Here is a 61,446-nt window from a genome sequence, read left to right as displayed (position 1 = left end):
TGCTAGATTTATATGGACAGACGAACACACAAAAGGACTTATCCATCTAAAGAAGGTTTGCAAGAATCTTCCGAAAATGGCTATTCCTCAAGATGAAGATGATCTGGTATTATATACTGATGCCAGTGATCATTGGTGGGCAGCAGTTCTTACTAAGCTCACCCCAGATGGAGAACAACCATGCAGATATTGTAGTGGATTATTCTCAGATGCAGAAGCCATAAGATGGCATATCAACGAAAAGGAATTTTATGCAGTAAAGAGGGCTTTTGAAAAATGGCCATTATTTCTACTTGCAAAGAAATTCACTTTGAAAGTTGATAACACACAAGTTAAAGCTTTTTTAAGGAATAGAATTGAGTCTAAACCTGAGAAGGCTAGATTATTACGATGGCAAGCCTTATGTCAAAATTATATTTTTGATATTGTGATAATTAAATCTCATGAAAATATTCTTGCAGATTTTTTAACAAGAGTTGGACAGCATTGACATTGATGCTATTATCAAGATGCAGAGGCATTTGAGGGAACACCTTGAAATGCTTCAAACCGAGTTCAACAAGTTGGCCGTTAACGCAGAAGTTGCGGGAAGGCTACAACAAGCTGAAAAGAGAATTGTCTCTGATCGAATTACAGGTTGTTTACAGGCATATACCCAGTTATGGTCTGTAATGCAAAGGCCTATCCTCCAAGGCATTGAGAAACCACTGGTTTCCCAAATGGAGAGTTTTTGAGTACAGGACTCTATACCTGTAGCGGGGGATTCAAATACCCCTTGCACAAGTGTTAAGTCGGGATCATCACCAGATGAGTCGGCTGAAACAAAAATTGAGACTCCTGATCCTTATCTTGAGTCATCAAGTCAACCCTTCACCTCGGGGATTGAAGAGGGAGAGATCAACCTTAGGCCTCGTATTGACAAAGGCAAAGCTAAGGTTGGTAATAACGAAGGTGTAATTTCTCCATTTCAGGTTTACCAACAGAATTGGGAGAAATTAAAAACAAGAATTGGCATTAACCCAGCTACCAATAGGGTTGATGTTTCAGGGAAATATCCATGGGTATGGATGAAACAAAATTCATATCCAAAGGAGGTTAAAGCATGGTATGAATTCGGGGCTCTTGCCTCAGTTTATACTACATCACCCAGCTTTCCAGAAATATCAGGTCTACCAAAGTGGATTCAGGAAGCTGTTCACGAGACTTGGGCAAACAATGATTATTTGTCCAGAGGAGATGTGTTGGAGCTATACTTCTTTAGTGCAGCACCAGAACCAGCAGGGAAAGGTTCTCACGAAGCCTTTCATTTCATCAAGTTAAGGAGGCCAGATGTAAATGTTCAAAAATTTATCAAGTATCCTCCAACAGAAGAAACACCCCTGGTTGCTTCAATTTCTGAAGATGATATGTCTACCAGAAGAGCCTGGGGTCTATGGGTCTGTCTCACTGAGATGGACAAAGTTAAGTTTCCGTTCAAATTTTATAACCATTCGGTGAACGGATCATTCCTGTTAAATACCATGACAGGAAAAACAACAAGTTTTGCAGAAGATTTATTCGAGAAAAAGAGAAATCTTTTGTGGAATAGCAAGCTGCCGGCAAGCAAAGAGACTCGCCGGAAGTTCTGTAATATGGCACACATAGGAAGATGGTCGGAGAACATCTGCCCTGAATGCCAAATTCAGAAAGAACCAGAGTTCGGTAAAGGTTTCAAACCGAGATCTGATCGGAAACATTTTACCGAAGCAAGGACAAGTGGGGAAGGAACACATGCACATTTTCCTCGAGGAAACAAAAAGCCTAAGATTCCTCGACAAATTTGATAGTGGACATGTGACTCACCCACTAACCAAAAGAAGGACCACCATGTGAAGAATCATGTGAGTGGAAGGACAGGACCACCAATAATCGGTGGAAAGAAAACAAGGACCACCAATAATCGGTGGAAAAAGACACAAGAGCATTGGATACCAAATTAAAAAGGAATCCAATAAAGAAAAACAGGACAACTGGACCCAAATTACAAATATAAATAAAGGACGAATTGGAACCAGTTAAAAAACCAGAATCAAAACTTGAAAATGTATCGTGCATATTTGAAAGTTTTGAAAAGGAGTTTAACACACAAGAGGAAACAAGCTGAAGCTCTGAAATCTAATCCAAATGTACCAAGAAGAAGAAAAAGAGATCTCAGCTGATATTTTCCAAACTCATCGCCAATGGTATCTTCAAGAGATAAAAGAAGATGAGAAACTGATGTCTAGATTAATAATCTAGAAAACGACAGGTCATGAAGGGACCACTCAACCACTATATGGTCCCCAAGCAAGCTGTAAAGGCTTATGAAGATTTGAAGTCCGAGTTTCAAATCCGAAGGAGCCTTCTATAAATAAGGATGCAGAAGGAAGATGAAGGCATCGATCAACCTCTTCATTTTCTTCAAATCTATTTGTAATATTTTCTTTCAAGTTTATGTGTGCAGTGAGTTCAGCTACTATTAGTAGCTCAACAAGTTTCTCCTCCTCTACAGGAGGTTACTATGTAATAAATAAATGTTTGTGTTTGAATAAAAGAGATCTTTGCTCTTAGTCCCTCTCATGTATTATTTTCAAAATTTTATTTTATACTGTACACTCTAAGGTAGGAAACGAATTAGAGTTGTGCCAAGTGCTGCTGAAGGAATCTGCGTCAGTAACCATCGGTTGCGATCGTGTGGTTGGACTGTGAGGAGCAGTTCGTAAAATACGGTGGATATAACCCGGTGGTACTCCGGTCGAAAAGGTATAAAATTTAATTTATTTTACGGAAGCATGATGGACCATAATTTAAAAAGAAAAATCAATTATTTAAAAAGAAGAATGAAGGGTATTTTGGGGAAAGAGGGAGTTGGAAGAAAGATAAGTTTCAATAGGGACTGAATACAAAGTCTCCCTTGAAAATATATATGCTAAAGTACAGTAGTACTTTAGTCTTTGCTCATAGTACCTTTAAAAGTCGATGAAATTAATCATGATAAATTCAATAAGTAACACAAATGTTACTTAAAATGCATAAAATACGATGAAATGAGAACAATAGTAAATGTTCAAATGGATAAAAATGTGTGCAACACGTTATACGAAAATGACAAAAATAATTTTGAGAGGAAAATTGATTAAAATAATAAAGATACATAAAATTAAAGAAAATAAATAAGAAATAATAAAGAAAAACGGTGTAATCCTACATGTAAATCATAAAATGAAAAAAAGATGTTTAGCTTGTAAAAAACAATATGTAGAAATAACCCAAAATAGAAATATAACCTTTTGATTTACTTAGATTATTTGTATATGGTGTCGCTCGGAGAAATTAGATAAGTTAGATGGACAATTTACAGAGAAGAGATATGTTTTTTCTCTGTACGTGTTGATGATCGAGAAAAACGAACTCGATCTGGATAGACTGTTTACTTGAGAAAACATTAGTGCGTGCCGAAAGAGTTTCCGACGTGGCAACACCAACACAAGTCAGTCAAATATACACACAAAAGAAAGAAAGTGTGTCTAAGTAAATTCATAGAGAGTTCTATTGCCAACGAAAAGAGTGAACTCCTTTATTTTGCCTCCGCGTGAAGATTTGTCTCATGTCTTGACTTCAACATTATGTGAGAAGTGGATGAAAACATTGTCGGAGATTTAATAAAACTAAATCTATAAATCATGCGATTGAATCTACATATATCACAACAGGCCATGAATTCATGTCGAATTATCAAAAAATATAAATAACAGTAAACATGTATAAGAATTCATTGATTGATCTAGCATTAGAGTTATGTATCTTCCAAGACACATGTATTATGTGTTATTCTCTGTGTCTTGGATATCATAACCTTATATAATATTAACAATGTTCGACTCATCATATAAGACTTAATTAGGTTGTGTTTGAACACATAAAGTAGATCATACCAACTTATTTAATATTTTTGAAATTCATAATTAATTAGATCACTTGATTAGGTCATTTATTAGATAGTTTTTCATTACGCAATTAATTAAATTATGTGAGTTTACAAAATAATTCCAACAATCTCCCACTTGATTCACATAAGTTATCCGAATATTATACATGAAAAAAACTCTTGCTATCTAAACCAAAATATTCCTTAACAATCTGGTCTATCAATTATAACAATATTAAACCAAAACTTGGATTTGAATTATTCATGATGACAATAAATTAACTTTTTCACATCTCAAATAATTCAAATTTCAACTATTAATCAATAAACAAAATTTCTCATAATTCATCCTAAACTAGCTTTGATACAACTTATTGTAGATTTAATAAATTCTAAAAATCATATAATTAAATTCATATATATCACAACATACTATGAATTTATGTCGAACTATCAGAAAATATAAATAAAAGTAAACACAGTATTATAATATATTGATTGCTTTAGCATTAGAGTTACGAATGTTCCAAGACAGCAGATAATCAGTCACTTTATTCTTACTTCAGATGGGAGAATGAAAGAGATCAAGAGTATGTACGTCGTATATAATTTGTGTTATTTTTTGTGTCTTGAGTACCATAATCTCGTATAGCCTTAGCAGTCTTCGATCCATAGAAGACTTAATTGGCTTGAGTTTTACACATAAGGTGAACCATACAAATTTATGTAATACTTTAGAAACTCATTACTAATTAGATCACCTTATTGAATCTTTTATTATATAGATTACAAATGTAAATTAATTAAATTATGTGAAACCACAAAATAATCCAACAAACACATCCCTTGATTATTGGTGGACATGGTCTATGATCAATTGACGCAGTCTTTCTGTGTTGTGCGATTGAGCTTATGTACCCGAGTGTGGTAATTGTCTGATGACAAGTTTACCAGGTTGATGTATTTGTACATATTTGTATAGCAGAAAATTGGGCACACAGGAAAATTTATATTTACTTGTTTTGAAAAAATAATAATAATAAAAGCGAAGATTGAATATTGGAGTCCAATGTTGTGGGATAAGGACGAGTGACGTGAGAAGCGGGTTTGTTGGACCCATTTTCGCCCACAGACCAAAATACCATACCGGAAACCAATTGCCTGTTTTACAAAAAAAGCGGTGTTTGGTGGATGGAACACGCGACTTCCAGAAAACCAGGAGAAACGGGGGCGGGGCCCACCCCACCTCCTAGATATGTGGCGATTCGACCGCAGCCCTGACACTCTCACATGAAGCTCACGCGCCGCCCACGTTGCCCCCGTGCCCTCTCACGTGCCAGCGGCGCCCCTATGCTTGACACATCGTAGCCATGCAGCTCCCTTCTTTCCGGTTTTATTCATGGTATTCATATAGATTACCTATTCATTACATGATTTGTGTGCTTAATTGTAAATTATGATAATTCATACAACAATAATATATATTAATGAGTAATCGTGATTCATCATGTAGTAAGTGGACGATGACAATGACATTATCGATATAACCAATAAAAATGTAGGAAATTTATACATTTTAATATATAACTAAAATGGTATAAATGTCTATTCTCCAAATTTAAATACATAATTAAGGATAGCTTATGAAACAAAAGGCTGTAAGATTTAATCTTAATAAGTTAATTTTTGTTAATTTTAAATATTTATAACATAAAATTAATTGTAAAAGTCAGTAAGAGGCAACTACTATAGATTATTTTGTGGTAATTGTTCTGTTATGAACAAAATACAAAGTTACAATTGTAAAAGTCAATAATTAGGAATCATTAAAAATAACGTTGTTGTTTTCGTATGAATTAAAATAGTTAGAAAAGTATCAGACGGGGAAAGTGGACTGCTTCTAGACCTAATCTTGTTGATAAGAATAAATTTTTCGAATTGGGAAAAGCATAAAGGACAAAATATTAGTAGATAAAGAAATCCACGACTCACAGTTTGCTCCTAATCCTTCAACCAATACTACACGAGTTATTTAGAAGCAAAGCTAAATTATTTAAAATATATAAAAAAAAATTAAAGTTCTTCACCAAGCTTAGTTATACTCGATCCTAATTAATTAATTAATTAATCTGACGGTTCCTTCCGGAGAAGAATAATCGCCATATAATTGATCCAATCACAGCGATTGGTTTCACGCGTTAGTGGTGAGATTTTGATGAATAAATAATAGAATGGAAATGAAATGCAGCCCCCAATTCCATGAATGTGGAATTATTATATTTTAAACACCACTAAACTCTAAACTACTGCATGCCACCCCTTGTTTCTTTCTTCTTTCTTTAATTGGTTTGAAATTTCAACTTCTGCAAGCTCCTTGCACATATATATAAACCCATCCATTTTCGACCCTGTCCCAAATATCCATTTCTCATAACCAAGATTTTGTGCTAAATCGTATAACACAGGAACGGAACAATGCGGCTGAGTTGTAATGGATGTCGAGTACTGCGCAAAGGCTGCAGCGATAACTGCAGCATAAGGCCTTGCCTTGAGTGGATCAAAACTTCAGACTCACAAGCACACGCCACCGTCTTCCTCGCCAAGTTCTACGGCCGTGCCGGACTCATGAACCTCATTAATGCCGGCCCCCAACACCTCCGCCCCGGTATCCATTTTTCCTTCATTCGTTCAATTTTTTTTTTAGCTTGCTTTTCTGTTCGATGGAAATGTTGACGGGTTAATATTCGTTGTGCAGCTATATTCAAGTCCTTGCTTTACGAAGCATGTGGGAGGATTGTGAATCCGATTTACGGATCGGTTGGGTTGATCTGGTCTGGGAGCTGGCAGCTGTGTGAGAACGCGGTTGCAGCGGTTCTGAACGGGGCTCCGATTACCCGAATGGCTACGGACGCTGCCGAGACGAAAAGCGGGCCGCCTCTCCAGCTGTACGACATCAGGCACGTGAACAAGGAGGAAAACAGTATGTCCGGGTTCGGTGAGCTGCACCGGGTCCGGGCCCGTGGCAGGTTCAAGAGAGTTGGGAAGGGGAAGAAGAGCCGTGTGTCGGTTGTGACCGTAGACGAGTCGGCGAACAGGTCTCCGAGCCATGAGTCGTCTCTTAGCCACCAGTCTCAGGCTGCGGAGGCGAATGTGGAGAGGGGGAGCTTGGCTTCGGCTGAGACTACCGAGGCTGATCATATAACCGAAGCCGAGACGACGAAGTATTCCGGTGAAGGTGGCGGCCTGAGAGTCGCCGAAGGTGAAATTAAGCTGGATCTGACTCTTGGTTTGGAGCCGTTTAAGTCGACGGAGTCGAAGCGCCGGTTTTCCATTGGCTCGGCTGAGGATGCAAGTGGGGTCTGTAAAATGGAGATGGGTCTTGTTTAGAGATGAAGTCAATTTTGACGGCTGAGATCAACTCCTTTGTTTGTTCTTTTTTACCGTCTTTGTTTTTCCATTCGTGTTTTTTTTACCTTAATGCCCTTGAGAAGTCTGATGTAGAAAGTAGAAACTGTACTGTACATGAGTAGCCGGAGGGGACGACAACGGACATTTTAGTCATATCGAACTTTTGGTTAAATTTATAAGATAGTTCCTTGTTCAGTTGTTTCTACACATTATTTTTTTAAACTTTAAAATTTATTATTGAAAGAAAAACAATCATTTCATCTTTTGATAATCTCTAATAAATATAATTAAGATTTTTTAAGTATAGTTTTAAAAAACAAAAATAATTTATTTTGTCAGTGAAAAAAAAGGGCAGGCTGGACCAGCTTTGCTGGGTTGGGCCCATCTAACAATGAACGAGTCTCATTCGGGCTGGCTCAGAATACCACAAAATATGTCCACTTGAATATTAAGTTCGTTCGGTCCAAATTGAAAATGTGCCGAAACAGTCGGATGCAAGGGTAATTATACAAATTTATATTTATTTTGATACAATTGATCATAAAATTAAATCAGAAAATCATTTAATTGAGAAGCCAAAATTCATATTGTAATTGAGTTCTGTCTTTGAAAGGAGACGTCTAACTTTTTCTAATCCTATGTTCAAAATGCAAAATTATATAAATAAAATATTATTTTTCTACGTTAAGAAAAATTAACCAATGAAACCTTTTGTGAAGCTGAATTTGTCTGCATTCTGCCTAGTGATCTATTTATAGTATTGATTAAGTTGGCCAACTTTATTCCTTTTGAAAAACACAATTCATCCGGGCATATGGAGATAGCTATCACAATGGCTTCACGATCTACGTATAAATACATAATGTATGATTAAATGTTTATCGTTTTATTAAAAAAATATAGTTGAATATGATAACAGTACAACTCTAATTTTTTAGTTCAGAAATGATTGCAATGCATTCTTATATATATTAACTTGAGTGAATCATTTTCGTAAATCGATGACAAATACAGAAAAACATGACGTAGATATATGAAATAATTAAATATACATTCATCATGAGAATGAGATTACTTATCAATGAGTTGGGTGATGATAGGGATGTAAATGAACCAAACGGTTTGCGAGCTATTCGAAGCTCGTTTGAGTTTGTTTGTTAATCATATCAAACCAAGCCCAAGTTCGATTTTGAGCTCGAAAATTTAATCAAACCAAGCTCAAGTCTAAGGATATTCAGCTCGTGAGCTCGCAAACATGTTTGATAATATGCTCGCGAGCTTGAGCTCGGCTCGTTTAGGTGGCTCGCAAACATGATTTTGGAATGTTCAATAATATACTTATTTATGTTTTTTTGCTCTTATTTGTGTCGTTTTGGTTATTTATGAATGAATTTACATTTTTATGTCTGATTCAAAATTAGTTTATAGATATATTTAATTTTTAACAAGCTCGATTCAAACTCAAACTCGAGCTCAATTCTATGCTTATCGAGCTCGAAAACGAGACGAGCTCAAGCCAGACTTGTTAAACATGTTAAACGAGCTATTAATGAATCAAGCTCGAGCTTGGCTTGATTAACATGCTAAACGAGCTTTTAACGAGCCGAGCTCGAGCCTTGGCTTGATTAACATGTTAAACGAGCTTTTAACGAGCCGAGCTCGAGCCTTTAACGAGCTCAGTAATTTCAAAACAAACCAAGCTCGAGCCTGATAATAGAAGCTCGAATCGAGCTCGAGCTCGAGCTCGAGCCTCAAACAGTTTTAAACAAACCAAGCTCAAGCCTGATACTATTTGATTTGGTTTAAATCGTTTATATCCCTAAGTGATGGTATCAATATACATATGGTAAGAGGCAGGAACCGCAAAACCCTACTTTTCCATCATGAATTGTGAAAGCAACACGATTTCATATAATTAATGTGGCCCTTGAGAAAAGTTTTGGTGAATGTCTTCATCTCTCAAACTTATTTTCTCCATTTTTTTTTTTGTGGGTACGAACCAAAGTTCATGGTCCAATTGCACCATCTCTTAAATTCTCCAATCTCTTACAGCTATATACACTATGATAAATATACAAATAATATTCCTGGCATTTATTTAATAAATTTTTTTCTAATTTTTTTAAATAATTTACAGTTAGCAAGATGACATTTTACACGTCGGCATACATTGAAAAACTTTCGTGATCATATGATATGACTTAAATTAAAATTTGAAATATGATATGACTTAAATTGATCACGAAAGTTTTTCAATGTATGGCGACGTGTAAAATGTCATCTTGCTGACTGTAATATATTTTATCATTTAAAAAAAAATTAGAAACATGGTGTGACTTAACTTGATCACGATAAACATGACTAAACTATCATTCACAACACCATCATAAATATCTCTTTGCGGTTTATATATTTCACTCCTCAATAAAAGTAAATTTAAACATTTTGGCAAAATAATTAGTTGAAAACTGTCATTTTGTAAATTACTAATATTTAACCCGTGCAATGCATGGGATGATATTATTAAAAATTAGTGAAAATGAATAGATAGCTAAATTTTAAAAAAATAATATAATTATAAGAAATAAAAATAAAAACTATTTTTCGCTAATTGTAAAAAACTTTCTTAAATACAATGCATGTCGATTAATTTTTTTGGCTAATAATAACTATCATATCTCAAAATTTTAGATTGTGTTAGCCTAAGGCAATGACATGATGCTTATCGTGTTCATTGTATTGATGTCGGTCATTAACCGTAATATATATTTAATTCTTTAATTTTCGAGAAACTATATATTATTATTTTTTAACATGTGATAAAAAAATATTTTCAAATCACATTCAATAAAATTAATGAGAAATACTTTTTTAAAAAATTCAGTAATTTCGTCTAAATCCACATTCACAAACAAATTTGTGACATGACACGTGTTTGACACATTTGAATGATAACAGTAATTGTTTCATCAAAATCCTTATCCAAATAGGTTATGATTTTATATACAAAATCTCTTCATGATATGCACAACAACCTATTATTAGATGGTATTTTAATGTCCATTGAAAAACCTTATTGTAGTGAAAACTTTTAATACTCAACTAATTTTATTTTTAGAAAAATTAAATTAACTAATTAAATATTGTATTTTTTTTAGTAAGTAATTTGAACAGAAATGACTTAAAATAACAAAATGTTTTTTTGAATGATTTACCTCATGAGTGATACTGAATATTGCAATCATTTATATTTTAAATTTATTTACTACAGTTTTTAATTAAATTGATTGATATAATCAATACAAAATTTTAATATAGTTTATGTTTTCAACAGAGTTTAGTTTCAGTTTGAATAAAAAAATAAAAAACATAAATTACATTTGAATTAATATAAAAATTTAATTAAATGAATTGATATAATCAATACAAGCAATAATTGAAGTCATCATTTATTGCAGTATACATATGTCAATGTTCATGATATATTTTTCTTTTTAAAAAAAATGACATTTTGACTGAAAATTATTATTTTTACAAAAACTTAGTGTATATATATATATATATATATATATATATATATATATATATATATATATATATATATTAAAATCTATTTATATAGTTTGTAATAAAAATTAAATATATCATAGTAACACAAAATAAATTAAATTTATTGATATAATCAATGCAAAATATTTAATATAGTTTATGTTTTCAATAGAGATTAATTTCGATTTAAATTAAAAAACATGTAATTAATAAATTCTATTTGAATTTATATATAAAAATAAATAAATTCAAATTTAAACTAATGGTTCGCTTGGTTGGTACGATGTGATAAGTGAATGATTAATAATTTGATTGATAAATGTTTGATAGGATAAGATATTAAATTTGAGAGATATGTAATAGCATGTGTGGTGTGAAATTAACAAGGTTGATAAATTCATGATAGACATACTAATGACCCAAATACCCTCCATCGTATACTTTATTCTTTCCCAATATCTTTTCCCCTTCCCAAACCTACGTTCTTCTCTTCGGCAGAGCACAACCCAATTGGAAACTCAATCTTCTCGGTCGTCCGTGAGGATTGGCAGTTGTCTTCACATCCGCGAACGATCTCAAACTACGAGTGAACAGAAAGCTGGAGCATGTAAGATTACAAAAAATCGAAGAAGTTACGATAACCATTTTTGGTTGCACAACATCACAAATATACAAACATATGTTTGTCTACTACACTGTAAGAGGAGTTCCTTGTTTTTTGTAGTTGCTTTCAAAAAGTTTATTACCAGCAAAATAAAAAAACACACACAACAAAGGAAAAAATTTGCAATCCACGTTTCGACAATGCATTTGAAGAACAAAAAGAAAAACAGACAACAATAAATTTTTGGCAAATCCACGGGAAAAGGCGTGACGCCGCACCTACGAAAATCAACGATCAACCGTAAATACGAAGATACAATTTCTTCATCATTTACCTTCCAATTACCTTCGAATTAATTCAGATCTACGTTTGAAATGGGGATTTGATTGTCCCCTGCAGAGTTCGAACGTCTTCAACAGTGGTCAAGGGCACTAGTCTGCGAAAGAAAGTGGGAGAATGACGAGAAGAAAACCCACTTGCAAGTTGGGAATGTAAATTCAGGGGTATTTTTGTCATTAAAATTTTTTGGTGTACCAGGATTGTTTTAATCGGGCTTAAATTCATGGATTTAGTGTCCAACAAGAACAGTGAAACTATCAATGAAGTAATCAATCTGAAATATAAAAGTGAAAGCAAACAAACTATTAATAGTCAATCCAAACTTAATACTGCCTACCAAACCGGCCCTAAATGAATTGATATAATCAATGCAAGCAATAATTGAAGTTATCATAGCCCGCATGAGCTTAGCTCAGTTGGTCAGCAGCAGTGAATCTTGGAGTAATGACAGGGATCGAGTCTCGCAAGCGGCAGTGTGGGAGTTAAATTCCCTCCAATGTGGGGGAGCTCCTTGTGCGCGGCGTAGCATAAGTCTAGCTGCTGCTGGTTGACTGAGTCATCATGATTTATCTCCTCTCACAATCCTGTCGGGCCGGGGGTGAGGGGCGCCTAAGGTGAGCGATTTCACCTTTTGGAGCAATAATTGAAGTTATCATTTATTGCAGTATACATATTTCAATATTCATGATATATATTTCCTTTTTTAGAAATGACATTTTGGCGAGAAATTATTATTTTTGGCAAAAACTATCCTTTATATATATATATATATATATATATATATATATATATATATATATATATATATATATATATATATATATATATATATATATATAGATGATAAAGTAGTGTCTCTCCTAACTAAATCTTCCACTACACTTTATATCATAAATCGTATCACACTTTATTCAAACAATTTTATTTTACACAACTATTAAAAATTAAACATATTATATATCATTGATGAACCAAATACAATTACTCATTGATAAATATTCGATTAATCTATTCATAAAAAAAACAATCCATGTCCCAAGCAAGGTGAATAATTGAAACAATATACTGATGAATTTTAATTTAAAAATTTTATTTTGTTATTCATGATATTTAGTATTTTAATTTTTAATAATTTTTGTAAACCAAATTTGTCTCAGTTAAATATAAATATCTTTTGAAATTAGGTAAAATTCCGCCTAATCTATCTACGCCCTAATCGTAGTAACTGAATTTGCCCGATTGTAGTACAATCGCTACATTAACATGCAATATATAATTTATTCATGATTTATAGGCATTGACAAATTGGTGCGTAGATATTGACTGATGGATGGATCAAGTACATCTCAAATGTTTCCAAAAATAATAAATTAAACGATATATAAAATGTGCCCCAAACCTGTGGCTTTAATCGATGCAGATTTATAGGCAAACGAATAATAAAGGTAAAATAAATAAAAATTGAACGAAATCTTCAGCTAAATCACTAACAACAAAAATATGATTTTTTTATAAAAAAAAACATATGAATTGTCGATCAAACACAAATCTCTAAATATAATTGTTTCTCAGATCTTGACGATTTCTGGAATGTGCACTGGATACCTAACAATGCAGTCGTTCCATGGCCCCTCCGCCGGAGTCTTAATGGTCCGGTTGCACTTCCACACAGCACTGTTGCACTTGAATCCGCTTCCGAAGGCAATCTGCCACACCCTGTCACCTTTCTTCATCCTCCCTTTAGCTTCAATGTAACTAATTTCATACCACAGTGAAGAAGAAGACGTGTTTCCGAAGCGGTGGATGGTCATTCTTGAAGCCTCCACGTGCTCCGCCGACAGCTGGAGGTTCTTCTGCAGCTCGTCGATCACAGCCCGGCCGCCGGCGTGTATGCAGAAGTGTTCAAATGCTTGTTTGAAGTCTGGGATGTACGGCTTCCACTTGGGGTTAAAGATTTTCCGGCCGATTAGTGTGAAGAGAAAGTGGAATTGTTCTGAAGCTGGGAGAACCAGCGGACCGATGGTGGTGATGTTTGATTTCAGGGCTTCTCCGGCAGTAACCATTAATTCTTTGGAGAGATTTATACCCACTTTCCCTTTTGGATCCTCTTGCTCGAACACGCATTTGTAAGCTTTATCGTCAGAACCTTTGTGGGTGCGTACGACGTGGACGAGCTTGTACTTTGCACGTCGGCTGTCCCGGCGTTTGTTGGAGAGAAGGATCGTGGCGGAGCCCATTCGGAAGTGATATCGGAACCAATCATCGGCCAGAGTTTCTGGTAAAAGAAAGTTGTGAACCTATCCGGACCCAGGGCTTTCAAAGGGTGCATACCAAACACTGCTTTGGAGTTAAAGAGCCCTTTAATGAAATTGTTCTGTGGTCGAGAAGATGCTGACAAGTGAAAAATTTTTGTATTACGGTCCCGTTGATTCAACCAATTAACTCTAGTTTTTTGCTTCCAATGAATTTCTTCTTGCTCTGAGAGATTCTTGGTTTCACTTTCCAACTATTGGATACTTAAATACCTGTCCCTTCCATTTTTTGGTAGCATCAATCTATTTAATTCCTTGCTCAGTGTTTTAATTTTTTTCCCAGCTGATTAAAACATTCACCTGCCCAAGCTTTCAAGTCTCCGCGGCAATGAGAGAGCTTGCATGGCATACTGTCTTCACATTCATACCTCCCCAACTATTACTAAAATACTCTGTAAAATCTTCTTCAAGTAACCATATAATCAAGGAATACGTCTCTGGCAAGACGTTCTTACGAATTTTTATCCGTAAGACGAGTCAACGTCCTAACGATATTCACAATAAAAAGTAATACTCTTAGCATGAAAAATAATAATTTTTCATGGATAACCAAAATAAGAGACCAATATCACAAAATACGACCCGTGAGACCGTTTCACACAAGTTTTTGTTATAATAAAGACTAACTTGAGATATTTATATCACACATATATTTATAAGATTGAGACATTTAATCAAATATATATATATATCTTGAAATATTTATGTCATATACATATACAACTGGAATCATTAAATTTTGTTTTGGAAATTTTGTTTTATGATCTCAAGTCATTCAATCAATGATGACTTGAGTAACATTTAATAATTCTTCCCATATTTCCAATGTGTGGTTTGTGGAACTGTGAAGGAACCATACTTTGTCCAAAACTCTAAATTAATGTTGTTAAATGTTTCATACTAATTACTTATGTGATAAGATAGAGTTCCGGACCCAATACTTGTTTCAATGACAAAAAAAATTAAAAACTTACATTTCTAAATATAAATTAAATTTTTGTTATTTATTTTATCGGGTCATTTATCCCGATCTTAATTTCATTCCTTTCGTGCTAATTCCTTGATTAATTATAACATAAAACTCTTGTTTACTAGGGAATTTAGTAACACTGAATGTATAAAGAATGTAACGATTATTTGAGTTGTGCTATGTTACAATTACGAAGCTACAGAAAATAAAAAAAAAATGAAATAATTGCATTGTTATTGCTCCATAATGCTTTAATCGAATAAAACTTTAATTTAATTAATTCGTCAAAAAAAAAAAAAGCAAAACTACAATCATGAAATTCCAATTTTTCCCAATGCATGGAATTTTTTTTCTTGAAAGTTAATCTGAAAGTCCTAATTTGCATGTCAATATAATACCATTTTGCAGCATTTTCATCCACGAAGAAACATATCGAGACATGAAACAAATTATGTCACTTTTTTTTGGGACAGAGAATATAGTATCTATAATAAAAAACTTCGCAATGTAGTTTTTGAAGCATTAAAAAAGAATATATATTACAGACATAAAAACCCTTGTAATAAAGATATGTTAAATCATCCAACAAGTTTACAACTCACTCGCTATTTCTATTATGTAAAAAAAATGAAATTCAATGTTGATAATTTTAATGGTTGAAATTAAAGGCACGAAAATAGTCCACCCTTTATATATTTGTTTCCAATTAAACTTTTTAAAAATTTAAATATTTTTTTAAAAAGTATATATAATTCAAAATAATTGTCTTTTATTTTACTGCAATACCAAACCATATTTTTAAACTTCAATTTTTTGTATTCCATTACGTATATTTTTCGTTTCCCTTAGTTCTTGTTATGGAGTAAATATTATCGGGTCAAGTTGGTCAAAATGGATTCAAATAAACCATAAAATTTGGATCTGATTGCTCTGAGGATTTAGTGGATATATTTTCGATGGAACGAAGGGAATATTGCTCATGTTATATTGTTACAACATAACAAATTGTATTCAATTCGTCACAATTTAATTGTTCTTAGTATGTTATGTGGGGATTGTTATGCCGATTGGAGAAGTGATCCCGGTGATCGGATCGACGCTCAACTTCAGGATTTTCTTGGTTTTTTGGAGCTCTAAGAAACAATTTGTTTTCAAATTCTAACAGAGAGGCAGAATATACGAGCTTAACAAATGCTTCTTCTGATTTGATGTGAATTCAATCTCTAGTTTCATCTTAAACATCACGCTATTCTAGTTTTATGACGTGACAACACGAGGATAATTGCTCTTAGCGCCAACCCAGTTCTACACTCAAGGACCAAACATCTTGAGCTCGATCTGTGAGAAGTGTTGTTCAAATTAGTCAGTGTGCAGTACATTCCACCCTATGATCAAACTGCAGATGTTCTCACCAAGTCATCATTTGCATACTCTTTCAATCGACTTCGAGACAAGCTCAGTGTGGTTTCAAAACCCCCATTGATCTTGAAGGGGCATGTTATGGAGTAAATATTATCAGGTGAAGTTGGTCAAAATGGATTCAAATAAACCATGCAAATTGGATCCGAATGCCTTGAGGATTTAATGGATAAATTTTCAATCTAACAAAGGAACATTACAAGCCAATATATTCATATTATGAAATCAATTATTTTTCTCCACAATTTACGGGCTTTCTGTTTTTATAACTATTCCCAATCGTTCAATATGACAAAGTACTATGCAATTATCACCACGTCTATTTTTAACTTCCTAATTTTCCTTTTTGTGGCGGAGTTATCAATTCTCTTCTTTCGAATTCATACCTGTTTAACTTAAGCATGAAAACATCCTAAAAAGTACTAGTCCAAACATCGCACTGATAATAATTAATAACACAAGCAATTCAAGAAACAGAGCAAAAAAAAAAACTTGAACCACCATCTCCCACAAAACTTGAACGATGATACAAGAGGCAAACCCAAAAAATTTCTAAAAGACGCAAGGAAATTTAAAAGTCTCTTCGTCCAGTTAAGAGGGTCAGCCTGGATCATACCAAAAAGGGGAACAATAATTCAGAAAATCTTACTAAGATAAGTTCCCTCCACTCTGCTGCCACAAATTAATGATATCAGTAGCTTGATTGAGCAGAACAACCATCTGTTTCTGGGAAATCCAAGGCTTACTCTCCAGCAAAATTTTAAGCTCTTCCCACGCATCTTTCCTCGGCCAAAAATAATATGGGCTCAAAGGAACAGTCCCATAACCTCCCGCAATCACTTGATCTAAAGCTATCCCTATGTTCTTTTCCATCCAAACGAATTTCAAAACCAGCCTCGGTCTCTCCGTTGGCATCACCACAACTCCCAGTTTCTTCTTTACTTTTTATTATTGCCAAGATCATGATTCTTATTAACCAAGATCGATGATTCATGCGTGATAGAGAGAGATGAAGCACGGATTTTGAAGGGTTCGAGTTTGATTTTGCTGGGTTGGGGTTGATGACAAGAAAAAGGTGGAGTCTTCAAGGTAAAAAATATTGGATCTTCGGGGATTTTAGATTTGAGAAAAAGGTCTGAGTGGATTCTCGTTGTAGGGTTGAGAGCACACCGGCGTGAACATCTTGTCCTTCGCTGGCAGAATTATGCGAGGGAGAAGAATTCTGAGAAGAAAATGGCTTTGGGGACTGCGCTTGTTCAACTGCGCTCGTATTCTTAATAAATAATAATTTTCATTTTTTAACTTTTACAAAAATACAGTTTTATTTTTTTTCCTTCATAATTTATAGACAGATCATTATTGAGAAATTTTTTTACAATATTTTAAGACCAACTGTATTTTCCTTCATATCCACGATGTTTCGTATCTCTGATTGTGATAAATTGATCACGAATGTATTATATATACATCTTTTTCCTTCAACATTTCAAATACCGAAAAATAATAATGCATATATAAATGTAATTCCAAAATATCAATGTTACATAGAATATCGCAAGAATCAATTTCTCAGACCAATAATGTTCATCATCTCTTTTCCAACCATTTTCTTGTATTTAAATGAGAGAATCAACTCTATTAAAAAAAACTAGAAGAGAAAATCAACAATTTTCAAGACCAGGCTTCGACATAATACTTGCCGGCCTTCTCCAGTGCTCGAATCCATCTCGAAGCAACCTCTTTTGAAACCCCACTTTCAGCAGAAACTATATCTTCAAAAGCTGATAATACATCTGAAGGCATCTTATTTGACGATCCAGCAATGTACACAGAAGCACCTTGACTAAGCAAACTCCATATCTTAGTGCTTTGCTCCTTAATTTTGTGTTGCACATACACTTTCTGTGGCTGGTCCCTTGAAAACGCAGCATAGAATCCTCCACCCTTGTCTTCGGATAGTACCCCTCCGTTCTGTGAATGTTTCATCCAAAAATCTTGATAGAGAAAGTCATTGCCTTTGTTTCTGCATCCGAAGAAAAAAATCATCGGAGCAGTTGGGTCAGATTCATTTTGAAGTGCTCTTTCTTCCACAAATCCACGAAAAGGTGCACATCCTGTTCCAGGACCAACGAGGATAAGAGGAAGGGATGGCGGTGGAGGAGGAAGCGAACCTTTCTTAAACCACACTGCTACTAGTACATCTGATGAAGATTAATTACAATTTGTGAAAGTATATAACAGGAAACTAAGATTTTCTTGGTATAATAGATAGAAGTCAAAATATGATAACAGACTCACTCTGCTGAGGATCAAGACTGGCTAGCCATGACGAGCAAAGACCTGAACGCTTCCTCTTGTATGGGGTCTTCCACGTCACCACACTTACCGTTAAGTGCACTTGATTTGGATGAGCTGAATGACAAGAAGAGATGGAGAAGGCCCTTGTTTTTAATGGAGGAACCAACTGTACCAACCATTCGAAGGGCATTTGCACAGAAGGGAAATCCTCCAATACCTACATCACATTACAGCTCCGGTGAAAAATGAGTAAGAATTCAGAGTAGAAAAGAGTTAATAAAATTTCCTCGTCCTTCTAACATAAATATGAAGCACTTAAACCTATCAAAGAGTATGTTGTCTGAAAACATAAAAAAGATTACCTATTATATCTCTGATATGAAACAATACTTAAAGACGATTGTCACGCTCCAAGCCCGGGCCAGCGGCTGCGTGACTGCATAATGGACCCCTATAGCAACTACTTCGTATTCGTCTTCACTTTTACGAAAATGATTAACCCAAGTTGCTATAGAAGTCCATTGTAAGCCTTTATAAATTCATTTTAAATCTTTCATTTTTAAGATGTGGGACGTCACAACGATGCTCTTATTTTTCCTTTATTCATCAATAGAAAGAAATCACAATTTATGCGTACAAAACAAAATTAATTCCTTGATGCAAATGGTTTAGTGGTATATTTTCCGAAATATAACAGGTCAGAAATAAAAGTTGCAAACCAAGGACAATACCGTTTTCCCGGGACAAGATGAAACATCAAAGGAGAATATCAGACAAACGTCTTTCCAAGATTGATCGCACAGTGCATTTTATTGATCGCATAGTGCATTTTACACGTAAAAAGACGTTGAAAAAGGTTGCATAAGAAATAAGAAAATCTAAAGGATAAATGAATGCAAAATATTACTTGTAGAAAATTAACAATATCTTGTCACCTCTAAAACAGTCCTTCGCTCCTTCTGGTTGTATTGGTACAGATCATCTCTTCCTTCTGGCGAGGCAAAATATTGAAGCCTTTCCTTCTCATGTTCAGCACTGGCAAAAAAACTCATGACCTAAAGAAGCCCATAGATTAGAAACAGTACAACTGAATGTGCTATGGAGAACAATCAGAAACAATTGTCTTGATAATAAAGCAGATGTGCAAGATTAAGATATTGCGACACAGGATACACCAATCAATCATGTCTTAAATTCAGAATAAATCGACAAAGCAAAAGATACAAATCAATTGATACAAGCTTACCTCAAAGAAGTAACGTCTAGGAGAAGCTGAGGCCACATCCATATTTAGCTCAACAAAAGTTTTTAGTTTCACAGGGAACATGAGAGGTATTTATCCCAGCTTTATTCCTTTATCTCGCGGCTGAATCTAAAGACAAGTATTGTAATGGAAATAAAATTGGAGAACTAGTTAAACAAACCAAATCCACTTAGATAAAGCACCAATCAGTAATTTATCATGGTAACCAATCCAAGAGTCCAGTGGTCCGCGTATAACATGTATGGACAACTGATGATTAAACAAGACATAGAAAAAAGTATAAAAGGAACTATCAAGAGGGGATAGTATTACATTTGTGATATTGACACACGAAAACACTGAAAAAATCTTCAAGAAAAGTACCGATAAAGAAATTCAAATGGAGAACTACATACAGTTATGTAAGACTCAGGGTTCAAATTACATCGCTGTATGAAAGCATCTACTGCAGCAGAACTTTGACCTGGAAGAATCTCAAGAACATCGCCCACTTCATATTCTATTGACTGCAGACATGAACACAACACATTAATAGAAAAGAACATATGTATGGTTTTGACCATAAAAGAAAATGGACAACTGCCTATTTGAGAATGTTTAGAGTGACTTACAGATGAAACAGCATCGAACTCAAAGTGGCGCACATCCTTCCCACTGCCCTCTCTACTTAATCGAAGATTCTTGGTCTATAAAAACAAACAAACTTGATCACTAGGGTGCAAATTCGATATACATGATAACTGTTCATATTTATCATATTTTCAAACAACTAAATACTCATGTTTACCAGTAGGAGCATGTGCAACCTATGGATACTTGTATACCTTGCACATGAGTTTCAAATAGACAGATGAACTGAAAAAAACAAATCGACTCATCCCTCTGGTACCCAAGCATTTCTTAAGCAAATTAACTAGCTGGGAAAAACTCAGTGCACACGAAACAAAATGCAAGTCAAAGGTTTCGAGATCAACCTGTAGCTAAAACACACTTCCATCAGCCCCTCAACCAACCAACAACAAAAGGCATTTGAATGTTTTCAGCAAGAACAAACAGACAAGAGTTGTTTGATCAAGTGCTTTGTCATTATATTGTAACCGATCAAATTAATGAACCAAAAGAAGTTGCTTTTGGAAGCACGTGTGGCCTCATAAAAACTTTAGTATCTATATATACATCATTACAAATTTACAATCAGTGTTCTTGTCAGTAGGTTGTGGGTAAATTATAGTCAAAAAAGGCTTCCTGTGGATAGGAAACCTTTTCTATTTCTGTCAGAAAAACTCACTTTCAAATATTCTCAAGTCAAGGATTTATCCCTAGGAAGAAAGATATGCTATACTGCTGAAATTTGACGGAATAGTTTTGAAAGACTCAAAACACTTGTAGATGAAGAAAGCACAACTGACAGGTAAACAGAACATTACGACAACTATTTTACTGCTAAAGAAAAAATATGATGATAATACCATTTTCAGGAAGCACTCAGGCCTGTTTTTCCCAGAAGGTACTGCAGGAGTCATTGAACGGGTCCTCTCAACCTGCATCTCAAGATACTTCAAACCTGTACAGAGTTTCACTTCAATACGATCTTATAATGGCAGAAACATAGACATATTTTTAATAAAATAAAAACTTCGGATATCATCAATGCATTATTATATCGAGGAATAATGAAACAATGAAATATGGAAGACTTGTTGGACTTTCATGTTCACCAAATATCTAAGAAACAAGTAACCTGTTGGTGGTAACCCTTCATTGGTGTCATGATATATAATTTGTACTCTAGGTAGATCAATTAAAGCTGCATCTGGATTTACAAAAACTGGACCATTTGGAAGTAATTTGGGATTCATTTGATATAATATATTCCACAATGAGGACATCCAGGGATCCAAAGCCCCTTCATACCTATGAATCAAATGCCAATCATAAACCTTTTATGAGAATGACTAATTTAAAATATTCATATTAATTTGAGTAAATGAAAATTAAAAAGTAGAATATCTTAAAATATGCAGGAAACAACATAACACAAATCATCTGAGAGCCATTGTCATAGGAATAGCCAGATGAACAATTAGCATCATACTACATGCATTTTGTCAAGTGAAAATTATTACCAAATGACACAGCCATTAAAATACACCATCAAGACTAAAATTTCGTTTTCTACACATATATGGACAACACAAAACTAGAAGGTTATTCGAGCACACTAAACTTGACTTCTTATATAAGAGGAAAATAATTAGGTAGGAGGAGTGAAATTCCTAATGTTAGATGCACACTCTATAATTGCTATGATATCCATAAAATGTTTATAATGCAACGAAAATGTCCTATTGCAAACTGACACGTTTCTCCCTTCCTTTCCCTGTAAATTGATTGCACGCTAACACCATTGGACTTTGAATTTGCATCTCACTGTAATCCAAACAACATGAAAGTGCTTTCATTTCTCATGTTTTATTGAGTTAAACAGGGAAAGACAGTAAATTCCATATTGTAAATTTCATAAGAGCTAATGGTCAATTATCTAAAATCATGTGAATAAAATATAATAATGACATATTGTACCCTGAAGGATGCTGATCATCTCCCAGACCTCTTTCAATAATTGCCAATGCACCAAGATCTAACAGTCGTTTATCGAGCTTCTTCGCTACAAACTACGACCAGAAAATCCATTTAAGTCGTGGAATTAATAAGCAAGGAAAGATTATGGAAAAAACTTTTTGAAGATGCGATCTGTTAAAACATTTATGATGGAACATTCCATTAATAGAATTTAAAACAAACATATGCTATCTATCCAAAAACAATACACCCTGGTAATCTGAAAACAGGAGAAGCAAAAATTTCCTCTATTTATGGCAATTGAAAAAAAATAAGATCAGGCCAATTATATCAAGAAGATCACTTTTTTTTTTTCATCATTATATTTAGAATGTTCAACAAAAAAATGCATGTTTACAGTGTGGAAGAAGGAATACCTTCCTTTATAAATAAGTTCATGCATTGTAATAAGGTGTTGATCTAGAAATAAGTGCACAAGATGATTTAATAAAGTAAAAATAAACACTTTACATTATATTTTTGGTAACTTGAATCACCCAATCCAAAAACGGCATAACAGACTCCATTAAGCCACCCATGTGACAAATTTTTTTGCAGCAAAAATTTCCAAAACCCCTGCCAAATAATCTTTGATTATGACGGATTAAAGCTAAGCACAAAAACAAAGAATTTATTATCATTAAATATAAATAAAACCTTCATAGAATCAGGGGCATCTCCTTGTCCTATGGTTGACACCACAAAAATCACTGTCTCTTTTTTTGGTAAGTCACTCTGGCCAAGCAACCAATAAAATCAGCCGACAAAACATTTAAAAAAACTGAAAGTTGGTATGTTCTGAAATAACGAGTAGAAGTATACCGGATGAAACTCATCCATAGAGAGGACGGAGACAGAAGGGCAACCGCGGCGCTCTGCCTCACGACCAACCTGCTCAGCAGCATCTATGGCATTTCCTGTTTCTGAAGCATACAATATCAGCAGATGCGTATTTAATTTCTCGTCCATTGTGCCAATCTGTTTTTGCGTCATCAGATCTTTTAGGCACAGGATCCGATCGTTGTAACATTACTAGAATAACTAGCCAAAATACCTGCTTCTCATAATCGTCAATGATCCAAATAAAAACAAAATACGAAATTCAACACGTACATCATTGAGTAAATCGCAGACAAAGGTCAGTGAGGTACAGCAAAACTGCTGAATACACCCATGAAGAAAAGTAAATAATAAGATAAGACATTCAACATATCAATACTTTCTGACTGAAGAACTCTTTTCCATTTCTAAATGTCAATTCTTAGGCACCCAATTGTGCAGCCCATATTAACCTAAGAATCAAAAAAGTTTCTCATAACCTTATTCTAACAACCAGATTTGGTAACCAATTCAAAATGGTGCTATTAACTAGATTATCATTACATACAAAATCAGTTTTTTTAAAATTTAATTGGCACTGAGCTAAATGAAATCATAAGAAACTTAAGGATTCCCTTTCCCTCGCAGATTCCTAGCATTTTGCAAAAATATGAAATGGAAAAAACATAGACAAGCCCACGAAATGAGTTTGATCATACCTGTAAAACTTCAAAGACTCTTATTCCACATCGCGAATAAAAAGTTAATACAATACATGAACTTCTTATTTGATGGATTCAAAACCATCATAAACTGTAATGCTTCTCTAACTAAACAACCAAAGCCTATAGCCACAAAAAATCCTAGAGAATCGTAATAAAAAGCCATTATTCAACAAGAAACAAGTTTACCACGACTTTTGAAAGGGGAATTCCAACAAACACATAGCGATCCAAAATTAAATTGCAAAATGCCCATTTACCAATAAATGAAAGTGCCAGAAAGAATCAGGAGCAGGATTTAGCAAAAAACTCCGTAGCCATATAAAGTTCAATTCTTTGCACTGGATTATAGCATACTGTGAGCCAACTCAAAGAGCGGGGGTCGCAAGCAGTTTTGAGATGGTTCGCTTGGCTCAATAATGTATCAGTTTTATAATTCTCTTTTCAAAAGAATTATTATGCTATTTTTTTACAGTTCTAAATAATTTAATCATTCATCAATCTACATTAATATGTCATAAAAAAATATTGAAATAAAATTTCGAAATTATTTCAAAATATTGCATATAATTAAAAAAATTAAGATCTTTTTTTTATAACAAAATTTAAGATATTTCAACTTATTGATAATTGTTTTATCACTACAAAAAAAAACGGCGTTTGCGACGGTCAAAACCGTCGCTAAATGGTAAGGCGACCGTTTTAACGACGGTTCGACTAACCGTGACTATAGGCTGCGTCGCCTTTTAAAAGCCACGGTTTTTCATCTCGCGTCGCTATATTGCGACGGTTTAATCGATGAAGACCGTCGATTCAATTAGCGACGGCTTGTACAAACCGTCGCTACAGTAGCGACGTCTAATATTAAAAAGACCGTCGCTAAATTAAGAGACGGTTTTTTAAGAACACCGTCGCTATAATAAGCGACGGTGTTTACAACATCCGTCGCTATATTAATTGACGGTTTTTTAAAAAAACCGCCGCTTAAAAGCGACGGTTTGTAACCCTAAAATCAATAAAAAAAAACTACAACACAAAAATTATTAAAATTATGTAGTAAATTTTCGGTGAAAAAAAAATTCAAACCTTATTTGTACGAAGATATGTAACTGGAAGATCACACCGACTATTAAATCTACAAAATAAATACAAAAAAATGTTAGTACAAAATAAAAAAATCGAAAAATCGAAATAATTGAGAGAGTAACTACTACCAGAGAGAAAGTAAGAATCGATTATGAAAATGTTCGGTGAACCTCGGTTTATATAGAATAATAGCGACGGATTTTAGTGCAATGGTCGCTATATAGCGACGGTTTAAGAAAAACCGTTGTTAAATGAGCGACGGTTTGGCAAATGCCGTCGCCGAGTTAGATCGGCGACGGTTATTAAAAACCGTCGCTAATGTAGAGACGGTATTACCTGAACTGTCGCCGATCTATAAGCGACGGTATTAATATATCTGTCGCTATAATGGCCACGGTTAGTTTTAAACGGTCGCTATAATAGCGACGGGATTTAGTAAACCCGTCGCTTAACAAATTACGCCACGGTTTACTAAAACCATCGCTATTATAGCGACGGTGATAATCAAACCGTCGCTATAGTGGCGAGAGTTTTTATATTACCTGTCGCAATACACCCGTCGCCATTTTGTAACAGTTGCAATAATAGCGACGGTTAATGAAAAACTGTTGCATTTTTAGCGACGGTTTATCTTTCGCCGTCGCTTTTTGAGCGATGGTTTTTATTTGACCGTCGCTTAACTTGTATCGCGACGGTTGTTTTTGACGCCGTCGCTATATAGCGACGGTTGACGATAAACAGTCGCTGTATTAGCGACGGTTAAATTAAAACCGTCGCTATAGGCTCCGTTTTTTTGTAGCGTATTGTGTTTAAAATAATTTTTTTTGAAAACTTTCAAAACATTTACTATACAAAATTCAACGTGTGAAAATTAATAAAATAAATATTTTTCTGTTTAATATAAAAATCTCACCAAGTCAAAGTCCCATATTTTCTTCCTATATTACCTTATTTATTAATCATTATATTGCAAAAAATTCCAATAGAATTTTTTAAAATAAAATTATTAGGTTTATTATTATTTAAAAACTATAACTCACCTTTTATGTTTTTGAGAATATCAATGAATAAAGATGCATGATTCAATTATATATACGAAATATGTCTCTATATTATATTTCATACGCATAAATCATAATATAAATATATTAATTTGATAGGTTTTTTCTCCTAAAAAATAAAGAACTTTTTAGCGACAAAAACTTGTGTGAGATGGTCTTACGAGTCATATTTTGTGAGACATATATCTTATTTGGGCCATCATGAAAAAATATTACTTTTTATGCTAAGAGTATTATTTTTTATTGTGAATATCGGTAGGATTGATTCGTCTCACAGATAAAGATTCGTGATACCATCTCACAAGAGATTTACTCAAAAATACAATTATTATGTTTAAAATTTTAAATTAAATATTTATTAGGTTTAAAATTTTAAATTAAATATTTATGTTTCAATTATATTTGTTATAATAATAAAATTGATCGAAACTCCTAAAATATATTTGGAATTTGTTTCTGGAAGTATCATCCATTCCATTGAAAGATGGTTTCCGAGTCAGATACGCACTTCAATTCAACTTAAAAGTACTGCTGAAACATACCCAAAATTTGTAGCTGCGCAGCCACAGGCACAGCCTTCATCGAAAGACACATTCTTTGAGAACTTGTCGTAATAGCCCGCCGGTGCAGTGGCATCCCACTAATTATGGCCTCCAAAACTGTTGTTATTGCATGGTCTTCCCCATTACCTCATCAAACTACAGTCTACCCTACTTGCTCTTTCTCAATTTTCACTCTTATCTAGGTTTCAATGGTTTTTTAGGGGTTCTGGAGAAGATGGACAGTTGGGAATTGGAAACAGTGAGGAGAAAGAATGGGTTTGTGCCATTTCTGCTCTGAGTGCTAGCAACGTTTGCTCTGTAGTGGCCGGCAGCCGTAACTCCCTTGCTATATGTGATGAAGGAAAGGTTCTAATTTTGAACTCCTTTATGTTTGTTTTACTGTATTTGATGATATGTCTATACTGTGTTTGATAGTGTGCTTGTTTGCTTGATGCTTGTGATGATTTAGTTATTTACATGGGGCTGGAATCAAAGGGGAACACTGGGCCATCCACAGGAAACCAAAAATGAGAATGTTCCCAGCCAAGTTAAGGCACTTGCCAATGTCAAAATTATTCAGGTGTTTCATGGTTTCTTTTCTGTGACTTCTTATTTATTTGTTTTTTTTGACAATGGTGTAGACTTTGTCATTCTTTTAAAGTAAAGTGTTCTGGTTTTGATCATAGGCTGCTATTGGTGGCTGGCATTGCTTGGCCGTTGATGAACAAGGTCGAGCTTATGCATGGGGTACGTCTACTGTTTTTGCTCAGTTCCTTTTTTTTAATGTGTTTACATTTTACAGAGGCCAAGTGAGAGTGGAAAATGTTGAAGTTTCAGCTTCAAAGTTATTTGTGGTTGATAAGTGGAAATTTTGATCTCGTGCTCGGATCGTTTTGTGATTCAAATGTGGACTAAAAAGTAGAGTTAGCTCCTTTTATTTCTGAAGGGTGAACCATCTTCGGTGCAGGTGGGAATGAGTATGGACAGTGTGGTGAAGAACCTGAACGGAAAGAAGACATGGGCAAACCTGTCAGAAGAGATATAATCATTCCACAGCGATGTGTGCCAAGACTTTCTGTTCGTCAGGTGGTTAAACTTCGGTATCTCAGTTTTAAGCATGGAAAATAATCATTTTAATACTTCATTCCCCTCGGATGATTGGGTTAATTAATATCAAAAAATTTGTAGCAGAGAACTTGTACTGAATAAAACATTTTCAATATCAAGCATAGCTGATAAGTATTCTTCTAGATGATCTCTGATTTCCATCAACATTTTTTCATGTTTGCAAACCCCAAAGACTTAGAATTTTTTTTATCAGCCCAAGAAGCAGCATTTGACTGTTTTTGCCATGTGTTTGATTTTCTAATGTATATGCAATACGCATGCGCCAAGCCACTATCAGATTCACCAGTGACAGTCCTAACTTTCTCACCTCATAGGTAGCTGCTGGTGGAACTCTGTTGTTCTTACTCGAGAAGGACATGTATGGACATGGGGTCAACCATGGCCTCCTGGAGACATGTATGTTTGGTTTACTGAAGTCTGTGATAAATATATTATTTCTTTTCCGATTTTTTCATATCTGTTACTGGAATACATTGGATTGAGTAGCTTAGTTAGTTGCTTACACTTGTTTAACGTCAATCAATCTACAGAAAGCAAATTTCGACCCCAGTTCGAGTGCAAGGTCTTGATAGTGTTAGGTTAATTGCAGTAGGTGCATTTCACAATTTAGCTCTTCTTGACGATGGAACTTTGATGGCTTGGGGTAATAACGAGTATGGTCAGCTTGGAACTGGTGATACCCAGCCAAGATCACAACCTATTCCTGTCCAGGGCCTCTCTGATCTTACTTTGGTTTGTGTTACCATCCTCTATATATTCTCTGTTGGCCATTAGTTTCCTTTTTCCATTGCATAAAATCTTGTGAGCATTTTATTTTTGCCACCAGTCAGTGATTGTTTCATTATATCAACTTCAACTAACTGCTGTGGTTGATTTTTATGGTAATGATAATTTCTTATGAGACATGACCTTTGATAATTGTTTTGTGTGAATCTTTAGGCCGTTGCGAGAAAAGTGTGATGTTTCATTTGGAAGAGGCTAAATTTCTACTATAAAAGAGACGATAATGGGGGATTTATAAAAAGCTAAGAATTTGATACTTTTGTGATTAAGAAGTTTAAATGAATATTATCTGAACAAAAGACAGTGAATGGAGATGGAATTTTGAAGGTTATACGTTATGAAATTACTGATATCATATGGCAATAACAATTTGGAGTTCTATGGAAAAGAGTATAGTCTAGAACTTACGGTCATAATTAATTTTGAGAAAAGAACATCTTTGATTTTACTTATGGTTGGACTTAAGCGATTATCTACTTTGTTGTCCAGGTTGATATTGCTGCTGGAGGATGGCATTCTACCGCGTTGACTGATGATGGAGAGGTATATATTATGTCTCTTCATTCAGCTAAAAATTCGTGCATTTGAACACATGTCGGTGCTTCTACCTGGTTCGATGTTTTTCTTTAGGTGTATGGATGGGGCAGAGGGGAGCACGGAAGACTTGGATTTGGAGATGACAAGAGCAGTAAAATGGTTCCTCAAAGGGTTCAACTTTTAGTGGGCGAGGACATTGTTCAGGTTCTTACATGTATCAGCATCCTTGTGATTCTTATATTAAAAATTTGTAATGACTTGAATAAAAATGCAACAAACGAAATGCTCCTTCAGCCTTCCATTCATTTCGTCGCTTTCATAATAATTGAGTAACATCAGTTCAGAACCAACAGTTTTGTGTGACTTGCATGTGTGTCATGGTACTAAAAACACCTTTACTCACATTCTTATAGTAGCATGAATTTGGGTATAGACTAAGCCAAATTCTAGCTTTTGCTCTTTAAGACCGTGTTGACATATCTATGCTTGTACGAATTTAATACATCTGTTAAGGGCTTCTTTTCTTCGTTTTGTGGTTTGTCCCTTTGAGTAATAAAGCAATTTTATGATGTGAACATCTTGTTTTGTTATTTATAGCATGCTTCTTTGGAAAACCAAATATAAAAACTTTTGTTTTTTTGCAGGTTTCTTGTGGAGGTACTCACTCCGTTGCATTAACGAGGGATGGCTGCATGTATTCAGTAAGTGCTTTACACATATTTTAATCTTTTTTATGAAAAAATGGACATACCATCAACCCATCAAGAGGTATATGCTCTTCAGAAAAATAAACAAGCAATATATGCATCTTTTTTATGCATCAAATGGACATACTATCAGCCCACCAACGGCATATGCTCTTCAGAAAAATAAACAATCAATATATGCCCTTCAGGAATATAAAAAACAATGTTGATAGCTGCAGACAAAATAAAAATGTTTGGAACATCAACTCCTGTGTGATGTTATATATTTTCTACCACTGACCATTTGATATAGGTTTTATGTACATAGTCTTGAATAAAAATTGACCAACAAAATTCACCAAATCGACTTCATTCAGTTGAAATTGGAAAGTTCTGTTTTTCTGTTTCGGAACATCAGCTCCTGTGGTTATTACAAGGTATTTATTTAATGCATCTCTGTAACACTCAATAAATGCTTTGTTTTCTCTCTGCTGTATATTTTTCTAAGTGTTGAAACTCAATCAGGAACCCAAGATGGGCAAAAACTTTCTATTACCAATTCACGTTTAACTTGAATCCAAGTGGTTTTCAAGGCAGTCATGCAAAACACATCTGACTTATCTTGATGCTTGCAGTTTGGACGAGGGGACCATGGACGTTTGGGATATGGACGAAAGGTGACAACAGGGAATCCAGCTAAAGTTCCCATAACAATTCCACCTCCTAAAGGCATCAGCAGCAGTGCAGCTGAAGGCCGGTGGTGTGCTAAACTAGTTGCTTGTGGTGGCCGTCATACTCTGGCGATAGCCGAATGGCACTCTTCTGAGGCGGATCACGTACTCTGAAGCGCTAAAAAGGTAATGGGTCTACGAGAAATGGCCTAGTTTGTTATTTTGTAGAAAAAAAGCTGGTATAAGAGATATGGGGTACTCTGAGATACCTTGGATATGCGTCTTGTACTCTTTTCCATCTGCAATGTAACTTACAAACTCTAATATTTGTTTTACACGATTAGTTTTCTTGGTGGAGAAAAAAATATCCTACTAATTCGCTTTTTGGTAAATTGCATGGAAACGCCTTCAGAATCGATCTAATTGCCATAAATACCATCGGAGGTTTGGGGAACTACAGTGTACCCTGAAATATTGTTCTAATCGCCATAAATACTTACGAGGTTTAAAGAACTACAATGTATTACAAAATGTTACGGAAGATTTCTGTTCCGTCACCGATCTGTAACAGCAGTATCACGAAGCTTTACTAGAATAAATAAATATTTTTTTCTTTGAAGCAACGAAACATCTCTAGTTATCAAAAATCTTGCAATTTTCCACTTCTTAAACTCAGAAATGCCAAAATTCTGATATTCACCGCATAATAATCACTCGGTTCAGACTTGCACGAACGTTAACCTTGTTGAAACCCGAATGATAGTGAACTTGGAAATCATGGTACTATTTTCTGGGGATCCCTCAACCTTGGTAAGTCACCCGTATCTGCTCTTAAACACGCCAGCATGCAGAAGAAGCAGGTAGACTAGTTGGCTAAGACCCGATATCGCAACAAACGCTTTCAGTGTTTGCTGTGATTTGCAAGCTTAAAATCAAGAACCGGTGATGGATGCAATGGATATTCTATGTTAATTTAGACACCTTACCAAGCGTTTACCCTGTGTCCTCCCACTATGATTTGTTTGCAAACCAGACTGTCAATTAGCAAAGAGCATATTGTATGTTTAAAACACAAACAAGCTTGGGGCAGGCATGATATGATGTAGGCACGAAGCAATTGTTATGCATGATATTTTAGACTATCTTTTGACAACATTAATAAACAGATTTTATATGGTGGAGATTGAAGATTAACATATGTGATGCATACCCAAAAGCAAGAGCAGTAATCCCCCATGAGATAATAGCGGATGTTGCAGCACTTGCAAGTCCAACACTGTTCCAGACACGAGTTTGCATGTATCCCTGAAACACCAAGTATAGCCCCGTCGTACCAGCGAGCAACGCAAATATCATCGTCGAAGGATTCCCACCCACGTCTGCACAATTAGCCCAGTTTGAGCTGCAGGGAGTTTCGAGATATAAACTGGGAGGGAGGGTATAGCATTTACGGGGATGATTCTGTTCTCCATCGATATGTTTGTCTAGAGCCCAACCAACCAGCCCCACAACAATCAAATACACCACAAAATTCACTGTCAGCAGAGGCTCCATCAACCTTCTTCCGCCATTTCCGACCGCCATCGATCTTCAAATTAATCTCAACCCACGAATTCGTTAGTTCCTCTGGTTTTAATGGGACGAAACTTGGTGAAAGTCGGGATGAGTCCGTGGTAATAATTGGAATGATGACGATCCACGTAGTTGTTTTCTTTTGTAAGAATTGAGCATCCAACTTGACTGAATCGTATATAGTTATCACCATCATCTTCTACTTTTTTTTTCTCTTTTAAAAATTGATATGCAAAACAACGAAGTTTAATTTCACTCAAAACTAAATTTTGTTCTTGATTAAATATTTTCTTTTTAAACAAATCATGCATATCTCGATATCCAAAACAATGAAGTTTTAACTCTACGTTCTTTTTATCAAAGATTGAGGTTCACATTTGTTTAAAATATCTGCAGCATACATATATATTGTTAAAGAAATAAAGAAAAAAATGGTACAAAAACAAAAAGAAATAGTACATACCACAAACTGTATTTAATATATATCTAGCAAGCTTTAATGGGTGGTATTTTGTGTGGGATTGCTTCTATTTGCTCTTCTTCTCTTTCTCGTAATTAAAGAGAGACAACTGCACGTACTTGCTTTCTTTCTTGCTTTACTCCTATCTTCGTCTCCTTCTTTTCTTTGTGTGAATTCTTCATCCTCCTTCGGTTTTTGCACTTCCACCTGTGGGAAATATATAACAATTCATTTCACACACACACACACACACACACACACATCCATAGAATTAAGTAGATTTTGAATTACTAATGGGTTTTTGGGATGATGGGATATGATTGCAAATGAATATATCGATCGAGCTACATTCGAATTTATTTTTATGCTAGAATTTTAATTAATTTTATTCATCCTTTAACTTGCATGTTATCCCTGAATTTTAATATTTTGATTATTACCTTGTAAGGTAAATAATATTTTATTCGATTTCAAAATAAAAGACAAGATTATCTGTGAAGTATGCACAAGGAAATCCAGAAATGTGACTAGTTATGTAACACGTACTTTGGCACATGCACGAGGGGACCATTCTGTGATTCAAAATCATAGGAGCTCCCCACACAATACAGCAGCACTGTGGGGATAGCTTGCAGATCAGACTATCTCAATTCTATAATTCTTTACTAGTGAAGAATAACCAGACCAGTTTTAATTGTTACAATTTCACATTAATAATTAACTTTATTATAAAAATATATATATATAATTAATTAGCCTCCATTTACTAAATCTTAGAACCACCACCAAAATTCACGTACGTACGATATGAAAAGTTTTGTGGTTGCCGACAAGAGAGGTAACATGGCAGTGGGCACCATCTACGATTTATTCGATCCTACACTTTCGATGATCAAGATTCTAGAATGTTGACGAATCTATCGACTCGATATATTTTAAACAAAAATTTCATCGAATCGGCATAACGAAACTTAGCTTAATTTAAAATATTTTTATTTGGGGGACTGATACGTTCGATATATTTAAAGTGAAGGATTGAGATTGCTTACCATAATTTAAAATAAAAATATTTTAGCATTAAGTCATTAACTAATTAAATTATTTTATTACCTCCTTGTCTGATGTAAATATTTTCCCACTGGAAACAGACGAGTCTCCGCCCTCATTTTCACTCTTCTTTATCGATCTTTCTTCAATGGAAGGAGTGTGAATCGGACTCGGGCTTCTCGAACTAACATCAACCGGCGTGCTTTGCGTCCCGATGTCTCTAGTCGTTATTGTCTTCAATCTTTCTGAAACGAAAAAAAAACACAATTTTTAGCAATATATAATGCTCCTTAAAGTATGACAGATATATTACATCAAGAAATTAACCTTGGACAATAATTTTTTTTTCGTGCTCATTCACAAAGGAGCTGGGGCGAGGTTGCTGCAAACTCATGGAAGGATATATCAATGGAGCAGACATGGTGATTCGGCTCGTTAAGCTACGAGACGACCTTCCACTCAATGTTTTTGCAGATAAACATTCCAATGGAACTCTTCCGGATAAAGGGTTGGAAATGTATTTCTCAGCTTCACTCCATTTGGAGTTGAGAGTGTATCCTTCATCTGGTGAAAGGCATCCCCATGTGTAAATCGTTTTTGCCTGTAGTGCTGCAAAGATAATAGACCAAGACATTCAAAGTTTCTATGTATAAAAAAGGAAACCTTTTAAAATTTTCAAGAGTATTTTCTCGTTGAATTTTCACCTTTTAAGGCAGTGGTGAATGAATAAGTCGAAGGGTCAATTTCTTCTGCATAAAAGAGGGTAACAAATTTGTAAGGATGATCGAGAAAATTGGATTATTTTTAATCATTTAAAGACAATGCTGATTTCTTGTAGGAAATGTGACGGACCTCGTGCTGTGTATCCTGGAGAAGAGAGAGTGCTAGAAATGGTTACGTTTGATCTGAAAGATGTTGCATCTTCTCTGAAACTTGTAAGATTTGATGCCGAAAATCTTCTCGAATTCATGTTTTCGCGGCTGATTCGATCCTTGAGGCCCCATTCTTTCAGGTCCAAATCGACCTCGTAACGTCGTCGTGAACCGTAAGGAGATTTTTCCATGGTTTTTGACATTAATGTAGATTTGTTCTTATCAAGAGTGAATGAGAGAATGAGGTACCCAATTTGATGTGTGTGAATATATATATACTAGTGCATCGACGCACGCGTTGCGTGCTTGTATAATATTTTTTTATAATTCATTTGATTCATATTTAAATGAGGATCATAATATAACTATAAGAAATAGTGAGAGACTAAACTGTAATTTTGATACATAAATTAAAAAATAAATGAAAAAAAAATAAATAAAAAAATGATCTCAATGGGAATTGAACATTGAACCTAAACCATTAAGAACAAAGACTCTAACAGCTGAACTACATATAACTTACATAAAAATTTTAACATTTTATTAATATATATAATTAATAAAACAGACCATGACACCAAAGTTAGTTACTAAAAGTGCCTCACCCTTAATAGATAGTAATATATATATATATATATATACTAGTTATTATGCACACGCGATGCGTGTGTACAAATATTTTTTTATCATTATCGATAAACTAAAGTGTAATTTAACAATTTATGGAGTGACTAAATTGATATTTGAATTGTTGAAATAAAAAAATAAAATAAAAATGTGTGTTGAAATTTAAAAAAGAAAACAAAACAACAAAAAACAAAAATGTAATATTAGTATTATATAAGGGTAAAATAGGAAGGAAAAGTTGGTGTCCTCTTAAGTAGTTACTATCATGTGCTCAAACTTAATATAATAGTATATATATATATATATATATATATATATATATATATATATATATATATATATATATATATATATATGAAATCAAGTGATGCCACCAGAGCATGACAATAATTGGCGGGATGAAATATTCTGATGTATTTGATATTCTAAACCATGCTAAAATTTGCTGAAACAAATTTCGTTTATACAAATTATTAAAAATTAAATTTGCTAAACACCACGAAAGAACAAAATATAATTAATCATTGGTAAAACATTTTATTAATCTATTTTTAGAAAAACCATCAATATATTGTTTAGATCGTTTATCGTGCTTGAGACGTTGATTTATTTTAAAAAATAGATGAATCGAATGTTTTATTAATGATTAAGTGTATTTTGTTCATCCATGATGTTTAATACGTTTATTTTTAATAATTTGTTTGAACAATGTTTGTGTGACCAAAGTGTAGTACACTTTGAAATTTAGAATAACAAATATAACATAGTATTTTGTCTCATATTCGCCCTGTGACAATGGCCAAGATATGGCTCTAATCAAGAAACATACATAATTGAGGCCACTTACTAATTAAAAGCTCGATTTGATTAGCTGAATGCTGAATAACCATTTCTAATTTAATGTATATCTCATATAATTTACGCTAAATTAAAAATAGAACGTACACATAAAATTGATCACAATTTGAGCAATAAGAATCTAAAAAGTAGCACTGATTATATCATGAAACATAGATGACATATATTGCACGTGAAGGGTTTTAAGCTTTCGAAAAATGAATACGGTATCTTGTCAGAATCCATATTTCACTAAATTCGAGCTAATGAGATATACGAGCCTATGACAATAGTATTTTCATATTTTACCGAAGAGAAACTCAAATAAATCTATATTTATGAGACCGATCAATTAAATCTATGTTTATAGTAAAAAATAATATTTCGTTGGGTTAGAAATCTTTCTTTTAAAATTAACTCGTGTGACGATCACATAATAATTTTTGTGTTTATTAAGATCCAAGAATTTGAAGAAAAGGATTCGATAGGCCATCTTTCCGAATTCTTTCGTATGTCTCTAGTAAAAAAATAATAATAAAAGTAATATGATTATAATATCATATAGTATAAACTCGTTAAATATTATATGTTTATTGTTAAATAGTGGCCGAGAAATTAACAACCAGATTCAAAAATCTAAACAAGACACTGATTTCTGGTGAATAACTTTTTTTTTTTAAAAATAATTTAAACTGGACCAAGCAATTCAAAATTCATAAATCTAATCTTTCAATGATTATTAACTTGTTTTTTTGGGTACAGGGTCATATTCCATTTGGCGTGTACTCCTGAGAGGGAATCAGATAAATCTAGGATAATTTGCCTGCGACAGAAAGATTTTTACAGGAATCATATTCCTTTTACGGTGAATACAATGTTAGCTTGTAGCTAAGAAAAAGTATCTGTACGAGGACTGAAGGTATTCATTACAGAGCATTGCTTTTTTGTTGTTGCATTTTCTTGATTTTGGGAATGAAATTCACTGTTTGGTCCGAAGGGATCTCGGAGTTTGATCGATTGGTGGACTAGATTTTCCAGTCCCCCTGCCAAATAATGAAACATTAGCGTGAAAGGAAGCTCAATCTCGTTGAGCCTTTATTTTTTTTATGTTTTTTGTAATATATTGACGTACAAAATAATAATAATAATAATAATAATACAGGTAATTTCATTGATATAAACATATAGTATAGTTTATATAATATAGTATGATAACTATGTACACAGAATTGATGTTGCTTCTTTTGTTGTTTGGAGATCTGGTGATATACCAGATTGGTTACTTAGTATTGTAAATCAAGATATTATGAAGTAATGGATATGTTTTTCTTTAATAAAAAAAAAAAAAAAATATGTACACAGAATTCTGTACATATAAAATTAATAATTTAGAATGATATGATTGTCTTCCATGTGGTCACTTTTTTGTCCTATTTTCAGCTCTTTTTGTTTGCAAATGTCACGCCCGGGCTAGAGTGGGTTGATTCAAATTGAGTTTGTCTGGTTCGAAAATTATTTTATTTTATTTTTCTAAATGCCAGTTTATATGTGTGTGGGTCAGATTTTCGATATCTGGATGTGAAAATTCTGGCTCTTGGATGTACTCCTGCAACTACAGGGGTAGGATAGAATAATCCGTGGATGTGCGCTTAAAACTTTTCAAATTTCGCCAACCATCTCTAGATGGCTGGGCAGAAACCTCTCTCTTGTGTGGGTGAGACGTGAGTTCAATCTTCATGTTAAATAAAAAATAATCTCCACCCCATCGTATAAAATTAAATACAACAAACACCAAGTATAAAAAAAATATAATAAATCACCAACGAAACATTCAATTCATTTCTTTTTAAAAAATAATAGCTAAACAAGATAAAAAATTTATTGTTGGAAAATTTATTGTTGATTTTCCAATAAAAAGAAACAAACTGAACGTTTGTCTATAATTTATTGTAATTTTTTTTAAAATACAATGTTTGATACATTTAATTTTTAATAATTCGTTCAAACGAAACTCGTTGAAACAAAATATGACAAGGTTTGGAACAATTGAGCAAAAGATTCCGTGTAGTATTCGAGGTGACATGCATCTCGTCAATGGATAGTGCGATACTTGGACCCAAATATAAATTTATGTTGCTAAAAGAAACGTAAATAATTTCATTCAAAAATAAATATACCCAAGTTTAAAACCAAGAATAAAACAAAAGAAGCACCAGTGCATTATCTCGTGAACTAAAGAAGATGTGGTTAATGGCCATAAGTGACAAATTTGGAGATAAGTTGGCATCGGTGTCTGATTATTTTCAATGGGCAGCTTTGATGGGGAAATGTCTATACAAAATGAAAAGTTAAGGTATGCTTGCAAATGGATGGGAAAGGAAGGTCATTATCATCACCACCGCAACATAGAATCCACGAACACCAAAAAAATTTGCATCATAAAAAATGTAATACAAATAAAATGAAACTTATACTTTATAGAAACAGAATACATGAATTCAAACCTTATTATCCTCCACTCAACCTACACATTTACAACTTTTAAATAAATCAGAACAGCGAATATGTAGAGGGAAACCAAAGTTGAAATCAAAGAAACAAGAAAATTGTGCAAGATCCCCGGAAGTGTAAGCAAGAGATTAACCTTCAACGCCTATTGCCAGTGGGGACATGCAAAGGAATGCCATATACTCAATAAACAAAGATCAAATCACTCTACAGGGCATATTCACCAAAAGACGTGCCGTTAACTCTGAGCAAGCCGCTTAACAAAATCAGCCATGTATTTGCCTTGATGTTCTGCAATGGCCAATTCTGTTTGACTTGGTTCCCTCGTGCCATCACCTGCATAGACTCCAGCACCATATGGAGAACCTCCTTTGATGGAATCCATTTTGAACATACCACCACCGAAAGTGTAGCCGATGGGAATGAACAGCATCCCATGATGAGCTAATTGTGTAATTGCTGTCCACCTGCAGCAGTTTAAATATGTGGACAGTGAAAATTATGTTCAAACAAGAAATGTCAAGTTTGAGCAACGGAATATACAAATACGACAATTGCCGAGGAAAGTTTTTTAATAGGAGGTTCAGAAGATATATTTCAAATAAATTACATTCAAGAGCCTTGCAAATTATTATCCTCATTAATTATACAAAATTTCTGATGCACAGTAATTCAGATGACAAAGGGTGATACTATATCAGGCGATGATAATTCAGAGTTATTGCAAACTGAAAAAAAAAAACACTTGATTCTACAAATTGCAGCAGCACCATGATATACGTGTATCTCATGTCCCAAAACAAAGTACCAATGAAAGGAAGTAAAGCACGACTTTTAAGCACAGTGATCCTATAGTTTGGAATCAACACCCTATGAACTGATTTCATCATCGAGTTCTTTTGCTGCCTTGCTACGAAACTTATCCGTTCAATCAATATGAACCCTGCCTAGAGGGTGGCAGCAACAATCTCGAATAATCCACAGGCTTCTCTTAGAGGAGGCTCGAACTGCATAGAAGAAGGTGTAAAGGGCCTCATGGAGGGAAACAAAAATGTGCTTTATCTTACCCAGAGCCTACAAGTTATATTATCTTGCTGTATAATGATACTTAATATCTTAAAATAATCAACAGACTAAGGTTACATTAGTAAGACTTTTCGCTTCACCTAGATTACCAGATAAGGCAGCAAAAGAAATATGTGGCATTTTTTTCACAGTACTCATCAACCCCTAGATCAGCCTCTCTTTCCCACACGCATGGAAATACAACCACACATACGTGCGTTCGCAGATAAGAGCAAATCAAAACTTTCCATACCATTCCTACCTATAAGATAAGTATCACCACTTTTCATACCATTCCATACCTATAAGATAAGTTTTTGCAAGAAACTTGCTTATTCCTTGTCTAAATCTCATGAACATGGACATGGAGAGATTAAGAATATAGAATTTGACGACAAAATGACAAATAGACAACTTATTGTTAATATTAGGACTTGGGCTTGAATCCACTCAAACAACTAGCTCAAGGGGTGGGAAGAAGATTGTATAAGTCCATATATATTATATACAACTCCCAATAACATAATCAAATTGATGTGAGATATATCTATCACACTCTTATAATGTCCATGAATAAACAACTAGAGTTTGAAGTTTACAAGACATTATCGGGTGGTCTAACACATTACGACGAGCTTGATCTAAACTTGTATACCATGTTAAGATTAGGATTTGAGTCTAATTTCATCCCAAAAGTTAGCTTCGAAGAATTATCTAAGTCTATATATACATCTCCAAGAACTTAATCTAAACCGACCTGGGATATCTAACATTTATGAATTCACTGGATATATTCAGTGATATTCGTGACCAAAGATTCTCGGCAAAGGCAATCACAAGAAACCATAACACAAAAAGGTAAAACATGCTAAGTTAATTCTAGAGTGCATATTTCATTCATATTTTCAACATTGCCGAAGATCAACAATGAGGGGTCGACCAACAGTTGCTGAAAATGAATCAAATTTCTTTAAATATGAAATTGTCATCTACCAAATTCGTTCGGTGATTCTTACGCAGTAGTCTCTTGACCTCCACCTTGTGTTCCGGTGCTGACGAAGAAGCCAGCAGGCTTGCCAGCGAGCTTCTGCTCTCTCCACAACTGTCCCGTAGAATCAAAAAAAGCCTTCATTTGCGCAGCCATGCACCCGTAGCTCGTGGGAAAGCCGAATAAGAACCCATCAGCTGCCGCCAATTCATCGGGAGACCCGATCACGTGGATGGAATCGTCTTTCGGCGGAGCCTGCATTTTACGAAGTACATCTTCGGGAAGCGTCTCGGGCACACGATAGAGCACAGCATCTACCCCCGGAGTCATCTCAACCCCTCGTTTCATCCGCCGGGCAAGACCCTCCACGTGGCCATACATGGAGTAGAAAACTATGAAAAGCTTGAGATTCCGTATGGGATCTGAAATGGTGGAGGTTATGGATTCGTTGCTGACGACATGGTTGGTGGCGGGAGGCTGCGTGGATTCCGGGAGGCTATCATCATCGGAGGCGGCGACGGTTGTGGATTTTGAAAGTTTTTTCTTGCTGGGAACACAGCCTCCACCCTTTCCCATGAATTATTCAGAGAATCAAAAAATATTGGTAAATGTGAGTGAAGATTGAGAGATGGTGGTGGCGAGAGTGAAGTGGATATGGTGTTCAGTGTCAGCGTGGGAAGCTTCGCTCAGGTGTGGAGGCTCAGCCAATTGGGGAACAGCCAATTGACTGGGAAAGCGAGGTCGTTTCTTTTATGCTTTATTATTTATTTTTAAGCAAAAAATTAAAAAGAGAGAGCCGAGGTACCCGATCCCGGCTGCTAAAATAAAATTTATTAAAGTGGGCCGGGGCCTATGGTTTTTCATTATTTCTACTTGGACCGGCCCAAAGAAATAATGGGCTGAGTCAAAGCAATTAGTATATGTTTAACAAATAAGTTAAATTAACTATTTAATAATTATATTTTAAGATTTAATCATACTTTTGCACTATATAACGATTATAATAACCAAAAGTTTTGTCCTATTTTTCATTAATATAGTTTCAAACACAAAATATAAAGTTGATGTAATCTCGATAGTTGATAAGCCATTTTAATTTGAATTTTGGTTTGTTTAATTTGATACACTGATTACTGATTTTTAAAATCTGTGTTAATTATTTTGATTTTTTATATTTTTTTAAGAAAATTTGAACATGCACTAAAAATACTTTTATACATAGTTCATTTTTTGGTTTTTATTATTTGAATTGTACTTTTGTACAATAACAAAGTTAATATTAACCTTATTATATTTTATTTAGTTAGCAAATGAATAATGTATTGTTTATTTAAAAAATATTATAATTTATTTAATATTAGAAAATCCATAATTTTATTTATTAGATGATTGGAACCAATTAGTAATAATTACACATAGAACTTATCCAAATTGTTCGTACATGGAATGTCATAATCGCTAAAAAGCATCACATGCATGATTCCAAGATAAAAACTAAAGCTAGCTGGCGACCCTCATTTCATCGTACATATATTTGTCCCGACACATAATATGTTATAAATTACATTATAATATTTTGTAAGAAATATTTAAAATCCAAAAAATTCTATCTACGGCATCTATTTGTTTTTCATATCATAATTTACTTTTTGCAAAAAAATAATAGTTTGGATCACACACAAAAAACCCATTATCAATTGAATCACATTTAACCACATAATGAATTTAAAAAAAAAAAACATATGCAAAGGTCCATTTCCAATGCCGTGCTCCGATATTGTTTCTCTATTTGACAAACCCTAATCACATGCTTTTTTGGTTTTTTGTTTTACTTCACAGCAAAAAAAAAAAAAAAAGACCTCTGTCATTTTTGTAAGAAAAACGTGACACATATTAAAAGAAGTAGCGTGTACAAATTGATATTGGCGACGACCAAGAAAATTTAGATGCGTACACGATTCTTTTTATTCTCGGCTCCCGACTTTTCTCGTTGATGGTATGAGAAACGTCTATAAATAAAGGTGATTGAGGTCTCTAAACACACAATCTCAGAAGACTTAAAAGATGATTTAATGGCTGGAGTTAACGCTCGATTTAGTTTCTGTATTTTTGTTTATCATGTTTATATACGTGTAAAAACATGATTGTTAGAGAAAATCTCTAACAATTTTCACATTTAATTACTTTTTTATTTATAGCTTAACTCATATATTTACATTACAAATTATTATTTTTATTATTGTGGTGGAGTATAATTCAAAAATTATGTTTTGTTTTAAAATCCCTCATATCTATAGTGGCATTCTTGAAAATTTCAAAAACACCAAGACTCATTCAAAGCATTTATGTTTGTTTATGACTGAAAGTGATCATAGTTACTGAGTTCCAAAAGTCCAAGTAAGTATGGCTCTCTCTTCTCAGTTCTATTCGTTCGACCATCTTATCGGACAAGGTGAATATGAATCCACTATATATTTACATATGCATGCAGCTTAAAATAATATATATATATTATTTAGGATGCCATTTATGTTCTTTAAAATTTGTATTAAACCAAAAATTTGTGTGATATTTGTAGGAGAATCGGCAATTTTTTTTATTTTTCTTTCTATAAACATATCTGCATATAGGGAATGAGAACATGAAACCGCGGCGGAGGCGTCAGAAGACAAAGGAGGGCGGTGGCGGGGGGTTGGTGGTCACGAGGAAGAGGAAGAGGAAGCTGAACGAAAATCAAGTGAACATGTTGGAGCAGAATTTCGGGAGTGAGCAAAAGTTGGAGGCGGGGAAGAAGGACAGACTGGCGGCGGAGCTAGGGCTGGAACCGCGCCAGGTAGCGGTGTGGTTTCAGAATAAGAGGGCTCGCTGGAAGAGCAAGCAGCTTGAGGAGGAGTGCTCTAAGCTCAGGGCTGAACATGACACAGCCCTTCTCGAGAAATGCCGTCTTCAAAATGAGGTATTAATTTTCCACAGCTAGATATTTTATATTTTATGGTGCCTCTCCCATGTTAGATTTCTTATTACATGTTTGTTTTTTGTATGATATATGACTCGGTCTCCGAACAAATCTTAAGATCTTCCAATTACTGAAATTTGAAGAACAAATTAAGGAGGAAACTCGGATTTTTACTTAGCTACATATAGAAGAACTTATATTCGTAGCGAGATGTTACGTGGTGATCAGGGAAAGCATGAAATGAATTTGCTTGATTTCTCCGCGTGAGATTTTAGTCATAGTTTTTGTACGAACGGGAGTAATAGCTAAAAGTAATGTTAAAAAATTTGTCTTCCAAAGTAAGTTTCCAATAGTCCTCTACCATGGCCCAAGAGTCTTCTTGGATGGAGATAAGGGATAAGGTCTTTTTCAAGTAAAAAGTTTCAAATTTCCTCTGAGGGGGTTTCAGATGAGCCAGCGGCTTATGATATTTCCAGTGTAGATTATCTGCTCGTATATGTAGTTTGCAAGCTATTACGTTAATTTTGATATTTATCAAAGTTTCAACTGTTACGTGTAATCGATTAAACTTAAAAAGCACTTTACTCTTATAATCCGTGAATACAGACTTTCGCTTACGGGCATCTCAAGCATGCTAAAAGCACGTAGAAAGTCCAGCTTTTCTATTGTACAAATTAATGAAAATTCTTATTGCCGTTAGCATCGAGATAGAAAAATTAACATTTTGAATACTACACCATATAATCAACACTTTTATTAGTATTTTTCACGAAATGTCTCAATTAATGTGCAGCTCTCGAAGCTTCAAGAACAACTCAATGAAGCGGAGGAGGAGATAAGAAGGTTGTCGGAGCGTTGGGACGACGGATTTGGGAGTAGTGGTCCAAGTTCGTTTTTGTGGATGGAAGCCATGAAACAACCTTTTCTTGGTGGATTGGGAATGGAAGGATTAGAACACATGTTTTACATGCCGCATTTCGAGTACTTTTGAGGGGATTGAATGGGATCATCTTCATTATATATAGTAGCCATGGAATGTACAATCTTGTCGCCGTTAGCTGAGGTGGTAATTAATTATGAAGGACATAAGTGGCTATCTCACTGGTACTATGGTCGCTTAATCGCTTTCTTATTTTCGTGAAAAATATGTTAATGATGAATTATTTTGCCAGTGATATGTTGAAGTCATCATTTACGACAAGAAGAAAAAGCGACTGTTAAGTTATAAACCCAATAGGAGTACCATGTCAAAAGACTTTATTAGATGATATAACATTCTTGAGTTTATAGAATACTCTTTATTTGTTTTAATGTTTGGCGTGAGACATTCGAATATAAAACAGAGACTAGTGAAGAGGGAATCTTTAACAAAATTTGAATAACGAGATGGTGAAACTTGTTCATAATAGACGGTTGAAATTAGGGGCTGATTCAGCAAGCATTAGTTCAATAATTAAGAGACATAAGAGACAATAACAGTTATGTCATCAAGTTTACCACCATAATAAGCAAATCCGGCTTCTTGAGCTGCTGTAGAAAATGGAGTCTGCTGTTTCTTGTCTAAAGCTCGAACACGTGCAAATGAAGCGAGCTTCTTGGCTGATGCATCCGGGCTAAGCCCTTCTTTGATGGCATCTGCCACAACCACCTGCTATCTCTTTGGTATACAAGTTGTCAAATAAACCATCGCTGCCTGCTACAACCACGTCTCCAGGTACAACCGGGATCTCAAAAACCTGTCATGTAGTATTCGCAGATCAATAAGTTGTGGCAGTGAGAATATGGCTAGCATTTGTTGAGGTTAAACATATATTATAATAATTATCTGAAGATAGTTATAGAAGGATAAAGAATAAAAAATGGTGACAGTGCTACCGTTCAAAATATAAAAGATCTGGGGCCGCTGAGAGGATCCAACAGGAGGCCAAAGAATAGACAAAAATAATAACAATAAATTTATTGAAGTTTTCTAAAAGTATTAATTTCTATACAAATTTAATCTACCCACCTGATGCAGTGTTGCTCCCCAACTCAATTCCTAGGTCCTTCTAGAAGGCTAAATTTGTTAACTTGCAATAATACAAGGGAAATGCAAATGCCGGCACTTGATCTGCTATTTTCAATGATTTTTCTACACCATAATTGGTCATACATATCGGATGCATATATGATAATTGGATCACATGATCTCCAATTGGTCCCATGTAGCTCCTAGATATCTAACGGTATCAATGCACTAAGGAAATTTCACTGGGTGCAGCATAAAGAGTGTATAATTTCTTTCAACTGACCTGTCCAGAACTTGGTAGGTCACCTCTGCTGTCACTATCGAGTTGATACGTGAAATTGAAGCCGTGTTGCTGTATAGGCGATTCAAATATTGTGCAACCATCTCTAATCACAATAAACCCACTGTCTCCAAGGTTAATGGCATGAAGACCCTGTTCAAAAGAAGGAAATTACTTTAAAGATAAATAACAAATCTTTTTTCAAATAACTGGAAGAAGCTAAAAATTAGCACCAAACAGTCGTTAAGTGAGGTAATAATAAAAAAAGTGAGGTAATAATAAAAATAATCATGTAGAAGACGGAGGGATAAGGAACGAGAATTATTTGGAGCTGGCTCCTCGGATGACACTATTTATCTCACACTATTTTTCAAGTTGGCAACCCAACCCTTAAATCAAGTTATTCCTACAATTATAATTGTCATCTTGCATTTATTTTCTCACATTTTCTCCTGCTCTTTAATTTTCATGGTGGAAGCTAACACAAGATCAACATAACAAAAGGCATTTGATGAAACCTGGTTTTTGAGAGAAATAATGCATGCTGTGGATGAACCCATGGCTTTAGTCGCTGCATGTGCTTTTTCCAAAACCAACAACGGATCAATGCTGCCATTGGGAGTTTTTTGAATTGCTTGGACTGAATAAGACATGAGTTCACGGGCATACAATCCTGCATTAACACCAACATCTGCCCATCCACCAACTCCATCAGCAACGCCTATTGCCTGCTCTTCATCGCAAATAAAATGAGCATCTTCTCCACCAGTTTCCTCTTTAGCTGGATGGGGTAGGTAACATGCTCCCGAAAGAAGCTTCAGAACACCATGACATGGGGTACTTCTACAGAGAAAAATGAGAAAACAATGCCACATGTATCATATAATCCATATTCATTTACCAAGGAAAATTATAAATCTCGTAAATATAATCCTGCATCAAATTTAGTGTGAATGGTATAATATTTCTCCAAAGAAAACGGTAACATTCAAATGATACATGCAGTGAATATGGCAATTTATCACTAACATGATCTCTACATGAGAACTAAACACTTGTAGCCGATGTTATGACAACTTATCCAAATTTGAAAGATTCCTCCGCATAATATCATTATGCAAATGTCACGCTTAAACAATAACCTCATACCAAGATACAGTTACAAAAGTACATAATTAACCTAGACGCATGCAAAAAGTAAGAAAACAATGATAATAGTGGTTTCAGATAATAGGGAAAACACAAATGTTGGCAGCGCCGCCACCATTTTGTAATAGAATTTCAGATTCAATTTACATTTTCAGCACAATAATACCAAACAAGGGCAAATTTAGACGTACGGTTCAGCTGAAAGTGCAAGACTTGAAAGATGCTCGGCAGTGAAAGATTCCATGGCCGATACATCTGGCACTACTCCATCAGAGTAACAAGATGATGAGAAAGCTCGACCATTGCTTGACCCTGTCAAGAAAGGAGGTTTGGAGTCTCGAGACCCCTGCTTAAAATCATATACAACACGTCCCTGAACACCCCGATAACATTCTGCCTCTACAGTCCTCAAACTCACCCTAGCTTTTCGACAATTTCTATAACTTTTATCATCAAAATAAACGCCAATAGGCTTCACAAAACTTGAGAAATTTCCACAACAAGATGATAAATTGTCGACCGCAAGATCACCTGAGGCAGCCAAAGAGCCAGAAGCTGCCATCACTTTTCTGTGGCACCGACTGCTAGAATATTTGAACACTTCACGAGTCAAACCAGTACCAGAAAATTTTCGAGATAAGCAAGATTCTATCAAATTAAGGGATTGAACTTGATTCACTTTAACAGCCGTTTGGAAGCCAAAGCCAAAAGCAACATTCAAATTGGAAACAAACCCAGATGGCATTGTTATATTAAAAACTCAATCAAACTCAATCAATTCCTCCATCCAGAGACACATAAAAAGTAGACTGCAAATATCATTGCAGCTCAAATATACCCTTCAGTAAATCAACCTTAGCTCGGTCACCTGAAATATTATCCAAAAGGGGTACATAAGAATAACAATTCTTCGTGTCTAAATCAAACACAAGCAATTAAAGCGGAATAAACAAGAAAAACCAGAAGCTCGGAAGGACCGCATGAACTGGATTACTCATGAAGAAAAATCGCAAAGAAGAAAAGTGAACCTGGGATAATTGATTCAGGGGGTAGAGTAATGCGACGCCTTATCTGCTTCGATGCAGATTACGGGGTTTAAATTTTCTTCGACGAGAAAAATTAATTAATATTCTACACCCAAAGTTGAACTTCTACCTCGATCTAATCTATTGAAAAACAATCTGTCAAATTAATGCCCCGCCCACTTAAATTTTTTGGCGGGCCATTCCCTAATGGGCCGTAAATTTGTAAAACCATGGAACTCAAAGTTAGTGGGGTGAATTAATGGGCCGTGAATTGTTGCCTGTTGAATTTTTAAGATTCTGCACCCCGTTTGTAACACACACACGATTATTATTATTATTATTATTATTATTATTATTATTATTATTATTATTATTATTATTATTATTATTATTATTATTATTATTATTATTATTATTATTATTATTATTATTAGTTGATATTATTTTATTTTTTGAAATAAATAAAAAGATGCTTATTGAAAAATTTTAAACAAAAAACTGATTAGAAACAGAAATAAATGGCTATATAGGAAATAGTCAAATAATATTTTTTACTGTTTTAATTATTGAAAAGGACACAAGTAAGATAGTAGTTAGTTTTTTTTTTTTCTTCATCAAATTAAATGATTCTTGATACATTTGACAATTAAATATATAAAACTAAATAAAAATTAATTAATTTAATAATATCTTAAAAATTGATTAATTTTTTTAAAAAATAAATTGATGAAGTGCAATGAATTATATTCGACCATTTATAAAAATAGACGCACCTCGTAGATGTGAAGAGATTACGACTAATAAAATGAGTACTGAATTAGTTATAACGTACATAGATAATTATATAAAAAAAATATTATTTATCCCAAGATTATTATCGTATCGTATACTAAAAATGAGCATAACAATCGCTACATTAATTTTGTGATACAGATCTCCAACTCGATCAAACTTATGAAAAAAGATTATTTTTTATATTAAAAATATTACTTTTCACTTCATATAATGAACATGATCAACTCGTTTCTCATCAAAATATATCACAAAAGACCTTTTTTTTTTCCTCGATTCCCAAAACTTTCAAACCTAGATTGAGTGGTTTCCTTGTAAATTGCGATTTCAAAACTTAAGAAAATAAATGTCACACATGAATGGTACTTGTATGATTTAACTATATTAAAAAATTATTGGATTCATGACCAGAATGTTGCCTGCATGCAATGAATCTACTGAGTCATTTGATTCACACTACGATTCATGCACATTTTTAGTCTTAAGCGTGTGGCACTAACAATAATTTATGATCCCCAAACATATTAACTACATTATAATCAATAAATAATAAAAAAAAAACAAATAAAAGATTCTTGCCCACCAAATTTACATCATTTTATGTTCAACACTATTTTAATCATGTCATTAATAATTTATAAATCGGCGACTAATTTTATTTGCATTATCATTATCAAATATTCTTGTATCATGGATTTTAATTTTAAGTCATTGTCTTAATCTACACACATGATCATTTGGTATTACATGTTCTTGCTGTAGAAAATATTACACAAACACTTGAACAACAAAAATATAACAAACGTTGCTCTCAAAAAAAATATTTGATGTTGAAATAAAAGATTTCATGCCCAAAAAAATAATAATCTTGGGATAGTGGAGAGATATGGTTGAGCTTTAACCACGTAGATTATAAATCATAAGCAAACAAAATACCTTTTTTGCCTCTATTGGCTTGTAATATAAAATTAAATACTATGATTAAATTTTTTATATATTACAATTTAGAATTAAGTATTATATAAATTGGGGTTGAACCACAGTTCTTCCCTAGATCTCTCTTACAGAGTTTAGCCCTAGAAAATTGGTTTTGACTAGAAAAGAATATTAGTAATCAAATAAAAAAAATAGTATAGGATTATTAAATGTTTTCGACTTTCTAATTAGCTGTAAAGGTCAAAAAAATCTCGACATGAAAGCTACTTTTCTTGCAAGACTACTTTTCTTGCTCTATTTTTTTATATTTTAACTTTGTAATCCTGATTTTCATTTAGGATACAAGAAATCAAAGATAGAAATTTCGATAGATGTTTTAACTTGAACCAATTTTATACAGCCAATAATTGTTCTAAAAAGGTAAATTCCTTGATTTCTCATTGTTGGGATCCGATCAAGAAACAAATACAAAAACAATTTTATAACATTATAACATACTCAACAACATTAGGCACAATATGGTGAATATCAAAATAAAACACAGTAAACCGATAATAAGTTAAATAAGTTTCTCTCGAATTGACAACATCACATTCTAAACAGAATTTGTATGTCAAACCTACTGGACCAAAATTTATGCAAACAAAAGACCAACAATCATTGTTGCAATGTAAAATAGAATAACATTCCACTAGCAACATAAACATAAACTAACAAAATAAGTTTGTAATGAAATAATGAAACAAACTAACTGAGACAATGTAATAAGTACATTTTTTTTAAAACGTATTTTTTCCCTCCATGAGGTGCTTGAGGATCGACACTTCGAACATTTGTTTCTCATAATATAATGGTTGAATCATAGTAAATTAAGTACAAATTCGCTACTCCGACGAACTCAAATCGTACATCCAGGGGCCAAATGAAAGTTAACAATGTAAAATGAAAGATCAGAATGTTTGAATGATATATTGATTGTATTTGTAAAAAACATATATATGGATTGAAGAAATGAACGCATTATTTATAAGCTTGAAAATAAAGACAATTAAGCTTGCAATTAACTCAATAATACAAAGAGTCAAAAGTCTCTAATAAACTAAAACTATATGGAAAGCTAAAAAATACTCCCACGATCATGAACAACAATTAACTCAAAAATATGAAAAATCAAAAATCACTCTTACATTCATATAAACATAATTTTCATTCAAATTTCCAACACTCGTATCCATCGAAAGAAACTGGTTTTGCAAATCCTAAACTCAACTGCGAGCTTGTGGGCTTGAACGAACGGATAAGAAACTAAATTTTCCCTTAAACAAAACTCACATTCCTATATTTATAATTCAACGTTTGTCTTTTTAAATAATGGATTAAACTCATCTCAGCTCTAATTAGTTTGTGTCTGAAAGGAATATTTTATTCTTATTTAATCAATATTCATTTTAATGAAATATTATAATTTTGCATCTCTAGATTAATTTAAAGTGATTATATGATAAGATTTATTCTATGTATTTAAATTTAGGACATATCTATAAGATATAACATCTTAGCCTTAAATAGAGTTCAATTCCATATAAACTCTTTATTTTCCTTATTTATAGGATCTCTAGTATCTATGAAATGAGATTGAGAAAGGTGAAAAAAGATCTATATAAAAGTGCTTCTGAAGAGAAATAAAGGGCGTGCTGCAGGAATTTTGGATTGAAAATATCAGCATTGAAGTTGCTTGTGAGCGATTGACTGATGTCACAACAGTGTTGCTGATTGGTGTTGCCAACACTCGGAGAACAACACTGTCACAGAGTGTCGATCGAAGAGTGATTGTGTTTGGTTTTGAGCACGCGTTTTCTTTGTTATTAAGCATCTAACTTTAATATTAGTTACCCTGATGTATTTTGTTGTCCTTGAGTGCCAAGGAATTTAAGCTTGTTTATTCTCACTAGTATTGTTTTGATGTAAATAATTTACGTAACTTTTCTAGTAAATTTTTGCCATTAGGCATGCACAAGTTTTCGTACTTGTGCATAATTTAAATAACTGGTGTCAGTTTATAAAACGCTTACGTGTGTGCTAGATATTAATTTCAGCTGCATGTTGTGCCCTCGTAGTCGACAACACCAGAGCACAACACTAACTTCTGATACACACATTATAATACTTTAATTTCCTATACGTTTATGAACAACAATCCCTTTCCGTGTCAATTGCGGTTTCGGAGCTGGATTGCTAGTCTTAAGACCTCAAGCAATTCACTTTCTATAGCCAAATGATTAGTCATATCTGACACAAATATCTCCAGTTTGAGACGAGTCTAGAATTCGAGTTTCATCTAAGAAATAAATAATAATCCTAACAGTTGATTAAAGTGACTCTCTACACTTTGTTTGGCAAAAATACTACTACTCTTCATGATTTTGCTACAATACTGAGTGCGTATATTAATTTATCATATATGAATCTACAAATTATATGTTTGTCATTTGATCTCTCTTATAAAATTCACTAACATTTAATATCAGAATGGATTGTTTCAAGACAGTACGTAAAGCCTAAAATTTAGGCACGAGACTCAAGAGAGCAAACGAGTACGTCTCCAAAATATAAATTTAGTACGATAATTACCTAATTATTTGTTAGTGAAAAAAATTCCAATTTGGTCAAAAAAAAATCCATAGCTCAAAACCACCCCCTTCGTAGTCCTCGAGGTCTCTTATAACATATTTTAACCTTATAGAACAAATCTAGCGTGTGAAAATCATACTTTACATCGGGACCAATGGCCTGCCAAATCCAGCTCTCATGTTACATTAATTAATTAACTAATATCGTTGAAAACGTTGGATCATTGTATATAACCTAAATCAGCAGTAGAATATTGGTCAAAGATAACAAAGCTATAATTTTTATGTATATGTAAATATAGAAACTGATTTATAATTTTTCACAAATTTAATCAACTAGTTTATATATATATATATATATATATATATATATATATATATATTATCACATATAAAAGGCGAATTATAATTTTAATTTGATCATAGACAGTTGTAACTCGAAGTCTCGAACTCCAATTAATTTATGACAAAAACTTGTATGAAACAGTCTCACGGGTCGTATTTTGTAAAACGGATTTTTTATTTTGGTCATTCTTGAAAAAATATTACTTTTTATGCTGATTAAGAGTATTGCTTTTTTATTGTGAATATCGGTAGGGTTGATCTGTTTCACACATAAAGATTCGTGAGACCGTATGACAAAAGAAGTATTCTTAATTTATAATAACATGATTGATATATAAAATATATGAACACAACGTCTTCGATTAAATTTTTTTTAATAGATAATTAATATATTGTTTCAATGTGCATAATTATGATATTTTTAGTGCTTCGATGCATATAAAATTATTGAAAATAAAAGGCGGTGCGAATCGGGTCGAATGCACTGTATGTCCTCGTCTGTGTAAACGAGGAAGTACTGTGAGTAACTGTCATGGAATTTTTACCTCTCAAAACTCAATTTCTTGTAATAAAAAAATATATATCCTCGAGTTCGTGTATGACTCCAATTTACTTCTAAAGTAGGTATACTGCTTATACTTTCAAAATGTTGTGTCGTGGGTGGGAATCGAGAGAAAAGCACGGGTCATTTCATTGTCAATAATAATTAAGTTTAGATGTAATATTTACTCATGTAATAATTATAAAACTAATGACGTTTTTAGTTATTTATTAAATATCTATGTATACATTAACATCTCAATTTTCTTTCGATCGTATTAAATTTCTGAACGTAACATTTTAACATAAGATCGATATGGTTATTAATTTTTATTTTAATAATAGTGTTAGTTATTCAATTTTTTAGTTGTTCTCACCGATTTTTGCTATACAATAGTATTTATGTGAAGAACGATTAAAATCGAGCTGTGGATCATAGTTATATGATTAATATTGTTAATTCGATACATTAAGAATTTAAAATGTCATATCTGATGTGATATCTCTTGTCCACAAAGTAAAAATTAAATATTTATAATGAGTTTAAAATAGACTACAATGGACTTCTATAACAACTTCGATTAATCATTTTCGTAAAGCGATGACAGATACGAAGTAGTTGCTATAGGAGACCATTGTGCAGTCATGTAGGTCCGGGCTCGGGGTGTGACAAAATGATATCAGAGCCGGTCACCGGCAAGGAACACATGGAAATAAGAGCTATGCGACGCAAAGTACTACGTGCATGAGAGTGTACTACGTGCCTGAGAGTCACCTCTTGAACCTACGGGGCAAAGTGCTACATGACAAGAGCCACCTCTAGATTCTCAGCATAGGGGGTCATGCCGCGACGAGGACGTCGCGTTCTGAAATATGGATGATAATGAGATCTCTTGTCCCACATGGTAAAAATTAAATATTTAAAATAAATTTATAAATTTTTGGCTCTCTCTCGATCGATGATCATTTGAGCTTTTAGAGCATTGTTATTGGATCGATCTTACAAGATCTTGATTTAGATCTCAACTCAAGATTACTGTATAAAAACAAAGATTTTTACTAGAATAAATGAATAGCGGCGAAGCTAGGAATCTTGTTTTAATTAGGACAAGAGAGAAGTCAATTTATGGGAAAAACATATATAGAATTCTAATGATATTTTTATGTGGTTGTATAATCAATCATTCAATCTATGGTTGTGATTCTGTCCTGTTACGTTATCATGTGTAATGTACTACTACATGTGAACTTAATGGTCAGAATGTTCTTGGACCATGGCTAGCTAGCGAGTAGGGGCCATCCAAGATTTTGGTTCACTTTCTTAAATTTAATGACTCTTGTTTTCTGAATCAATGTTGCCCTTTTATTATAAATTTTGAGACAGCCAGCCCCCTACTCACTAGCTTAAAACTCTACGATTTTTTTGCGCATTTTCTAACTAATTCTTTCTATTTCTTTAATAGCCTACCTTAATAATTCCTTGAATCCGTGCGAAAGACTGTAGGTTTTGTACCCTTAGGTTTCATGTATTTGGTGGTGTACTGACAATTAATACTCGCATTTATGCACAGGAATATTACACGTCAAACTACCCAATACACGGATAACTCAGCTGGTTTTCGATTTTGTTCATAATATTAAGCTGATTGAGTTGATTTCTTGAGGTAGAATTACATAGAAGAAGAGAGGAAAACCCAAGATTTTCGTTATTATAAGGTCTACTAGGAGTGATTAACAGGAGATTTATTACTTAAAAAGTTGGATTTCATGGAACACAGGGGGATGCCAAATTCCATAAGCTTCAATGCACCAGAGATCAACAAAGAATCGACATTGAAGCTGCCTCTTGCTCCTATAGTTTCAGCTCCCCTTGAGAGAAGAGGAAATGCGGCGGTTTCTTCCCGCCGGGGGAGTGCTATTTTCAGCCCCACTCAAACCCTAGATCAGCCTCCGCAGCTGCTGTTTGCACATAAGTACCCCACCCCAGATCCAGATCCAGCCACCATGAAAGCCGGTGGCGCGTCAAATCCTAATACACCTGTTCCAAGACGACCACAAGCAGTGCCGACGGCGACTTCCTCAAGTGCTGATTTGTCAACTAAGTACATAGAATGCCTCAAGAATCATGCTGCAAGCATGGGTAATTATGTTGTCGATGGATGCGGAGAATTCATGCCTGGTGGACAAGAGGGCACGTTCGAATCTATGAGATGTGCAGCCTGTAACTGCCACCGGAGTTTCCATCGGCGAGTGGATGCCGAAGTTGACCCCCACCACCCTCAGTTATCTCACAGCAGGCGAAACCCACCTGCAATAGAGACTTATCATCACCATAAACCCTTTCCTGCCTCCCATACGCATCCCATAATGATGAACTTCGGCGGAAACAGTGCTGGGGCCACTGCGGAGTCATCCAGCGAAGATTTCAGCATGTTCCAATCCAGTGCCGGCGGACATGCCTTTGCATCATCTACGGGAGGCTCCAAGAAGAGATTCCGAACGAAATTCAATCAAGAACAGAAGGATAAGATGCATGAATTTGCTGATAAGCTGGGTTGGAGGATTCAGAGGCAAGACGATGAACAAGTGCAGCAGTTTTGCAATGAATTCGGAGTGAAGAGACAAGTGTTCAAGGTATGGATGCACAATAAAAAACAAGCCATGAAGAAGAAACAAATCTAAGGCAAGATTTTGACTCCCATTATCCCATTTTTTGTTGATTAATATATCGATGAACTTTACTTTCTAGCTTGTCATGTATCTTTAGCCATTGTAGGGGGAAAACTGATAAATTAGGAGACGACTCATTAATCAGGATTCACAGCCAATATACCACTTAATTATGTTAACTCTATTAGTTAAATAAGACAAGCAACTGTCATTTAAGATAATATATTTGGAATTTACCATTATTATCTTAGACTTTTCTGTTTAACCAATCTTAATTCAATGTCGAGAGCACAAAAAATTAATTTCTTTCAAATGATATTAATCATGCCAATGTTGCCAGAAGTATAATTTACGTGCTGATTATTCATGTTCCATGTTAAAAGTTGATGAAAACTAAATCATCTACTTAAATTTTGGTGATGAAATATGAATGTATAGGTTACACTTGTGGGCTAGCTAATTACGTAAAGTTTAACTTGGCCATGAATTTGGCAAGTGTAGGTACTTTATATCACTCTGAGAAAACATATTAAGTTGGGGATTATAATGTTATTGAGGATATATATATATATATATATATATATATATATATGCATCTCTGTAATCTCTACTCCTCTCCGCCTCTCCAGATCATGAATTTGTGCTATTTTCATGGTTTTTCGATCATGCATGAGTAATAATTATTTCCCCATATCAATTTTAATCATTTTTAATCGAAGCGTTGACGTGACATCAACACGACACTATATTAGCACTTTGTGGTGTTACACACAGTCATTTTTTGGCTCATTGAAAAAAGTGCAATGATGTGTATTAAGACAATAAATTGATTGACAACAGGGCAAAAAGTAAAAAAAGAAGTGTAAATTCTAGTTTTAAAATATAATTTTCCAATTGTTTAATATAATGTTAAATTCGATTTAATTAGAGATTAAGTACTTTTTCAAATAAGCTTTTAGCTGAATAAGCAATAATTTCAGACCAGATTTTAAAAAACTTTTGTCTCTAAAGTTATGGAGAATTATATGTGAAAATTTTAAATATTTTAAATGAACAACGGGTCTACTTCATTCACCCTCGTGCCTATTTTTCGTTTTGTTTTCTGCTTATTTGATCTTTGTTTTTAATACGCTCCACTAACTAATGAGAATGATGCATTTGGCTATAAAAATATTTAAATTGTGGTTAATTTCATATAATTTTGGGTTTATATAATCTGTAATATATTTGGAATATGTTATTTCTAAATTCTAATCACACATTTTGGATATATTTTAGTTATTTGGAAATTTGGAAATTAAGATAGTTTCCATATGTTATTATAAAGGATTTTAATTACACTTAATATTGACATTATTTAAAATTTATTTTTCAAATCTCTCAAAAAAATCAAATTCCTTCATCTAAATCAAGTCGGCGCAGCAAAACAGAACATCGTATTCTTGTTATTGTCAATGCCTGTACCAGAGGATTAATTCTGGGAAAATTACGTGGAGCTCTCTATTATTTTAAAGAGGTAAAATATATAAAGGCAAAAACTTGTGTGAGACGGTCTCACGGGTCGTATTTGTGAGACGGATCTCTTATTTGGATCACCCATGAAAAAGTATTACTTTTTATACTAAGAGTATTACTTTTTATTGTGAATATGGGTAGGGTTGACCCGTCTCACGGATTATGACCCGTGAGACGGTCTCACATGAGACTCACTCATATATAAATGAGAAGAAATTAATGAGGTAATTAAAAATATCATAATTTTTGTCCATAGTTGAATCTTTCGCGTCCATAATTTTTTCTAGCACCCGAGTACTTTTTTTTATAAATATAAAAATACATGCATAAAATTATTTCAAAATTTTATTTACTAAAGTAAACATTATCAATTCAAATACATAGGAAAACATTATGAGTAAGTCTTTTGTGAGACGATCTCATGAATTTTTATCTGCGAGACGCGTCAACCCTATCAATATTCACAATAAAAAATAATATTTTTTCATGAATGACCCAAATAAAGATCCGTCTCACAAAATACGGCCCGTGAGACCGTCTCAAACAAGTTTTGCCAAACATTATTATATATGTTTCTCTCCTTTCTCAATTTACAACACACATGGAAATATTTTTATAAAAATATTACGCCAAAAACCAAGAAAAAGAATTAACATGCTTATGTTTTCTTTTATGAAATACAAATTAACATATTGAATTTTAGTATTTTGATTCTCTAATATTTATATCCTTACCACCAAGGAACCATTGGGTAGACAACAAATAAATTTCGAAAAAATCTACCTCGATAGATTTTTCCTAGGATGTAAATCGAAATATAAATGTTCCTGGCCAGGCCAAAAGTTCACATATTCAGGTTCCAAGAAACTTGATTTCTCGTTGTTAGCTTTGTACCGTTAACAATGAAAGCATGCACATAAGTCAAGAATTTTGACAGCAAAAAGGCTACAAGTGTTTTTGTGGAATTGTGGAGTTCTCCCTTTTCAGGAGTTGAATCGAGTTTTTATATATTCATATAAATCAGCGTAATTTTTTTTTTCTTTTTTAGCAGAAGATGTAAATTTCCTCCCCGAGGGTGGAGAGACCAGTCGGTCGTACTTACGAAGGCAGGGATTGCGTTTTCCTTTCGACCATTGCTATGCGCGATAGAGGGATACTTGATAGTAAGGTTGCAACTCAAAATGTTTTAATTTGCACATAAGAACTTGAGCTGTTGAAACTGGTATCCCATTTTCTTCCTTGTAAGGTAACATTAACTAGCTGTTTCAAGAACTCAAGATGCGGCAATCTCCCTATTATTGAACTTTTTTCCAAGAAACTTCGAACTTACGTAGAACTAGTTTTCTGAGAGCAAGTGGGAAACCGAGCATGTCTTGGAACCAATCCAACTTACCTTCAAGATACAGAGTGAGTTATTCAAGCTGTGTAAGGAAGTCTATCACAGGATACGTTTGAGATTAATGTTGATCAACAATAAACGAGGATTTCAATCTGACAAAACAGGGAAAAAACTCAATATCTCATCATCCCTACCACGATAAAAATGCAAAAAGGAAATGGCTTGTAGATTCTTCGTTTGAAAGCTTTTAGCCTTTAGATTGGCTAGAAGATGGCAAGAAACCCCGAATTGAACACGACTCTTGAAACGGAGGCGTTTCAGCTTAACCAATTTCATCAACACCTCTAGAAAGGCATCGGAAACCTTTGATGCGTGACGCACTATAAGTATTTCTTGGCTCACGAGGTGGCCTATAGATGGGAGCAAGTGTTCAGTGGCCAAGTACCTCAAGTAAACAAGAGCTTCGTACATGGAAACCTCTAGTACCCTGAGAAGTTTAAAGCTTTGAAACGTGTGATTATTACTGGAGAGATAGAAGCCCAACAAAGAACCGACATGAAGGCTGAAAGGTCTGGAGACAGAACTCGGTAAACCAGAAAAACCCCAGGGATAATCTTGTTCAATGACATCGAATTCCCTACAAAAACGTGGGATCTCATTACTGCAAGAATAAATTTGTTAATCAGCTAGAGGGCCATCTTGCGCTGGCTTCATGCTAAAGATCATGGCATCGGTTACTTTACCTTTTCTTGAAAGTACCCGATTCTAAGGAAGTGATTTATAGCAGGAATATTTTATATTCTTTACTTTTAACTAGAGCTTAGATACAAGCTATAGATAAATGATACTACAATGTATAGGAGGAAGGAAGGGAGACAGATGGACTTACAATTCGATCGAGTTCAGAAAGCCTTCTTCTCTAACAACTCTTAAACACAAATCACACAATAGATCATGAAAACGACAAGCTTTTACACCACCAGTGGACGTTCTTTGGGAATCAGGTCCATCAAATAGTCTTTCCCTACATCGTCAGGGCTTTTCTGATCTTTTTCATGGACGAACCCTTTGGCAATCCACATTGATATCAACTTCTTTACTACGATTTCCTCATCTTCATGAAACTCTCCAAAGTATAGAAAACATAGTTTCGATTGCTGTGGCAATGCTCGTAACTAAGATCTAGTATGTTTCGGCACTGATTCAAATTATCAGAAACATATGAATAAACATATGATTTTATACTTTTAGCAACTTCTTGTCACAAAGGTTCTTTCTTGTCTAGATTAGCAAGCACTGGAGCTATTACAACAACTGAAAGTGGTAAACTGGTAATCCTTGACAATATTCTGCGATTTGCATACAGATGTCCAACAATTCAAGAGGACAAGCTTCTTTTTGAAACACCTTCCGCTGTAATAAAACCCAACATTGATCATGCAAGAGAAGAGGAAGCAGTTGAATAATACTCTCAGATGGAACCACGTCTTTACTCCGACTGGCGAACAATATCCTGCTTTCGTTGCTATCATCTGGGAGATATCTTCTCAAATCATTCTACATCGTAATTCCATACATCGTCCATCACAAGTAGGTATCTTCTTCATATCAAACTTTTGTAAATCTGTTCGTCCATTGAATCCTTCTCGAGTTCCCTGGTTAAATCAATAAGTTAAATCAATCAGAATTTTAACCAATAGATTTCTTCAACTGTAAGTTTGAGACACAACAGCCTAGGATCGAACTTCAAATCTATAAATAACATGAGGATCATCATACAGTTTCTTAGCTAAAGTTGTCTAAAAAAGTCCAAGCATCCCACATATGGAAAGAATTTGTAGCTTTTCTGATCCTCCAACAAGTTGTTCTACAGTTTTATTCGCCTCGTCTTCAAATCCAACAACATAATCATCAATTAAAGGGTGTGGTGTGAATATTAATAACCCTTCCTTATTTCTGCAAGTCCATCTTTATACTTTGAATCCTGTCACTTACAGAGATACCCTCACCGTGAAGTAGCAAATTGGCACGTGATCAACCATGAACAATTCGATAATATATCTAGCTTCATATGTGAAATCCCTGATAGTTATCACAACCCTTTCCAGTTCCTGAATCACTCCCTTCTGCTCTGCCTCCATATCACCTAATAAGACTTGCAAATCTACTAATTCCTCATAAGGGTTCTCAATTCATCAATCACATCATCATCTCTATTCGTTTGTTCTTCCAAATCCTCAAGAAGAAAATGAAGCGCACATGGTGAAATAACAACTAGCAGCGGAGCAGCAGTCATACTACTTAACAGGGTTGAGACCGTGACACAATGATCTATGATCTTTGTTTTCAAAAACTTGAATTATCGGAACACAGCAGCAAGAACCAGATCAATTCTGCTCTCCCTAAATCTATATACGGTGAAAAAGAATAAGCATAAGAAACTTCCTGCGTGGTTAGCTACCTCATTAATTTCAAGAGCTGATTCTTGGTTCTAGCACATTGCATCGGTTTATCCCAAA

At 34.2% G+C, this 61,446-nt stretch overlaps 8 protein-coding genes, 1 long non-coding RNA gene and 3 pseudogenes across 10 annotated transcripts in view; 4 read left to right on the top strand and 8 right to left on the bottom strand.

The window, feature by feature from the left end:
* Positions 1-6,276: 6,276 nt before the first annotated feature.
* LOC140826413 (LOB domain-containing protein 41) lies at positions 6,277-7,549 on the top strand. Its single transcript, XM_073188683.1, has 2 exons — positions 6,277-6,611; positions 6,702-7,549. The coding sequence occupies exons 1-2, from the start codon at positions 6,422-6,424 to the stop codon at positions 7,331-7,333; spliced, it is 822 nt and encodes a 273-aa protein (XP_073044784.1). The 5' UTR covers positions 6,277-6,421; the 3' UTR covers positions 7,334-7,549.
* A 5,807-nt stretch (positions 7,550-13,356) lies between these two features.
* LOC140828238 (3-ketoacyl-CoA synthase 5-like) lies at positions 13,357-14,489 on the bottom strand. Its single transcript, XM_073191225.1, has one exon. It carries the CDS (start codon positions 14,081-14,083, stop codon positions 13,415-13,417), a length of 669 nt encoding a protein of 222 aa, XP_073047326.1. The 5' UTR covers positions 14,084-14,489; the 3' UTR covers positions 13,357-13,414.
* Positions 14,490-16,743: 2,254 nt separating this feature from the next.
* LOC140826766 (small ribosomal subunit protein cS23-like) lies at positions 16,744-17,749 on the bottom strand (annotated as a pseudogene).
* A 280-nt stretch (positions 17,750-18,029) lies between these two features.
* On the bottom strand, positions 18,030-25,384 carry LOC140826412 (NADPH-dependent diflavin oxidoreductase 1-like; annotated as a pseudogene).
* Positions 25,385-26,879: 1,495 nt separating this feature from the next.
* LOC140826411 (ultraviolet-B receptor UVR8-like) lies at positions 26,880-31,142 on the top strand (annotated as a pseudogene).
* Positions 31,143-31,411: 269 nt separating this feature from the next.
* LOC140826410 (membrane protein PM19L-like) lies at positions 31,412-32,589 on the bottom strand. 2 transcript variants are annotated; one of them, XM_073188681.1, is made up of 4 exons: positions 32,218-32,534; positions 31,977-32,145; positions 31,753-31,800; positions 31,412-31,677 (listed from the first exon to the last, which is right to left on the bottom strand). In XM_073188681.1, the coding sequence occupies exons 1-4, from the start codon at positions 32,532-32,534 to the stop codon at positions 31,582-31,584; spliced, it is 630 nt and encodes a 209-aa protein (XP_073044782.1). In that variant the 3' UTR covers positions 31,412-31,581. The 2 variants fall into 2 exon arrangements, with proteins under 2 accessions (XP_073044782.1, XP_073044783.1); XM_073188682.1 differs by having other exon boundaries at positions 31,445-31,677; positions 31,977-32,589.
* A 79-nt stretch (positions 32,590-32,668) lies between these two features.
* LOC140826409 (uncharacterized) lies at positions 32,669-34,977 on the bottom strand. Its single transcript, XM_073188679.1, has 5 exons — positions 34,698-34,977; positions 34,550-34,594; positions 34,173-34,454; positions 33,909-34,090; positions 32,669-33,005 (listed from the first exon to the last, which is right to left on the bottom strand). Exons 1-5 carry the CDS (start codon positions 34,918-34,920, stop codon positions 32,835-32,837), a joined length of 903 nt encoding a protein of 300 aa, XP_073044780.1. The 5' UTR covers positions 34,921-34,977; the 3' UTR covers positions 32,669-32,834.
* A 3,663-nt stretch (positions 34,978-38,640) lies between these two features.
* LOC140826408 (probable NAD(P)H dehydrogenase (quinone) FQR1-like 1) lies at positions 38,641-41,490 on the bottom strand. The gene is made up of 2 exons (XM_073188678.1): positions 40,771-41,490; positions 38,641-39,156 (listed from the first exon to the last, which is right to left on the bottom strand). The coding sequence occupies exons 1-2, from the start codon at positions 41,316-41,318 to the stop codon at positions 38,928-38,930; spliced, it is 777 nt and encodes a 258-aa protein (XP_073044779.1). The 5' UTR covers positions 41,319-41,490; the 3' UTR covers positions 38,641-38,927.
* Positions 41,491-43,079: 1,589 nt separating this feature from the next.
* Positions 43,080-44,920, top strand: LOC140826407 (homeobox-leucine zipper protein ATHB-40-like). The gene is made up of 3 exons (XM_073188677.1): positions 43,080-43,194; positions 43,373-43,698; positions 44,492-44,920. The coding sequence occupies exons 1-3, from the start codon at positions 43,146-43,148 to the stop codon at positions 44,687-44,689; spliced, it is 573 nt and encodes a 190-aa protein (XP_073044778.1). The 5' UTR covers positions 43,080-43,145; the 3' UTR covers positions 44,690-44,920.
* Positions 44,921-45,048: 128 nt separating this feature from the next.
* LOC140826405 (probable protein phosphatase 2C 80) lies at positions 45,049-48,299 on the bottom strand. Its single transcript, XM_073188676.1, is given in 6 exon segments — positions 45,049-45,346; positions 45,348-45,434; positions 45,990-46,139; positions 46,505-46,829; positions 47,327-48,003; positions 48,164-48,299. Coding segments are annotated over 5 exon segments (1,311 nt in total). The 5' UTR covers positions 47,881-48,003; positions 48,164-48,299; the 3' UTR covers positions 45,049-45,151.
* A 6,522-nt stretch (positions 48,300-54,821) lies between these two features.
* On the top strand, positions 54,822-56,331 carry LOC140828237 (zinc-finger homeodomain protein 6-like). The gene has a single exon (XM_073191224.1). The coding sequence runs from the start codon at positions 55,171-55,173 to the stop codon at positions 56,083-56,085; it is 915 nt and encodes a 304-aa protein (XP_073047325.1). The 5' UTR covers positions 54,822-55,170; the 3' UTR covers positions 56,086-56,331.
* A 2,196-nt stretch (positions 56,332-58,527) lies between these two features.
* The window catches only part of LOC140826404 (uncharacterized), a 3,396-nt gene continuing 477 nt past the window's right edge, over positions 58,528-61,446 (bottom strand). The window contains exons 1-3 of the long non-coding RNA XR_012116815.1: positions 59,817-61,446; positions 59,122-59,564; positions 58,528-58,981 (exon numbers count right to left, since the gene is read on the bottom strand). The exon at positions 59,817-61,446 is cut by the window's right edge and continues 477 nt beyond it. This is a non-coding gene — a long non-coding RNA (uncharacterized lncRNA). The remainder of the gene's footprint in view (positions 58,982-59,121; positions 59,565-59,816) is intronic.

Source organism: Primulina eburnea, chromosome 3 (assembly GCF_022965805.1).
Source record: "Primulina eburnea isolate SZY01 chromosome 3, ASM2296580v1, whole genome shotgun sequence".
Taxonomy (NCBI): Eukaryota; Viridiplantae; Streptophyta; class Magnoliopsida; order Lamiales; family Gesneriaceae; genus Primulina; species Primulina eburnea.
The sequence above is the reverse complement of the archived record's forward strand: the minus strand, read 5'-3'. Positions and strand labels throughout refer to the sequence as shown.

Excerpts from the sequence above, each read along its gene's own strand:
- LOC140826407 (XM_073188677.1), top strand. The coding sequence starts at position 43,146 with ATGGCTCTCTCTTCTCAGTTCTATTCGTTCGACCATCTTATCGGACAA. Across the intron at positions 43,195-43,372 it reads CGACCATCTTATCGGACAAG|GGAATGAGAACATGAAACCG; the intron begins GTGAATATGAAT and ends ATCTGCATATAG. Across the intron at positions 43,699-44,491 it reads AATGCCGTCTTCAAAATGAG|CTCTCGAAGCTTCAAGAACA; the intron begins GTATTAATTTTC and ends ATTAATGTGCAG.
- LOC140826410 (XM_073188681.1), bottom strand. The coding sequence starts at position 32,534 with ATGATGGTGATAACTATATACGATTCAGTCAAGTTGGATGCTCAATTC. Across the intron at positions 32,146-32,217 it reads TGGAGAACAGAATCATCCCC|ACGTGGGTGGGAATCCTTCG; the intron begins GTAAATGCTATA and ends CTAATTGTGCAG. Across the intron at positions 31,678-31,752 it reads GGACACAGGGTAAACGCTTG|CAAACACTGAAAGCGTTTGT; the intron begins GTAAGGTGTCTA and ends TGCAAATCACAG.
- LOC140828237 (XM_073191224.1), top strand. The coding sequence starts at position 55,171 with ATGGAACACAGGGGGATGCCAAATTCCATAAGCTTCAATGCACCAGAG.
- LOC140828238 (XM_073191225.1), bottom strand. The coding sequence starts at position 14,083 with ATGGGCTCCGCCACGATCCTTCTCTCCAACAAACGCCGGGACAGCCGA.
- LOC140826413 (XM_073188683.1), top strand. The coding sequence starts at position 6,422 with ATGCGGCTGAGTTGTAATGGATGTCGAGTACTGCGCAAAGGCTGCAGC. Across the intron at positions 6,612-6,701 it reads CCCCCAACACCTCCGCCCCG|CTATATTCAAGTCCTTGCTT; the intron begins GTATCCATTTTT and ends TTCGTTGTGCAG.
- LOC140826409 (XM_073188679.1), bottom strand. The coding sequence starts at position 34,920 with ATGTCAAAAACCATGGAAAAATCTCCTTACGGTTCACGACGACGTTAC. Across the intron at positions 34,091-34,172 it reads AAAAAAAATTATTGTCCAAG|AAAGATTGAAGACAATAACG; the intron begins GTTAATTTCTTG and ends TTTTCGTTTCAG. Across the intron at positions 33,006-33,908 it reads TATTTACATCAGACAAGGAG|GTGGAAGTGCAAAAACCGAA; the intron begins GTAATAAAATAA and ends TATTTCCCACAG.
- LOC140826408 (XM_073188678.1), bottom strand. The coding sequence starts at position 41,318 with ATGGGAAAGGGTGGAGGCTGTGTTCCCAGCAAGAAAAAACTTTCAAAA. Across the intron at positions 39,157-40,770 it reads GGAGGTCAAGAGACTACTGC|GTGGACAGCAATTACACAAT; the intron begins GTAAGAATCACC and ends AAACTGCTGCAG.